Source organism: Haemaphysalis longicornis, unplaced genomic scaffold, assembly GCF_048455015.1.
Source record: "Haemaphysalis longicornis isolate Haplotype H1 unplaced genomic scaffold, Haemaphysalis longicornis Haplotype H1 scaffold_4, whole genome shotgun sequence".
Classification (NCBI taxonomy): Eukaryota; Metazoa; Arthropoda; class Arachnida; order Ixodida; family Ixodidae; genus Haemaphysalis; species Haemaphysalis longicornis.
In genome coordinates this window covers 226,493,173-226,550,988 of record NW_027526361.1, presented here as the reverse complement: position 1 = coordinate 226,550,988, position 57,816 = coordinate 226,493,173, and the positions used below count along the sequence as shown (strand labels likewise).

Below are 57,816 nucleotides of genomic sequence, written 5' to 3'. Positions count from 1 at the left end.
TTAAAGCTGGGTCATGCGTTTTCAGAGTACAGCTCTACGCTCGCATGTTTTCGACAAAAAGTGCAAATTTAATTTGGGTAAAAGGGAAAGTCTGTGGACACGGCGTTTCCCCCTACCATGCTTCAAGCTTTGCGACTCACAATGCACGTAACTTTCCAATGGGTTGTAGGACCTTTGTGTACTTCGTTGTGACATGTTGTTTATCTTGTAGGTAGGTTTGACGCATAATGGCATGATGCAACACGGAAAAACAGTCTCCTTCACGGTACAAGTCCGAAACAAACGCATCTGTATCTAGTGTAACTACGCAGAAAAACTTCGGAGTACACACAAAACCGGTCGTGAAATCGGTCGGGAGTGTAGTAGTATGTCCGAAAGCTCTGGAAATTTACTCTGCGCAATGTTGTTACGCCGTAATTGCGCACTTGTGTTTAATGGTTTACTTGGCACTTTTATGACGTATTAATCGTGGTAATGACGATTGAAAAGTCTGCTGTATAAAATTTTAGAATTTCACGCATGAAAATTTCTGCCTACATGTAAGCTGTTTGTTATTTTCATCATTGTCAACGTCAAATACAAGTACAGTAAACCCTTGCTGTAAAGGAAGTCATCGGAATAGAAACTGACTTCTCTGAAAGCAACACTTTCCTAAAAACAGTGCTTTGCTATAACAGACAATTCTTTGATGCTTTTGCGCTGTAACTAGACCTTTAAAAGCTGTGAATAAGAGAAAAATAAAAAAAATCAAATATGTTATGACATGTAATTCCGTATTTCGAAAGAGTAGGCTAAGGGAATAATTTATGTGTAACAGAAAAACTCCTGCCAAGGAAAACAAAAAAGTTGTTTGTGTTCTTGGCGTTTTTAACTACAGCTACTTCGTTTTATTCTTGATGAAAACGATAAATTTGTCTGTACATGCCATTACAGCAGGCTCTTCCGCTTGCCTGAAATACATGGCTCTAGCGCTACCCCGCCATTAAACATCTTCAAACGCGTGACAGTTTCCCTTTCCGGCCAAGACTGGCAAATTGTCGGGTACGAAGTGAGTCCCCAGCAATAAGTAGAAGGCAAGGGGGTAAAAATATGCGCTAAAGTGCGGGGTATGAACTGCGACTGGGACCTGAAAGCGCATAGGACAGATGAGCCTCACGGGCCGCAACTGCACATATAGATTGTCCAAGTTTGAGGCCGTTTGAAATGCTCAGCGCACAATGAGACCTAGCTGCGGTAGATTAGCGACGTCCAGGTAAAAGGTTTTGGTCCCGCAACGAAAGGCTCTCGTGAATGCAGCCTAGTGCATACGATCTTCTTCGACACGCTCTTTCTGAAAACAGCCTCTTAGTAGTGTTTACATTCAATGCGAGTCTCCCCAACTGAACCAGTCACGCTGTATGTTACGGCCGATCGGTGCAGTGGATGTCTGATCCTGTCGTTGCTTTTGCGAGCAAAGCAGCCTACCCACGAAATATAATATTCAATCTCGCGTTACTTCTGCATCCAGAGCATTTTATCGCATCCGCCGGCTGCTACCGTGGAGTCACGTCAATTAGCACTGCCGCCATTAGTACGTGTGGGGAGCACAATTATTTGCCCTAATTCTACATCCAACGCCTCTGCTATGAAGATCTGGAGGCGCCCCGCCCAGTAACAAACTGTTTACGTACATTTTTAGCCTTTTTAGCCCGCCTGTTTAAGCCACCCCTGATGACACAATAATTTGTAACATCTTTTGCGACGCTTAGCGTTACGCGAGTCTTGTTTGCGTCGGCGCGGATTTGCTCGAGGCGCGGTCCCAACTCAAGGGCAGCCCCAAAAGTCGTTTCTTATCTGAATTTTCAGCAACTAAATCCAATGTAATGTTCCACTTGGTTACATGCATATTTATCACAGTTGAACATTGTCCTAAGAATAATATTAAGTTCTTACCACTTATCTCGAAAAAAGAATACACTTCGAGTAAAAATTAGAAAGTGAAGTAAGGACGACAAAAAATTCCAACATCCCGTGTGCTGACAAACCTTTTCTGTGAGGCGCATTATAGTACATCGGCAAAGTGTTTATTGAGACGAAATATTAAACATAAAAAAACTATAAACACAAAGAATGGGTAGCTTCCTCGGGTCAGAGGGCCGCTCGTCGCCGCTGATCGGATGGATTTTACAAAAAAGAAAAAACCAAAGCCCCTGTGTTCCCTGAAAGATGGTTAAAACGCGAAGCTTCCTACCATGCAGCATGAGTCAAAGTATAGTGAACTAGAATGATCTAGTGGCGCGAACGGCGAGGAAGGGGTGTGCTCTTCTGTGTAGAAAACACCAGGTGGCGCTGCTGCGCCCTCTTCGAAAGGCGCGCCGCGGCAGTCGCTGTACTTCAGGCGATCTGCAGTTGTTATGGCTGTCGTTGTTCCGATGTTGGGTAGTAATTAACCTTTACAAAAAAAAAGCTACTCGCGTCTGGCATCCCCGTACCTTGCTAGGAACGTTTTGTTGCAAATCTGCCCGTTTGAGCGGTAGGGAAACGGCTATAAATCGTGTTGTTTGGTGTCGTCTGCTACCTGCGCAGATGATCGATACGAGCGTACGCGTTCGATGTGCTGCCGGCGGACAACTGCTATGTTTAATTCTTTACGAATGGATTTACTTTTTTTGTATTTACTGTAATAAAGTCCCGGCATGAACATACTCGTGAATTTGCCTCTACAGAAGCAAATTATACCCAGTATTCTCGCGTCCAGTAGCACTCGGCTGATTTTTTCAGCAGCAAAGTTTGCAATGAACAAATTACCTTCAGAGGAAGCTTTCCCCAGGCACTTAGGGCTGAATGCGGCGTTAGCACGTGCAATACATCACTAAACCCCGTAGCCGTCATGGCGGCCCTTTGCAGGCCGGCCGAACTGCTGTCAGCTTCTTGCAGCACACTGTTCGCAACAGCTGGGGAATCTATTTAACCGCTTCCGCATAACACACTACGAAAAAATGTTTGCGCCGACACTTTGTCGTCATGTGGATAGAAGAGCACGGATTTCTCGCGAAAAACTTCTAGCTTTTCTTCTCTTCGTATCGATGTGGTAGCGAAAAGAACGTTTCGATCGTCGGCAAAATTTAGCCGGCACCAGAGCTTTAAAGGAAGCTTGACTTCTTGAAGATGGCTAATTGTCAAAGCATCCCATTCCACAGAACTTGCCTCCTTCATTTGACGAGCCCTGCGGTGAGAGAAAAGCCTCGTGGTGTGGCTGGCGCACCTCATCTTTTTCGGCTCTTCAGCTTTGTCGCGGCTTCTTGCTGACTGCCGAAACTGGAACTCTTTTTTTTTTTTTGCCCGCCTTTTTCTTTGCGGCTTCCGCCTGCATGCTCCGTACAGAATTCGACGCACAGTAGGCAGGATAGTAGGTACAGCACCTGGAGCCAGTGACAGCTTCCCGCGTGCAAGTCGCACTTCACAGCCGTTTATTACGCGGATTTAATGCCGCATTATGCACTCGGGCTCAAAGTGGCGCTCACCGACGGCTAAAGATATGGTCAAGAGTTTGTCCAGTCTTCCCCAATTTTGTTCGCACTTTTTGCGCAGTTCATCGTCCATTGGAGCGGCGAACAAAGACGCCTTGGAAGCACCTGGGTAACCACTGTGAAAACCCGGAGCAAAGGAATAGGTGTCCGTCCTTCGTTTTGACATCGCGGCTACCCGGCGCCTGTCCAACCTCTATTCGACAGTACTCGCAATAACTATTTTTCTGACGATTAGATATACCCCTTGCTTCTGTAGGGGAACATCACGGAAACGTAAAACACGCAGAAAATGAAAGGCCGGCCTCGACCATAAACAGACGGAGAGTCTGCCCGACCGAGCGCCGCCAACGCATCGCACATAGGCCACGCTCGGTTTCCAAGAGCGACAGGAGGGAGAGAGCCGAACCCGACAGCGGGAGAGGAGGCACTCCTCCGGCAGCAGCTGTGCCGGCAGAAGGCAAAAACAACAAGAATATGGCAAAGAGCCAGGTGGCGGGCAATAAAGAAGAAGCCCGAGAAACAAAGACGGAACTCTCGAAGATCCAAAGAGAGCTACAGGAGATCAAGGCCGTTGTAGAGGCCCTACAGCGTACCATCCATCAACAACGAGAACACATCAACAAACAGGACATCTTGATAGCCAAACTCCGCAAGGGGGAGCTGGACAATGAAAGCGGCGACATGGAGACTCAGGAAGACTCCACAGACGGGTCAGAGGAGGAACCTCCTATGCGCCCAAGACCAAAGAAAGCCAGAAAGGGCGGAAGTTCCGGAGGGAAGCTAGAACAGGCCGCGAACGGAAACGAAACAGCCATTCAGGAGGAGATCATTCCTGAAGAAAGCGAAAAGGACGGAGAGTCGTCATCGGTAAAGTCCGAGGAGAACACACACAGCATAAGAATAGCCCGGAGCCCGATAGGCTATGCTGGACTAAACAACAGAATCGCAAGACTGGAGATCATTTACAAGAAATGGGACAGAAATCTCGACGCTATGGAGCAGAGAATCATCCAGAGGTTACCCAACTGGTGCAACAGCAAATAGCTCAACAGTTTGAGCAGCTTCAAAAGCAGGCGACGTGTCAATTCGACAACATGATGCGTCAAATACGCGAGGTCCTCCCAAACACTAACGATGGATCGTCGTAACTCAATAAGAGTATGGCATTGGAACGCCAATGGCTTCCGACGCCGCAGGGCGGTCCTACAGCAACACATCAGATTGCTGGAACCGGACAGGAGGCCAGACATAATCGCACTACAGGAAACCCACATGGAGCAGGAACCAAAGCTCCTGGGATACAAATCGCACTTCTGCCCCCCCTCCAACCGGACGGCCGGGGAAGGGGCAGCACAAGGGGCATGCACCCTCATCAAGAAGGGGCTAGCATACACGGAATACCCACAGTTTCTTGGGGACAAGAACATGGCGATGGAGACCTGCGTAACGGAGATAATCCTCACGGGCAAAGGGTCGTCACGCCGGAGAGAAAGCAGGAAGACCAAGACGTCCTTTCTGCTGGCGAACGTATATAGTAACCCGTACGATCGCAAACAGAAATTCAAGTCTCTGTTTGGGAAGATCAGAGCAACGCAAGAGCTGGCCAAGAGAGAAATGGCCGGCCCGGGCAATGCCATAGCGCTGGTGTGCGGCGACTTCAACGCTAGCCACCTGGAGCTAGGGTACAAACGCACGACGGCCAAAGGCAGGGACTTGCTTGCGGACGCCGCGGATGCAGGCTTCACCCTGCTAACGAACCCGACGCAGCCGTCGAGGGTAGGCACGTCGGTAGCAAGCGACACTAACCCAGACCTGGCTTTCGCACTGGTTCCCGAGGGAGGAGCGGCCAGGTGGAACAACACCGGCCACAACCTCGGCAGCGACCACTGTATACTAGAGGTGGAAATCCCGCTGGCCCACGAAAAGGGCCGACGAGGTAACAACAAGGAGCACAAGATTGTGGACTGGGACGCCTTCAGGCAGTTCAAGCCGGGCCGCGTAAGAAACATCGACGAATGGATCAAAAGCCTTCAGAAAGCCGCGGAGGACACGACGAAGACCATCGAATCGGACGAGGAGGTGGAAGCGATAGATTCGCGTCTAGCGCACCTCCTGGAAGCCAGACGGTCGCTACAGATGCGGTGGAAGCGACAACGACACAACAAAAAGCTCCGCAAGCGCATCGCGGAGCTCGGGAGAGAGATAGAGAAACACAGCGCTCGACTGTGCAACCTACAATGGTCTGCGCTGTGCAGTAAGATAGACGGGCAACTACACCGCAGCAGCCCCTGGAAACTCCTGAAAACGCTCATGGACGAGACCAAGGGCAGAGAGTTCCAGAGCACGCGCATGACACAAATTCTCCACACCACGGCCAGGAGGCTAGGAGAAGAAGAAATGCATAAACAGCTAAACGAAAGATACCTACCGGAAACGAAAAGGGAACAACAAGAGGACTACGATGGCCCTCCAAACGCACATTTGGACCGGGACATTGAAGAATGGGAGGTACGTCGGGCGACGCAAGCCCTCAACGGCAAGTCGGCGGCGGGCCCGGACGGTGTTTCGAACAAGACCCTTCGAAACCTCAACGACGAATCCATCACGGAGCTCACGATATATTTTAACAAGTGCTGGAGGAACGGAACTCTCCCCAAGGCATGGAGACCGTCCAAGACAATTCTCCTGCCAAAGCCGAACAAGCCACCGGGTATAGAGGGGCTGCGACCGATCTCGCTCACGTCCTGCGTGGGCAAGGTCCTGGAGCACGTCCTCAACGCCCGGTGGAACGACTACATGGAAAGGCACGGCTACTACCCCGACACAATGCTCGGATTCAGAGCGAAGTTGGGGACGCAAGATGCCATGCTACTTCTGCAGAGAGAGGTACTAGACCCCCCGGGAGGCGTCCCTGGCAAGGACAACCGAGCCATCCTGGGCCTAGACCTTCAGGCGGCCTTTGACAACGTCAAACACTCGGCAATCCTCAAGCAATTCTCTCGTCTGGGCCTGGGCGAAAGATCTTACAATTACGTCCGCGCTTTCTTGTCGAATCGCACGGCAAGACTGTCGCTGGGAGACAGAAAGCTCGAGGAAAGAAGACTCGGAAGCATAGGAACACCGCAGGGCTCAGTGATCTCGCCGTTCCTATTTAACACGGTGATGATCGAGGTCGCCAAACGGCTGAAGGCGCTGGGCCCCGACGTCCGTCACTGCATATACGCAGACGATGTCACAATTTGGGTGACAGGAGGGAGCGACGGGAAAATCGAATCGGACCTTCAGGAGGCGGTTAGAGCGGTGGAGTCCGCTCTTTCGAGCACAGGCTTGCGCTGCTCACCGCAAAAATCGCAGCTCCTGGTGCTGCCGCCACCGGGGCGATACAGGAAGACGGCGGCGCAAGAGGCGGCCAAGAACATCGCCTTACGAACGGAAGACGGCGAACTCATCCCTCACGTCCCCGGCATCAAGATTCTCGGCATGCACGTGGACGGTGTGCAAACCAACACCACGGTGCTGAGAAACATGATCACGAAAATCGGAATAACGACCCGCTTGGTTAAGCGAGTGTCGTCGAGATACAACGGCATGAACGAGCGAGGGCTCTTGCGCCTTCTGCAGACCTTCGTCGTTAGCCAGGTCGCATACGCAGGAGCCTTCCACCGATGGACGAGATCGGAGGAGGGCAAGATCGACGCAGATATACGCAAAGCGTACAGGAGCGCCCTGGGACTTCTCCCGGGGACGAAGATGTCGGCCTTGCTGGATCTGGGAGTGCACAATACACTCTCGGAGATCAGCGAGGCCCAACGCATGTCCCAACTGGTGCGGCTGAGCTGCACGAGAACCGGCAGGAGCATCCTCGACATGGCTGGCATCAACCCGCCCAAAGGAGGGGAGAACAGCGACACGAGCGACAGAATACCGCTCGGAGACGAGGAGGCGAGGGGAATCATCGTGTTCCCTATGCCGAAGAACGTAGACCCGGAGAGGGACAGGGAAAGGCGCCTAGCAAGGGCGACAGCCCTGGCCAGGATCTACAGACACGACGACGCCGCGGCCCACGTGGACGTGGCGAAGTACCCGACTACAGCGAACGCTTTCACCGTAGCGGTGGTCAGATCGTCCACGGGCGAGCTGATCAACGCCGCGTCGGTGAGGGCGAAGACCCCGGGCCAAGCCTAGGAAGCGGCGATCGGCCTGGCGCTGGCGACACCCGGCGTCAAGACGATCCTGAGCGATTCAAAGACGGCGATCAGGAATTTTGCAAGGAGTACGGTATGGGAAGGAGCGGAACGAATCGTGAGACTCGGACGGGCCTCGCGGGATCCGCGAGCCCACAGCCCCGTAACGACCATCAAGTGGTTTCCGGCTCACATGGGCCGGCTGGAAAACGTCGAAAACCGCAACGACGACGCAGACGCTGCAGCCCGCGAGCTCACCATGTGCCGGGCCGGCGAAACGCAAGTCACCGCGGATCCTGACGAAGAAGCAACGAGCGCCGTCCTGACGGACTACGGGGATATCCTCAGAAGACATCGGGAGGCGAGGAGGGAGTACCCGAACCCGCATCGAGACCTCTCTCGAGCGGAGACGGTGCTCCTAAGACACCTGCAAGTGAAGTGTGCTTTGACTCCCGCGTGGGCCAGGCACGCGTGTCCCGAACTTTTCGTGAGTGCTGTGTGCAGTGTATGTGACAGTGAACTCGCGACTCTGTGCCACATCACTAGGTGTGGAAGAACTGCTAACACGGGCGATCCCGCACGGGGCGAGGAAGCCGAAGACTGCGTGGCGAAAGCCGGGGTGCCAGGAGACCGGCTCCCGGAGGGACTAGAGCGGTGCATTCGCTCGGACAATTACCACCAGCAAAAGTGGGCGATCCAGCAACTCGAGGAGGCTCTGGCAAGACAGAGAAGAACGGGAGACCACACGCCGGACTCACCGGCAGCGGGACCCAAATACCCCTGTCAAGGCACCCCCCTCCCTCGAGTCCAAGGCCCGGTGTGACAAGAGACTTTATTCGAATCACACTAGAGTCGTAGTGCGAGCCCTGCGTGGCCGCTGACTACATCTTGCCGGATCTATAAATAAAGTTCTTCTCTCTCTCTCTCCCCTCGTGTCGTCTGCACCGCTAGCAGACGACACAGCGCTACTTTGTTTGTAGCCGTTGCCCGATGGCTCAAACGGGTCTGATAAGCAACAAAACGTTCCTAGAAAGGTACAGGGACAACAAAAGTGAGCATCTTTCTGCCATAAAGGTTAATTACTGTACCACACTAAAAAACGGCAGCGGCAATACCTGGCGAGCGCCCCAAGCAACGGCCCGTTCAACCGCGGTACCGTTTTCGGAGAAGGCGCAGTGGCGCCCCTGGCGGCGGTAGACGCGCTTTGCTTCAGCACGAACACGGCAGAGCGCTCCCGTTCGCGCCACTGGATCAAAACATTCTAGTTCACTGTAAGTCAAAGTCAGCGTCCAAAATTCAAACGTCTTCAACCATGCTGCCATGGCGCAATCGGATACACGTCGGCTTTATAACGCGCGGGACCGAGGCTGGATTCCGACCACGGGACGCGTTTTTCACCTTGTGGAAGACCATTTTGTAAGTTGGTTTTCCTGCAGTACGTTCTGGCGAAACGATGCACAAATGTACGACATTTTGTCGTATTCCGTGATGTGACATATTTTAGGGTTTCCTGCTGTAACTGAATGCCTACAACTATAGAAAATGTCGTTATACAGGATATAGAAAATATGGTTATAAAGGACCCAATAGTCAGAAGGAAACTAGCTATTCAAAGGACCGTCTAGACTCAAGCTAATCAAAACAGCTCTTTAAACAAGCTTCGCGCCATAAGGGCGGACGAGTTTCCGGTATAGCAGTAATGTTTGGGCACTGCAATTTTTATAATGACCCCCCCCCCCTGAAATTATACGTCATGTGGTCGCAGGCACGTCTGTGCATCCGGAACGGCATGTAGTTCTAACACTTCCATTTCTGCTGCAACAAAATCTACAAACAATGGGGAACATTTTCGCTTACCTATGACCTCAAATGTAACTTGTTGCCATCGAATATTCGTGGTGGACTTTTTCATATACTTCAGAAATGGACCTGGTTCTTGATTGTCCCTGAGCAGTCTCGACCTTGGGACCCTCGTTTGTACACATCTGCTTTTGTGACCATCATTTGTAACAACCAATACTCTTTGAACTTCCAACGAGGAAAAGTTGTTTGCTCGGTTGTACATGAGTCGTCGCCGTGCGCGGTGCTCCACACGCCGCTACAAAAGCACGCGCGGGAGAACGAGTACCCTCTGTAATAAATTGAGGACCGTTGTCGCAGACTAAGCAGTGAGCTATTGTGAGCCTGCCTTGTCAGCCGCTGACTCGATGAACGCACGTAGCCGTAATGGTGACACGCACATAGTAGCCTATTACAGCGTGTTGTTGGGATAGTGGGTATAGCATTTTTAAGGGTGGAAAAACGGCGCGTGAGAGACAGGACAATAAGAAAGGGACAAGACGGGTGCAGACTGCGCCCGTCCTGTCCCTTTCTTATTGTTTTGTCTCAACCACGCAGTTTTTCCACACTTATAGCCCATATGAGTGCTTCGCTCCGTAGTGAATACACACTAAATGCTACGTCCAGAGCTCGTCTCAGCGTTTCCCAACAGATGCTATCTGTTTTCGACAGTACAAGCATACAAAACGGGCACGTTGACTTCAAATTATTTTTTTCCGCTAAAAAATAAAGTTTAGTTCTTTACTGCATCAAACATATCTGTGCCTTGAAGCGCGCCGTGGTGGCGTGCTCCGAAATAATTTTGACCACCTGGGTATGTTCAACGTGTGCCGAAATCTCGACAAACAGCGTTTTCAGGTTTTCGCATCCATCGCGAGAATGACCAACCCTACCTGGACACAATCAGCGACCTTCGGCTCAGCAGCGCAACACCTTGGCCACTGCACCACCGTGCCGGGCGTTTAACCGGAGCTTATTTTTTACAATAATAAATGTGTTTCAGAGATTGGGTCAGCATTATTCATGTAGCATAGTCCGCTTACAATAAGCTTTATACTACTCATTTAATACATATTCCCTCTCACCCATCTCCGCGGTATATTGCAGACGTAAAAATCCCTTTCGCATGCTCCCGGTCACATTTTCGTGCCATTCCTTTTTCCAGTCTTCAAATTTTAAACGTTTAAAAAGCCTGACGTTGCAAGTACATCAGTAACGCGTAAGCGACGTCTCTTACCAGGTACAGCATTCTAAAGCAGTGACCATTCGATACCGTCATGCAGCCATTTCTTTTGCCCGCGACCAGGGTAAATTCGAATTACATAAAACGTATGGTACCTTTATTAAATTCCTAAATTTTTTTCCTGCTATTGACAAAGTTAGTCCCCCTTATAAGCTTTACGATGAGTGAAGAGCTCCGCAACGCTGCCATTTATCGCTTTCTCGTGTCTATTATATCAGCAGCCACCGCGGCCAGGAATGCAACATCTGACGTCGAGCTAAGTACCACAGCGCTTTACATGCAGACCCACTGAGGCGGGTGCGGGGATTCTTAAAACCGTGTAAGGGCAATATACTATTTCGTGCAAGCAATTGCCCAATCCACAGGTGCCTTTAGGGTACTCCTTCTACTCCAACGTTACTCCAAAACATTTAGGAATGTCGGAGTATTTCAACTCTCTCCGTCCTGGACTTCAGACTCGGCTCTACGCGCACGCCTTAGCCCTGTTTCACGCGCCCGATATTGCCCGGCGTTTGCCGCACGTACCTCCCTCGCACACTGGGACAGCAGTTCTCTGAGTTCTCAGTGTCCGTGTTTGCTCTGTTTAGCATCCGCATTGGCTACCTGGCACGGCTACTAGAGTCCACCAGTTTCAGCGTATTGTCGTCGTAGTTCACATTCCACCCTCTCTTGCCGACTACTCGGCCCTGATCTCGCTCTGCGCCCCATTTTAAAACGCGCACAAGCGGTGACGGGGCGTGCTTAGACACCGTGAGACGGGTACGTTCGCCACCCCTTACACTTGAAACAAGCTCTTGAGACGAGGTCTGCCGCGACGCGAATGCAGCGCCACCGCAGCCACGGCTCGGTGTGCCATTCTCTATAAGCGCGCTCTATCGTTCTGAGTTCTCATATCGCTCTGCATCAGCTTATCGACAACGTAAATGGTTGCCGTTTCTGCTTTGTTTTCCTGGCTTTATTTTTTAACTTGCTATCGAATGCGTTCATTGCTGCAACTGAAGGAAAACCGATCAACTCTAGCAGGCATGTGAGATTTATTGCCTATTGAATGCTGACGGTGCAGCGAAATCGTAATTACATCATATTCATGCTTTTAGAAGAAGTCGTAATCGTCGCTGGTATCCACTTGTGTTAGTACATAAGAATATTACGTCGGCATTTTGAAGTCACTATCACTGAAAACATCAGTTACATTGCAGTTACTTCAACACCGCCAACGTCAAATTTTCGCACAACACAACGTGTAACGCGGTCGCCTTGAAATAAATACGTTACAGGCCAAACCATGCAATGATACCACCGCCCGTGTTGAAAAAAAAAAGAATGAATGTGCACGCAACATGCTTTCAATGCCATCTTCCATGTTCGCTTATTTGTTTCTTGCAGTTGCTGGCTTTTTATATCAGTCGGTTAATTTTTACAAAAGCAGTCGTTATATGCTTCCCACCTTTGCTTTCTCCAGCTGGTTTTATGACACTATCTAGACTCTTACGTCTAGGCACCACCCACTTGCCTGTTAAATCTGCACCCCATTGCAAGTATTATAGAAGCGAAGCTTTTTTGGCCCTTCCATGCTTTGGAAAGCTGATGTTGCTTTCTGCCCTGGTGCGGCACTGGCTTTTTTATGGAAGAGATAAAGCTGGCCGGTTCAAATCGCGCCCTTGGTGCCAGGAAAACGACTCATGTGGGGTGTTGCGCCGCCTGGCGAAGTTGCACGAGAAAACTAACACTGTCCTCATCGAACTGTTCCCGAGCTGTCCGCCAGAAAAGCGACTTTTGGGAGGTGCTTGGAAACACCTAGGAAGTCCAAATTTATGCTTATATCATGTTCTCTAAGATGGAGCTGTAGGCTCCGCGCAAGGGAGATTGAAACGTTCAACATTTCTTCTCACGTCGGGTATTTCGTCACACTTTCCAAGGCTTGCGTAAAAACCAGCAAGGTCACCAAACACAATAACACCGTATTTCCACACGGCAGTTCATTTCCAACCAGGTATGTCACAAGGAAGGTTTCGCGTTTTATCAATTGCCACCTGTGCCTGGGATCGGCAAACTAGCCTCTTGAAGCACTGGAGCTTCCTGTGCTGAGAGCCGAAACATGCTGCGCAACCGTATTGCATGTGGCATACAAAATGCAGACGCAAAGGCCAGGCTGCTGGAAAAGCAGACAGGACTTTTTAAACGGCGTGCAATCTGTCCGAGCAACAGAAACAGCACAAAAATGCATCTGAGAACACTTCAACGTTATCACTTTGTGAATATCAACGCCGGGGTGTGCAACCAGTTTCCTGTTCACACAACTGTGCACATCATGATCAGAGACAGCCACATTAATACGCATCCTCGGAGCCTGCACCAACAAAAAACGGTCTTCCTGCTCCCCCCACCAGGGCCATTTCTGTGCTCATGTGCAAATGAGTGTCCACAACCCGTCTAGTACAGGGCAACAGTGTCGCGTCACCCGCATCTCACAAACGTAAAAGAGACACAGACATAAGAAGAACACTGGCGTCCAGTGCCACATTGACGTCAGTCATCCGGATCTGCACCCATGAGACAATCATCCCGCCACTCAATAGCGTCATTCCTCCTCTCCTGTTATATTGACGATTCACAGCAACTGCAGTTAAGGGCAACAATGTCTTGTCTGCTCAGAAATGCAAGAAGGAATTGACACAGACGCCGGACACCTGCTTTCGGGGTAACATTTATGCACAGCCTGTAGACCCACAATGACAGTTGCCCCGCCCCTCCTTAAAGTAATTTCTCCTCTCCCCTTGAGGTTAGGGGACCGCAGCCCGTCCAGTCAATAGAAACAATGCAATGCGGAGACGTTACAGAGACGTCGAACAACGCCGTATGACTGCTTTTTGTGTCAATTGCCGTTTCATAACTTCGCATAATACGAACACTGGGGAAGTAACACATGCTAACCACAGCCCCGCTTTGTCAGTTCAGCGTGTCGGGTCACCTGCTAACACTTTGTTAATAAACCCATAACATCCGAATGCTAGCCCGTGAATACCGTCCGCAGACCGTACTAAGCGAAGTCATTAGGGGAAGTATGTGATACGACACGAAAGATGAGCCAATCTCAAAGGAGCAGCCTTCCAAAGTTCATTCGTTCCCGGCACGAAGTTCATTCTCGTCGAGCGACCTTCATCGCATTTGTACTGGCCGAGACGCACACACCGCGAAATCTTTGTTTTTCGAAGATTAACTCTTTACGGAAGATGACTGCACCAACCCACTTTTGCCTTCCACTTTAGCCATTCGTCTGCAGGGAAAGCCACGAACACATAACAGCGGAAACAGAGGCCTCCGTAATTAATCAGTTGTGTTCTCTACAGCTCCCGCCTTCGTTTTGGGCAGCCATTGCGAGTGTTTCTGTCAAGATACTCTGCGGAAGTGAGAAAAGTTCACGCCGCAACAGGCACTGGTGCATAATGTGATAACAGGGAGGTGGAGCGAGCTGCCTTCTGGCCTGAACTGATCACCATTTCGTATAGGCCTCAACTCAATGCTTGAGCTGGAAATTAGTGCATCCAGTATTATTTAACCTGCAACGGCAGCTCCAGCGGCAACCCTGGACGGAGCGCAGGTCTTCACGCGGCAGCCCCAGCGACATAGCCGGACAGGCTGCGCGGGCGCGCGAAAGCATGAGCAAAAAAGAATCTGCTTTTCCTTGCCGACGAACGGTCATCCTGTCCGAGGTTCCTTTATTTTGCCCCGAAATAGCGCCTAATAAACTCATAATTTCACCCACTTTCTGGCATCAAACACGCAAAGAACACGCAACACTGAAAGCTGGGGCATGTTGGTGATACATGTTTGTCGCAGATGTACAGCGCAAAAGGCAAGGACGAGAAAGAACACAGGGCAGCGGCTGACTTCAGCAACCTTTATTAACGACACCGTCCAGAATATGTACGGTGGTAACAAACAAAGAAAATGATTTGGCGTGACACCTGACTATTTCACATTACGAATCTCTATCACGGCTCATCCAGGTATTGGAATTCGTTTTTAGTAAGGGCTTTTGATGGAGTGCAGATACAACGCTCACCCATCCGATGAATCTGTTCAAATTCGTTGATTTCGCGTGGTAATCTATCACGCTACTAAGAATATGCTTGAGTGTTTTAAGAGGACTTGAGCATATTAGAAGCTGCTCTACTAAATACCATTCGAAGCTCCACAACGGTTCTTAAAGCTCCATCCTCTGCCGTATGTATTCGCACAAGGTGTTACACAAGAACTTCAGTTGTAAGAAACCATCCATGTCTCCACCAGCGTGGAGACCACCAGCCACTACTGTGTTTGGGGTCGAAGTGCTTTATTTCGCAAGTATGTGCCTCATGAGAAGGTCCGGTGTCAATGAGGCATGTCATTTCAAGCGGCAGGCAGAGACGAGTGACGAGCGGGAACTTCGGCGAACTAAGCTTCGGGAGAAGGCTGCAGATATGCAACAGCGATGAGCTTTAGGGGCGGCAATAGACCCCTCGCAGTTGACTTGGACGACGACTTCTGAAACTGACAGAACGGCAGTAGTGTGCTATCGCAGTGCGTCTCGTTCAATTAGCAAAACCGTTCCGATTTAAAAAAATGTGCTTCGGCTGCTTTCGCTTTCATAACCAGACTAGCATAGCTAATCCATAACCACATTTTAATCGATGCAGCTTCAGAATACCGGAGCAAGGTCGCTGAGCCGCTGAAGGACGATCTCAGTCAGAGGGAGGCAACATAAGTGTGCTGGACTCGGTAATCGGCAGCAGAGTCTTGGCGCCCATTATGGTCAGTGATGAAAGTATTGACTTGCCGCTGACTGTCACTGCACGGGCAATCGTAAACCGGAGTAAGGGGACGGCGGGCAGCGTCACTGCACCCGAGCACGTGAGGCAGGAGATGAGGTCCTGGTTCACGAAGACGGAGTGGTCGCTGCGCTGTCCTGGAAGCAGGAGGCACATTTACTCGAAGAGGCGACATAACTCAGCCACGAAACCGACGGGGTCCGAAGGTTCATCGACAGGTGGAGGTGTAACAAAGTGACCCGGAAGACAAGGGGCACAACCGTAGTCTTCAAAGCCAAACATGGCTCGAATAATACCAGGATAAAGCTGTCGGTCAAGCGTTCTCGTGGCTCTTCAGGGGTAAAAACTGCCTTGAGTTGGTGGTGGGAACGTTCACCCATTGTGTTGGCCTACGCAGCATAGGACGTGGTGTAAATGTGTCGTACACCTTAAATGGATGTGATAGCACTCATCAAGGCGCATTGGAACTACCGCTGTGAAATGCTCTGGCGACTGTTTCTGCCCTAACATCTTGGATTCGGGTCACCTCAGGCCACGCTATAAAACGGTTCACGTACTTCCGCAAGTAGGGGACACCTCCCGATGGTGGCAGCAGGCCGACCAAGTCAATGTACACGGGCAAGAAACGATTGTTCGGGGAGTGGAAGGGCAAACAGGAGTCAGCAAAGCATGTTGTTGGGGTAGTTGGTTCATATTCATACCTAAAACTGCGCATGCAGACGGGACAAGGAAAAGAGGACACAAGACTGCGCCCGTCCTGTGTCTTCTTTTTCTTGTCCCGTCCGTATGCGCCGGTTTAATATTCAAGATAGGAGTAACCCTGTGCTTTGACCCTTCGACGCGTTGGCAGTACAAGTAGGTGCATGCTTACCGGTGGCCATAGGTCAGAACCACCGGGCGGTGACAAGGTGTTGGGCTGCTCAGATAGCACGATGTGTCTTGAAATGCAGAGTGCCCAAAATGCCGCAATGAAATAACGTAGAGCCGGAAGACCTCTGTCTGTTCATGTCTCGCAGGGGATCGTCCCTTTTATAAAGGGAAACGAAACATGAGCAACCCAGTGTGCGCCAATTGCGAAGCTGTCCAGAGCCCAAGAGTGCGTTGCTTCGTGCCGGCCGTCAACACCTGCTGGTGTATGGCCTCCTAACTTCCCGTCCATGGTGCACCGGCGTTGGGGCCTGCACTTGCGGGTGGCTATCACATTATATCCATTATCACACATCACATATCACATCACGTCACTTATCAAATTACATCCATTTTAGGTGTACGACACACTTACACCACTTCCTATCCTCCGTCGGTAAACACGATGGTCGAACGTTCCAACCGCCAAGTCAAGGCAGTTTTTACCTCTGAAGAGCCACGAGAACGTTTGGCCGACAACTTTATCCTGATAATAATCGAGCCATGTTTGGCTTTGAAAACTACGGTTGCCCACTTTGTCTCCCGGGTGACTTTCTTACACCTCCACCTGTCAATGATCCTTCGGACCCCGTCGGTTACGTGGCTGAGCTATGTCGCCTCTTCGAGTAAATAGAGAGTTTTAGTATACCGGGTACCATCCGCTAACGTGACGGCGGCGGGTAGCGGGGCCCGACTGGGAAGGTGAAAATTCGTTCGAGTGGGAGGATTAGTTCCGCCGGCCGGCCTTCGCCATGTCCGCGCCTTCTCTCCCCTGTGGGGCAACCTTCTCGACCTCCCCGCGCGCGCATGCGCGGTTGGGTCCCGGTAACCCGCCATCTTAGCGTGAGCGTCCGCTAGCCGCTATGCTAAAAGCGCAGCGAGCACACCGTGTTCGTGAGCCAAGTCCTCATCAGCTGCCTCAAGTGTTCTGGTGCTGTGCCACTCCCCGCCCTCACCTCACTCCGGTTTACGATGGCCCGTGCAGTGTCAGTCAGCTGCAAGTGAAAACTTTCAACCTTGACAATAATGATCGCCAAGACGCTGCTGCCGCTTACCGAGTCCAGCACACTTATGTTGCCTCCCTCTGACTCAGCTCGGCCTTCAGCGGCTTAGCGACCTTGCTCCGGTATTCTGAAGCTGCATCGATTAAAAAATGGTCGTGGATTGGCTAGGCTAAGATGGTTGTGAAAACGAAAGCAGCCGAAGCATATTTTTTTAATCGGAACGATTTTGCTAATTGAACGGGCCGCAGTGCCAGCGTACACAACTGCCGTTCTGTCAGTTCCAGATGTCGTCGTCCAAGTCAACTGCGAGGGGTCTATTTCCGCCCCTAAAGCTCATCGCTGTCGTATTTCTGCAGCCTTCTCCCGAAGCTTAGTTCGCCGAAGTTCCCGCTCGTCACTCGTCTCTGCCTGCCGCTTGAAATGACCCGCCTCAATGACACCGGACCTTCTCATGAGGCACATACTTGCGAAATAAAGCACTTCGACCCCAAACACAGTAGTGGCTGTGGTCTCCACGCTGGTGGAGACATGGATGGTTTCTTATATCTTAATTTCTTGTGTAACACCTTGTGCGAATACATACGGCAGTGGATGGAGCTTTATTAACCGTTGTGGAACATCTTATGGTATTTAGTTAGGCAGCGCTCCCCTTTAACATACTCATGTCTTAATAAAACACTCAAGCATGTTCTTAGTAGCGTGATCAGATACCGCGCGAAATTAATGAATCTGAACAGATTCATCGGATGGGTGAGCGTTGTATCAGATCTCCATGAAAAGCCCTTGCAAAAAATGAATTTCAATATCTGGCTGAGCCGCGATAGAGATTCAGAATGTGAAAAAGTCAGATGTAACCGTTTGCCTTACAGATGTAAGGTAAAGGGTTATGTTTCCCAAGCATGAGGGAAGAGCAAACTTGAGAATCGTACTGGGGTTTGAAATACCGGCTGCCGCCAAATAAACGTCGGCGGCGGTATGAAATGAGTGCGATTATACCAGTTGATGATTTCTTGATTTATGACTCTCCAGTCGACCAAAGCTGGAGTTGTCCCATGAGGGGGAGGGTGTTCGCGCGGCTGTGGGGCTAGGGCACCGGGGGTGCGGGGGGAATCCTACTGAGTGCTGGAAGACTTCCGGTGCCCTGGATTTCTTGTGCGGACTCGCGTGGTTGGCTGCGCGCCCAAAAACGTCACAAAAGGCAACCCTGGCATCTAGTTATGCGAGACCGCACGAGTAATACTATGGCTTCCGTGGCAACGTGCTTTTAATAATATCTTATTTACAATACTGGACACAATAGGCCGAGATTGACGGACATTTCTACGCCCTAAAGCAAGTAACTTCATGGGTCCCTCGGGGGAGCATTTAGGGGCGTTATTTTTTTAGTTTATATTAACAATAAAGTTAATATAGACAAATCTGCTTACTATATCGTATACGCCAACGACACAAGTGTGTTTTTTATGGCCTAAAACATCAATTTAGCTGAACGAGCGAATAGGGCGTTGGAACAAATAAACACCTGGGCAAATGAAAATCATCCAAACATACACGTTAAAAAGGCTGAGGCAGTGATGTCCCTACCACGTCAAGAGGACTGATCTTCCATCACTCGTAATCAATAACACTGCAGTCGAAGTCGTTCGTCATTTTCAAGCTCTGGGAATCATTTTCACGGAAAGTATGTCGTGGCCAGACCACGTTGCCTACCTTTCGCAGATACTTTCCTGCACGGCTGGGTATTTTCGTCGCTCTTGTTCCTCTTTTCCCATTTCAATGAATACACTGGTCTGCAATTCCCAATTTTCCCCGATCATGAATTACACCCGGGTTTGGGCAACGACAACAGTTGAAATCATTGATAAACTATCACGTTTACAGAAACGTATAATCTGTATAATACCCAAGGCCCCTTGCTAATCTCATTAGGCGGAACTGTTTAAATAATTCAGTATTATCTGCGTACACTCTTTGTACACCTATATATTTATGGGTTATTACAAGTCGGAAAAGTTTAGCACTATAATTCATTAGCTGAATTAGCCAGGCTTACAACGCATCATCCTGCCTATTGTACACGAAATCCCGAAAAATGGAAAGTAATGTTTGCCGTACAAATTACTGAAAACAAATGTTGTAACTTCGCTTGCCATCAACTCTGATCCAACTATACAAAAGTCATACCTCAAATGTGATAAATAAATCATTATGAGATTTCCTTAAGATATTTCAGTAAACCGAACAAAAGTGTAGGTAGCAGTATGATGAGGTCATTTTCTATTTTGTGTCATCTGAATGGGGCCAGTCCTTCTTATTCCGGATATTTCTGCACTCCCGCGTACTTTGTTTTGCTGCAACGCGCATTGCCCTGGCGCTTTCGTTTTTCTTTCTTTTTTTAATTTTTGTTTCTTTTTTTATCTCACGCGTAATGTGTACACCAGGCAATTTAGGTTTCCCATCCTGATATTGTTTACCGTTGTTATTTATGTCACAACTTTTATGTGCGCATTTCTGTCCGCGAGCAGCTGCGTCTGCAATTTCAAACTCACTGGGTATTTTTAGCATGCACCGCTTTCCTCTGTATGCATTGCAAGGGGAAAAGACACCTATTAACCCTTTCCTGGGCTTTTGTCCGTGTTCTGATTTGACATGATTTGATTTGAATACCCCCGCTGGCCAGAAACCACTTCTTTCCACCTTGCACGCCAGAGCAATTAATAAAATTCTAATTATCATTTTCTGAATAACAACTATCAAGAAACGTCGCATGGAAACAAAGTGGCAATTTTTGTTTCTTTTTTAGAGCTTGTTACGTCGACCAACCAGCTTCCCAAACAAAAAGCCGTTCGGCAATTCAAAACTAAACTGTGAAACACGTTACTAAATTTTGTCTTCACCAGTACGTCAGCACTAAACGCTGGCATTTTCCCACCACCCAATCCCGCATGGAAATTTGCATTTTTCCAGTTTTATTTCCCAGCATTATGCACACACGCACATATATAAGTAATGCTGAATACCAAAAATTTCAAACTGTGGCACTTTCGTAAACGGACAAGCAAAGGGGCACGCAGTCCGTCAAACGGTAATTAGAAAAAAATGGTGTAATGAAAATAAACGCTACGCGCTCTTTCTAAAGACACGCACCACGGGCTCATCAGCTTTATTGGAAATAATATTTCTGTACCACCAGCCGTTACGTTATTCCTGTTCAAATGATTCCAAGCTAATCCAAACAGTGAGATGAAATGAAACACTTAAGTCATATCCCCGAAAAGAAACAACATTACACGGGAAAACAGTCTAGACTGAAGAATAACTACCTGCAGAAGTAGTCAAATAAAAAAAATCAAATAAAGATACTTGTAGTCAATGCAACAAGTGGCGAAGGCATCACCACTGGCATAAAAGTCAAATGAAAACCTGAAACACTAAATTTTAGCTTTATGTTGGGGTTTAAAGTATAATTTGATGCAGAGCGACATCAGTGAGCAGCAACGAAGAAATCGGTACCCGTTATTTCAGTCAAGGAGGTATTTCGTCAGTCGCATTTATCTGCAAATACACCTGACAGAAACATTTGCATTAAAAAAAGGTTCGCAGTGGACCAGTGAAAACATACTGTTTTTATGAAGAGATGCTAAACTGTGCGACTCCGAAATCTCGGGTTTGTTTTATGCAAGAACACGACCATGGTCACGTACGGCATGCGTCAGGCAAGAGACGTAACCATTGTCATGTACAAATTATCCTGTCTTGGCAGACGGAGGGGAGGAACTGGCAGGAAGCACACGTTGGATCAGTGCAGCACGTGTTTATTCGGTCACAACACGAAACAACGTAACCAGAAAGTAGGAAATCGTGGCTGCTTTTTATGCAGGCTGTAGCTTTATTATACTGAGGAATGCACGTAACGTAAAAAAAACGGTCCTCACCCGCCACTGATAGCGGAGTGGATATGCGGCAGCACCACGATACACAAACAGGATAACACAACCCAAATGCTAGCAGGGATCAAAATTAATAATATTACAGTTAACAGTTTTTTCTTTACTAATATTTACTCGTAGTACTATCCTCCTTTCATACGCTTGGCGCCCTGCAGGTTTCTAAAACAGCCTATTAAAATAACAAGAGCATAAAGCTAGCGCTGCCTAAATTTTTTAATTAGTTACTTAGGAATGTAAGTGCTCGCCAATGTATTTGCTTTCTGAGCGCTATGTTCGGAAGGTATCAACATAAGGAAATTTTTTCAAGGTCGTTCTTTGATGCAGCAGTGCACAATAAATGTTTCTGGATAAACATTAACGCGTATTATTTTCACTGAAAACAATTCTCAACAAAAATCTAGGTCTATTGAACAGATTTTGTCTTCAGGTAAACGTTGAGTTAATATTTGTATCATCTTCAAAGCTGCTAAATGCGCTTGGTAGAAAGCCAATTTGAGATCATGAATACTTTGCGCTAGGAGACGAAGCTACCACCATAATTCAATCTCCGCATTGTCTGCCCGTCTGCTTTTGAAATCAAACATGGGACCAACAGCATTACAGCGGCGACATTTTGTTACATATAGTAACAGAATTACTGGCGTACTTAAACGGTATATCTTCAAAGATGCATATTTAAAGCATCAAAAAGCACGTAGCGGGAGAACAAACTGAACATTAGAATGCAAAACGTGTGAAGTCGGACCCACATGTTTTTTCCTTGGTTGCTTTCGTGATATACAGTTATGTGTAATGTACACTAGACCAACAGCATACACCTGTAAAAATACACCTTAACACATCTACACAACAGTGTCCTAGCAATCGTCTTCTTGGGGCCGAAGCATGCTATACGCCGTCGCAGCATTCACGGGCATCCGACACGTTTGCGGAACCGGACTCGAAGTCCTCCCCGGGATTTCAGAACCACTTCGTGTGCGGGTTTCACTTGTGCAAGTGGCACTGTAGCTTCGACGCTATACTTGGAAAGCAGTTTGGCAAGCAGAATCTTTATTTCGGGCATCACAAATCTCTGTCCTGCATGAGAAAATAACGTTTGTGTTTTTTTCCTAGCCACTTCTTGAAAACACCGGTTGGTGAAAAAACTTTCAATTTCCATGCCGACAGTCAAGCGCATGCTCCTTGACAAAAAATAAAAGTTCTGGGTGACAGAAAAACCCCAAGCTACGTAGTAAATGAGGGATGCAGGATTTTAAAGTTCCGCTGAAGCACATCATTTCTATCTAACGTATAATCAGCGCACTAATGGATCTGATTTCTTTTTTATCATGCCAACTGTGTCCCTCCTGACATCACATCTGCTTAATATTCTTTGTCTGGCATGTAAACAAGGTCTTCTAGGACTGAAAGGGTGTATAATGAGTTGCCAAAAGCTGGTTATTTAAACTTAGGCATAGCTGTATTCGGTCTTTGTGGTCTTTTAACATGCCAAGCACACATTGTACTGCGAAATACGCGAAAAATGTAATGAAACAATAACGCATAACTTCGAAGCTTCCCTGACTTAGTAAGAAAGTGATAAAAAACATGATGCAATATTTCTTCGAGCAAACTGCTTCCCTTACTGACAAAACCAAACTAAATTGGCTGCACACTATGATTTTCCGAACTTTCATGTAGTGTTAGCATGGCTACACCAAGCGTTGCCAAACAGAGACAGTGAATTCCTCCTAGCTGCATCAGCAAAGGAGGTCTGCCGATGCACGCACAACAATGTCCCTCCAGGTAGACCATATACACATCACCTGCCCCAATGAACAATTGGACGCACATTCGACTATTTTCTTCTGCGCATTCCTATGAGCACTTCTTCGCAACTCCACACTTATGCAGTGGTCTGCAGCGAGGGTGAGACGAAATAGAGCATGATTACGAAGAGCTACTCGGTTACGAGAGACTGCTGCTTCAAACATTTGTCGTTCTTTATCTCGCAATACTCCGTTTGTGTGCTGTTAATATTCGTGATACTTTGAACTCTTCCTCATCGTGTCACCAGAAATACTGCAACGGTATGGAAACGTCCATTCTACGACAGAACTCACCTAGGCATACCCTCACTCCTCCGGAAAAAGGAATGAAGCTGAAAGGGTGCATCTTTCGAGCGTTTTTTGGCAGGAAGCGTTCTGGGATGTACTCGTCAGGATTCTCGAAGTTGCCTGGATCTCTGTGGAGGCTGAGTATGTCGACCATTACTGTCGTACCAGCTGGAACTGTGTGGCCGTCTGAAAAATTAGACAAAAAAACGCTGTCATCGCTCTAACAAAGTAAACACAATATTAACAACAATAAAAAATGTTTGGATAGAATTTTCAAAGGAAAGATTTTTCTGCCTCGAAGTGGTGCTGCTGACCCGAAAATTATCGTGTTCCTCTTCGCGCTATGCTTTCCAACCTGCGGTAATCTATTGCGGTAATCTCCCCCCCGACGGTAAACCCCCTATTGCGCTAATCTCAGAGATAGGTGCATCGGCTCCCTTCGTCTGAAAACTTGGTGTTTCAATTCCGAACATCGCGCTTTAATTTGAATTTTCTCCCCACCTTTAAAGCAGAAATATTTCTATTCAGTACAAGAATTCACTATTCACCTGTGTCGCTCTATTTTGTTTCACAATTTCGGATTTTCACACTAGAAATGTTTGCTGCATTACATTAACCAATGCTAATAAATTAGTACTCCCAGGCTCCTATGTCAAGTCGGTATGTATACTTTTGTACGAATGGTTGCAAAATAAGTTCGCTGACAAATTCTACAACATTTAAAAGAAAGGCCGATTTACCCTAATAGTGAAACACACGTCGCCCATCGTCATCTTCGAAATGTGAATATTAGGAGCAGTCCACGAAAATCTAGAGAAAGAGCCTTCCCTCGGGCTAGTTTAACTGTCCCTTAAAAACACCACGACAACGCCGACATAAACATGTACCTAAGTTCCTCCAAACTGCCCACGGCTGGCTAGAGCGGCGGCGTGCGCGCGAACACAGCGCGCGCCACCGCTCTACCCTGACCGTGAATTGCCCAACTTTTTAACCAAAGCAGCGCAAGTGCCAAGGAATTAGCGCAGCCCGTTCACCCGTTGTACAAACTTCAATGACGATAGCATCCATTCGCCTATTCGTCGTGATTCCTGCTCTCATCTCTTCGTCTTTCCAACTTCCAAGCGCACCCACTTCCCTAAAAATCAAAACTTCAACTCACCAAACACCAAATCTTCGTCGAGCAGTCGGCCGATCATTGGAAACGGGGGGCACAGACGGAACGATTCCTGCGCACAGAAATATGAGCGACCAATGAGCCCAGATTGCTAAATTATGTGCATGGTTGAGCAAATCATTCCACATTTTTTTACCGGAAATACATTTTATGTTAAGAAGACCACCCAATAAAGCTTATTTAAAAAAGTGTTAGTTATTTGTGCATACGTTAAATAAACGAGCACTGCATTGTGCATGTTTAATGCGTATGTATAGAATTAAATATTGCCACCAAAGGTGCATATAAAGCGAAATCAACACTTCGTATGCTTTTTTATTATATTTACACTGCAGAAATAACGGCTGCGCGATACCTGGATACTAACAGTAACTTGGCGCTCATTCGACAACTACTCGACATGTGGTGTGAATGGGAAACCTTCCGCGTTGAATCAGCAGGCTGACCTGACACCTTAATTGATGTCCGCACTCAGAAAACACGGCATGCTACAAAGGTTGGGAATTATTTAAATATTTCTGGTATCAGTGTGAGAGCTTTAGGATGAGCTCTACGAGACCATTTTTACCATTCGGATATTGAATAAGCAGAAATGATTCCATACAGAAGCCTGTGTATGGGATCAATGCTGAAAGAAATAACGCTGTTAGGAGGGCTTAACTAGGATAGAACGCCCGTTCAACAAAGAAATACATGAGTGCTCTACACCGAGAAAGTGGCCTGTACAGAATTAAACATGAAGCTGAAAAACCTCAGGATCTACGTAAAGAAATACGCATCAATGAAGAATTGCCTAATGGTGAAAAACATGTCAAATGGCGCTGTGATATAAAATGGGGGCGAAGCTTACTTTGACACAGCACTCCAGGTACGGCAACTGCTTAAGGTCACTCAAGCTCAATTCTCTGTCAAAGCCTCTTCCGAAGGCGTCGTCCAATTCCTGGTGCAGCTTGGCCTGCTTTTCCGGGTTCAGCCCGAGCAGGTACAGCGTCCAACTCAACGCTGCTGCTGTAGAATCGGCGGCCTGCAGCAAAACGATTACGCTCAAAACAAGCCTCAAAACTCACAGGCAGGTCGTGTTATGTCACACAAATAAGAAGCTCTCTCTGAAACCCGCTACACTTAGGCGAACCAACTTTTGTATGACAAAAATTATCACCGACTCTCACACCAATCACGCAGCTCCAGACAATTTCCACTGCGCAATTTTTGGCACACCAAATTGTTGAAACGAGCATAAATACCTTCGGACTGCGCTCCAATGGATTACATAGCTACCCCTACGCTTGTAAGGGCGACCCTATGACACTCTTACAAAATTTTGTAAGAGTGGTATACGAAGCAAAGTGGAAAGCCGGGCTAGTTCCAGTTCCAGTCGTGAACCACGATGACACACGAAGCACCTGCCACGGTGGCTGGGTGGGTAAATCATCGTGCTGCTTGGCCCAAGGACGCGGGATTGATTCCGGCCACGGCGGCTGCTTTTCTGATCAAAGCGAAAAGTGAAAACGCCCGTGTGCGGAGATTTTGGTGCACGTTAAAGATCCCCAGATGGTCAAAACTAATCCGAAGCCCTCCACTAGCCAATGTATAGCTTGGTCGTGTAAAACACCGAAAACTTGAGTTTTCTAATTACGAAGAAGTGGTTAGCCTGCGACGTCAGACGGTGTTTTCTTCCACAGTGTAGCCCAATTGATCGCCCTGGTTGATGATACGATGAATTTATCCTCCGTTAAGCACATCGCGCTGAGTTGCGCTGGTTTTCGGAAGACCCCGTCAATGGTGCTTCTGAAGTGGCACTTTGTCGAACGTGTATTGCGGTGGAGCTAGCGGAATCCAGGAATAATTTATCAGCGAAGCTGCGTGGTCCCACTACGATCTCCATCCTGTTTGCGTCGTTCTTTATGAACAAGCGACAATGAGTGCGCGCGAAAGTGTCACGTACACGTGAGTCTCTCAGCACCCACTGAGACACACCCTCCGAGAGGGTGGCAAAAACACACACACCGAAAACAAACAAGTTTCTTCGATCATCAAAATGAATAACGCTGAACCTACGCGCGCAACGACTGTACAGCTTACAAAATCAAGCCTCCAACTGAAGCCATAATTTCGACCTTTTGAAAGTCCGGTTTTCTAGTTGTTTGAATAAAAAAACTATAAAATTACATTTGCAGTATGCGCCTGCCACTCTCAAGCAACCCGCGAGCATTCACCATTTTGTGCCGAAATTGAAAATTTTTTTGTCATTGCGACTAGGTGTACTGCCGTCGCCCAGGAGATAGCAGCCGCGCGTCAAGCGACCCCAATTTGTTTTCCGGCCACCTTGCTGGCCGAAGTACCGACTCAATGAAGCCTGTTCCAAATAGTTCGAATGTACCTGCAAATCCGGTGTTGCGGCGCTGCTTTTGAGGAAATACGATCTATTTTTGTCACTTCCGAAGCTACGAAAATAGGTCGTTTGGCCTCACGAACGGCGCCGCAGCTGCAAATTCCCTGCTACATATATTCGCCCAAGTATAACGTGCTTTAAAAACATCTGCACCTTTCTGCACCGGAAGGCATACCTTATGCAATGACGTTGTAGATATTGGTCGTCTCGCATTCCGGAAACATGAGATTTGATTAAGAAACCCAAATTTACCCTATTTTCTTTTCAAGAGAGTCACCTAGCTTTTTTAGAGGAGTTAATTTTTCTGAAAAATTTGACGTCACTACAAGCGTTCTATCACCCTTTGATTTTTGTAGCCCAACCTCTTCTGTGCCATGTCTAGCAAGGTCATTCATCGCGTCGAAATGACCTCGAGCCGCTGGAGCTCAAGTGTGAAAGGTGTGACTTAACTTTCATGAAACTTTGAGTGCAAAGTCTTTCCAACACCAAGCATAACAGACCTCTTTCTGGGGATAACTGGGTTTATAAAAGTGCAACCAGACCCATTTTAACAGCGAAGTTGTTTAACAAATCATAATTATTCGTGTCCGGAGTTAAAAATCCCGAGAAATTAACGAGCGCGCGCACGTGAGCGCGGGCCGTGCGACAACCGCCCAGCGTCCCCTGCGCACGTTTGTCAAGCCAAGCATACCCATTAAAGGGGATTTGCTAATATTGGCGGAAAAAAAACTCCAGCATTCGCTGTAATGGTGGTAACATTTGCTCGGAACGAGAAAGACACCTTATAGCGTACACCCCTCAAACGGGATGTTCATGAATTAAAACTTCAAAAAAAAAAATAAATAAAAGAAGCTCACTCTATTAGAAACAATTGTGAAGCAAAGGTCGATGCGGCAGCGCAGAACAAGCCAACCGGCTCCAATCGTGCACTTAAACCTTCGTGATAGTCCTGAAGGTTGCGTACAGCTGGGGTACCTTGGGTTGGCATCACTGTGAGCTTGCTTCATTTTTTTTCTTTCATTTGTCATTTATTTTTTATGCACTCCCAGGGCCGAATCTTGGCCCTGACACCGTAGTTTTGAGTTACCAAGTAACGAACGCTTTCGAGAAAGAAATGTTTCTGAGCTTACGTACCGCAAACATGATCGAGGTCACATCTTTTTCAAATTCCTTCAACGTGTAAGAAGGCTTCGAAAGATGGTTGTCCAGGAAAACATCGAGCATGGTCCTAAACGGCCGATCTCCGTCCACGTCGTCGTCGTAGTCCATGTCTTCCGAGACCGACGCCTTTCTGAACCGCCCTGCTTTCCTTTTTTCGATGATCTGAATAGGAAAAAAAAGGTAATTTTGGTGTTTGTTTTTTCACCAGAAATCACCTCAAAGAATTACTCCTCAACGCTGCACTGAGAAGCACTTCTAGACCACTTGTGAAAAACCTGCCCTCTGCGAATGGCCGCGGATCCACATCTTTGCCCCTACCCATTCTTGCCCATTCTTCCCACAAACCGGCGCAATTTAAGGCATTCAAAACATGTCTGGCAATGTGATGAAATTCTCAGACTGGCTAACACATACAAATATGCCTCAACATCATTGGGAATTGTGGCTGGTTGAGTGAATAAACAGAATAAAGTTAAACGTCAATAACGCAAAAAAAGCGTAGTGGATGGGGTCTTCTGCAGTAAAGCCGCTCGAAATTTGACACAAAAGAGAAAAAACAAGCAAAAACGTACATGTGTACGAGATTTCAGCGCCCGTTAAAGATCCGCGGGTGGTCAACATTCATCCGGAGCCGTCCACTACAGCGTTCTTCAGCGCCTGCGTTGCGTCGGCGCGTTAAACCCTACAATGAATTTTCAAAAAAACACGCCGCTGTCCTGTTTTTCGTTTTTTTTTCGGTTTTGTGTCAAAGTTGAAGCCGCTTTCCGCCAGCAAATGTACCGACTAGCATAGATTAGAATCATTCCGGAAGCGGTTTGTATAGTTTTCTGTGAACAACATCCTTTGCGAATATTTCAAGTAACCGATCATGTAGAAAATATGTTAAACGGGTAAGATCCGAAGAAAACAAGCTCTTCCTTGCCTGATTCAGGAAAAAATAAAGAACGTTCGACCAGGCCGCATGCCGTTGCTCCTCCCGTTTGGCGCGCCGGTAGCCACGACCAAAGGTTACGCATCAAGGTCCAATGACCCACATCTCCACCGCGCGATGTTACCACAAGGACGCCCCATTGTTTCTCTACTCTCTAACGCGGCTGCCGCAGTTATTTCGCACTTCGCTCTAGGCAGGCAGCAGCGTTCTCGAAAGGCACTTTGTCTCTTCTTGGCGTTTCCCTAGCACGGTGGCTTCGCACTTCATTCACGCGTACGTTTCTCGGATGCTATCGCTTTTCACGTTCCCTCCAGCGCAAAATCTAACACTTGGGTTTTGCTACTGTTTTGCTCCGAGCATTAAAGGGTAGCCATTGGCGTCACGCTCCCGGATGCCATTTGTCTGAGAGTACTGAACCTCAAGTTCGTAGAAACTACAAAGTCTCGCTCCAACACTACAGCTTGTCTCTGTAGCTTTCAACGAAAGCAACTATGTGGTTTGAAAATTCTTGTGTATTTTATGTTAACAGGCATTTTGTGTTAACAGGCGCTGGAACACCTGAAGCAATATCCGTCCGCCTGATGTTGCCGAAATGTAGGACCGCATGGCAAAGAGGAGCTATGACGAAACGAATGGGCTTAAATACGCAGTCAGTGGACTGATTGATTTAAAGGGACCCTGCAACTTTCTTTCAGATTTTGTTTCTCAGTCTTAAAAGCTTCCAGAACGTAGTCAACAAACACATCCAGTACTTAGATGAGGGGGTCACAAAGTACCTCAGCCGAAAATTCCGGATCCATGCCCATCCGATAACTTGAAAACTTGCTCAACAAATTTATTTCTTTTTTCGGAGTCTTTGGGTTCTTTTAGCGCTCGAACTACGTCATTACGGCAATGTAGCGGCTATTTGCCGCTTTCTTTCTCTTGCAGCAATGAACGTATTCACTAGGCACTTCAGAAAAAAGCCGCAAAGCAAAGTGCCGGATAGTTCTGCTGCGCCGAGATAATCCCACAGTGCCGCTCCAAGCTGTTCATAACCATAGCTCTGACAATGCTTTCTGACGCAAAGAAAACATTCAAAGCGTTTATCGGAAGTGTTGCAGAGCCACTTTCACTGTTCAATGACAGAAAAATAACGAGCAGACAATGAATTCATTTAAAGACGAAAGCATCACATAGCTTCGCGTATTCATGTCAAAGTCCCCCATATCGAGCGTTCCACTTACGGAAAGGTGCAGCCTCCCTATGTTGTGGATGGTCGCTTTCCAGACTTTCCCTTCTTTGGTCATGTAGTAAAGGGCCCCAATCCAGAGCCAAGGCCGGAAGGATCGCACCATGATAAGACGCGTCAGCCTTCATGCAAAATTCAAACAGATGGGCACAAATCAACACTCAGCCTTCTTGGTTTTCAACGGGTCAGAAAGACACATCCGATTACACCCTAAATATCTTGAAACATCTGTGTTACCACATTTTTGATTACTGAAACGCTTACTCTACAGTAACTTATTTTCAAGTTCGTACGGTGTTAACAGAGTAGCGTTATGCGAATTTGCTTCCGCTGTGTCATTTTGTTTTTTGGCCACATGAGCGGGCGTCATACACGATTGTTTGTGCTGATTTTTTACCCGCTTTATTTTGCGCAAGGTTTTATGGTACGCCAATACAATATCGTCGACCACGTTTCCAAAAAACATTCCCGCTTTCATTAAACAAAGCTCTTTGTTATCGAGTTCTCTGTGAAAAACATACGGAGACCTCCCAGACGATGCAACACCAATCAAACCACTCCATGCCAGTTTAGGAATCAACAGGTGAAATGACCAGAAATTAGAGACAGGGACGTCGAAAATACGCTGTACGATTCACAGCATTCGAGTCTTGGGAGCACACAAAAAGCTCAATTAAAACTATGTACCAATAAAGTTTACTGAAAAAATTTTTTTCGCATGTTTCCTGTCAGAACTCACACACTCCAAAAGTAAAGCTAAGAAACACGTTTTCTTGCATTGAAACGTAGCAAACTCTCTCCCACCTTCTCGTTTTGCCCGCTTCGCGGGCCTGTGTGTGTGTGTGAGTGTGTGTGTGTGTGGGGGGGGGGGGTGTTTTGTTAAATGCGTGTGTATGTATGCGTGCGTGCGTGTGTGTATGTGCGTGTGCGTATGCGCATGTATGTATGTGCGTGCGTGTGTGCGTGCGTGTGCATTTATGTGTGCGTGTGTGGGTGCGTGATTGTGTGTATGCGTGTATGCGTGTGCGCGTGCGGTGCATGCGTGTGCGTTTGTGCGTGTATGCGTGCGTGTGTATGTGTGCGTACGCCCGTGTGTTTGTGTGCGTGTGTGCGGGCATTTGTGTATGTGTGTGTGCGTGTGTGCGTATGCGTGCTTGAGTGCGTGCGTATGTGTGTGTGTTTCTCTTTAGACATGTGTATCTGCGCGGGCGTGCGTGCCCACAGTGTGCATCCGCGGCGCCCGCCCAACGAGAACATCCACGGGACTATGCATTATAGGAAGAGGCACGTTCGCCCAGGGGACGCGATTTGGCGAATAAACACGCAAAGGAACGAAAGATTGCGTGAAGACGTGGGCGAAGCTAGTGGCTTTTCTTGTAGCCCATAAACATTAAGCCTAGTGTTGAATATCAATTGCTTGCCGTTTTTCTTGCATTTACATTTTTCTGGCCACAACAGATACGTAATTTCTTGTCCCGCCGTGGCAGCGTAACTACACCTGCAGGATACACTAACCTATTTATAACGTTCACGTTCTCGCCAAATTTGAGGCATAAATGCACTTCTGTTTTAATTTATTACAGAGAAAAACAAAATATACTTGGATATATTTCCTCCTAAACATTATGCATAAGAAGCAGATGATTTTGTGAAATCAGTTAGACTTATTAAGGGAACTTTTCAAACATTTCCTAATTAACTTTCAGTAGGATCGCGAAAGCATTACTCCAGCGGTAAGTGTGAATCGAGGACAATTCTGGTCATCACGACAAGTAATAACGTATTAGAAACGTTTCGGAGATAACAAAGTTATAAATCAACAATGTAACGATTTACTTCCGTAGAAGCAGTATTTCTGGGATTTTTCCTGATATTGCTCAGTCCTGTGCGAAACATCGTAAACATTACTGCGGCTGCCTACATGCGCGCGTGTCACATCCATGAACCCTTGTCTGATATTAGCCAAGCATACTTTCCGCTGCCGTGGAGAACCTTGCAAAATTATTGTACAAGACACAGGACCTTTACGCCCCCGATCAATGCTTCCTATTTGCAACTCATTTTGGGGTCACTCGCTCTGGTATTTTGGGTTTAATACCGACACAATGCTCAACAGAAGATCAGTAACGCCAAAGCGAGCAGCCTCTGTAAACTCACCGGTCAAACCAAACGGCGTATTCCTCTCTTTTTCCATTCTGCAAGCCGAGTTCCACGCCCATTGCTGCTCCTGTGGTACGCCGTGGCGCGCAATTGACAGAACGAGAAATCTTATATATCATATATGCAGAACTTCATGCGTGGCCAGATAATATGGCAACAATACATCAAGCCGTTTGCAAGAAAACCATTTGGACATTTTCTAAGTGAAAAGTGAGATGAAACTTCTTTTACCAGCGCATGAAACCTTGCCCTAATTTCAGAGATTTTAAACTTCGGCATAGCTTACTACTTAATACTAATTAATTACTAAAACGAAGCTTTGAATGCCTCACTGATGGCGGCCGTCCCATCACCAACACACACTGCAGGAAAGCCAACTTTACACAATGGGTTTCACAAAACAATGGTGGTGATGGTGATTGAATTAATAGCGAAGGTACACCAAGCAGCTCGAGAAAAAAAAAACACTTCCCGTGGCCTGAATTGAACCTGGGTAACTGCCGTTATGGAGCCGACGTCTATCCGATTGTGCATTTTTTCTCTTTAATGCATGGAATACTACACTTATTACAACCTACAAAAGTTATCAGTCACCCAAGAAGAATCACATCACTGCAGCTAAAATAAGCCGTCCGTCAAAACTCCGGCAAACAGACGCACGCCCCCAACAGATGCAGCCATTCTGGTGGGTCCCTTTGCCGCGCATCAACGCTCCGCATTAACGCAGCGTGCTCCCGAAAAAAAGACTTCGTTGGTAGAGGGGATTCCGCGTGCCTCTCAGTCATGCGGCACTTCCACAAGCTATACAATCTCATCACACCAAATTTATCATAGAGCACTAGAGTGGCATCTCGAAAAGTCAAGAACCGAATTGTATAAGGGGTAATGTGCATGTCCTTCTTAACAGTTCGTTGCAAAACGTCCCAGAAAAACAGCGCGTCCCGGCACAAAACAAAGCAATGATAATTTCGAGACGGTCAAAGCAGTTCGGGTTTTGGGCTTTCCAGCCATTTTTCTCGTTCAGATGACAAGGGCTTTACTTTACTTTAGTGTTTTGTTATAAAAATAGTGCTGTCAATACCAGATTGGAAATTCTCATTTTGTTTTACTGATGTTTTTGCCTACATGCTACAGAGTTTATTGCTTGCGGCGTATTTATTACGGACAGTGCGCTGATTAATATCAGCCATACAATATTAGATAATACGACACACACGGAGTCTGATTGGAAAACATGGCAGGAAATTAGTGAATTTCTGGAGACAATTTTTGATGGAGCTTCTCATTCAGGCCAGTATTTTGTCAGACCCAACAAACCAAATTGAAATAAGCTCCATCTGATAATAAATAGGCGAACGAATGTTCTGAAAAGTTATTTGGTCTTATTAGTAACTTCTTGAAGCCGTACCCAGGTTTTGTTGTGGACGTGGAGGGCGAGAAGCAAGGCAACCCAAGAATACTGTTGTATGCCAATGAGGCAATGAGGGGGGTACGGTTACAATTGAAAATGTGAATAAGGTCCAACGTTCATCGAAAGACCTGCAAACCTGCTTCGTAAATGGAAACGTATAGACGGAGCAAAAAAAAACTTTTTTTGTTTTAACCGAGTCCTTAAGGATATAGCCCTCAGTCATAGGAAAACGGTAAAAGGAGCCCAGTGTTGACAACCGGATAGCTATGTCCATGATTCATATGGCGGTGCTTTATGAACGTGCAGGAAAAGAGGCAGGAGGGACGGGGGTATGGTGCTTAATTTGTGGGACGGCCCAGCCCAGGTACGTACCCCGACTAGTGGTTTTTTTATTATTCGATGTGTAACAGGTATGTACCTCGTACCACCGTTACACATTAAACAAGATTTGATTTACGTTAAATATTTATCTACCCTAATGAACGTGAGAGTGTTACTTACGTCCAATGACGTCGAGAATACACTTCTGGATTGTATAGTAGCAGGTGATTGGCTCGTCCGGTGATTCGGCTGTCATGGATTCGATGTGTTTTTCAAGGATGGCCCCGTTCTTGTTGAACACCTCTATGCAGCGCTCCAAGTGTTCAGAGGATAAACCGGACTTGATCATCCTGGCCTTTTCTTTCCATAGGTCCCCTCAGCTAGAATCGGTCAGAAAACATTGTTGTGAAATAGCCGCAAGGGTACTAAAAGCAAAACACTGCGAGAAATTGGTCTAATATATATCTAGTAAATTACCTTGATTAGAAAGCCATGAAAGTATTTTTAACAGGGGCTAATTGCTTCCACCCAGCAAAGGTGTACGATTATATAAACGTAACGTACATCTCACCCGTAAAAATCATTTATTTTCTAAAATCTTCCTGGTACATTTCGCATAACTTCAACTGTGATAAAATCTAATTTCGACGCTAGAAAAATTACCTTCAATTTTTTTTATTTGGTGGCCACCAGACCGCAATAAGCGGGGAATATGCAGCTTCAAGCTCCTTCAGTGTAAACAAGTTCGTTATTTTACTTCAATACACCTCTACAGGACGTACGTTTATCCACAAATCTAACCGAGCAATGTTTGTTTTCTTTTCTTTCTTCTTTTGAAGGTGGTTCGTGGTTGGAGATCCGCAAAACAAACGCCGGCAGAAGCAACGAAATCCCTAGAATAGTAGTGTGCTTGTGGTCAGTAATAGATAAAGCTTATTTAACAATTATTGGTGCAGACTTGTCTGGCGGGAAACTGGTATGAAAGGTAAGCTAAAGATGGCCTGTAGCAAACACTGCAGAGGGACGTAGCTGAAAGTAGATTTTTGTAAAGGGGTACACGCTTTGTCAAAATTCGGTAAGCCAATCCTTAGCCTTCTCAACCACAAAAAATTCGAAGAATCGACTTTGCTTTTAAATGTGACAAAAATATGTTCAGGCAGTACGAGTGTTTTCTCTAGCTTTCTGGCATAAAAAGTTTCAGCCTCGCTCAGTATGTAAGCGTCTACATTGAATTTTTTTAAAACTACGCGTTTCCGGCATGGCCCACAAAATTTTGACAAGGACTTTACATAAATGGTATTTTAAATATAGGATCAGTTACCTGCAGGCTGCAAGCCACTCAAATCACGTATCCTTGCCCGAGGAGCCATAAAACCTGTGGGTCTAAGCTCTCGCGATCAAGAATAAGATTGTAGAACCACTTTGGAAACAGTGCGTAAGCATATTAAGACAGCAAAAAAACGTCCGGCGGCCACCTTGCCATTTCCAGTAGTGTGCCGCAGCAAGACGCAGCAACGAGACGATCCACACAAATAGAAGTTAAGAGCAGAACTCACCTAGTTAGGGTGTTCTTAAGACCCAGCCAGGCCTTCATAAAGCCGTACATGTTTGGTTTTCCGGTGTTTTCCTTCGTTGAGAGTAGGACCTAGGGTTCATAAAGAAAAAATATGTCTTCTGCATGCACACGAAATCATTGAATCACGCTCAAGATTGCTTCACATAGAAACTGCAAATTGCCATATTTAGTTACGTCCTTCGCGTGTTGTACCCTAACACCAAATAAGCAGCCATCTAAATCTCCCTAGCACCCTTTTGTGGTAGTAAAATAACCCCACTTTTCAGAGATGAAAATTACTGAAATTTTAATAGGCCGTCGTTCGAGTAGAAAATAGCCACATCACCCTAAAAACACTCCACTTTAAGCAGAAAAGTATGCTGCCGTTCGATGGGGCATTCACACATTGGCTTAAGCGGCTTACGTCATTACTACGCACAAAATTTCAGTGGCGCTAACTAACGGCATGTTTTCGACTTCGGAAAAATATACCATATCAAGATAAACGTATCAATGCTAGTTTTCTCTGAAGTGATCGCGGAAAATGTTCACAAGGTCGGATACAAAACCGTGAAGTTATTTTTCAGTAGGGCTTCTAATTAGGCTGTCATAGCGTGCCATTTCCACACCGCAAGTTTTCCGGAAGTGTGCGCACGAAGGACCGACTTGAAGAATAGAGAAAATATTTTCATGAGAAACGACGAAGCTTAACCGTCGCCCTCAACCTTACGACCACATATACAAAAAAAAAAACAAAGCTACCGAATAATGCGCACACACAAAAAAGACATGTTAATGTTCAGTTCTTTTTTCTTTCATATGGTTAACCAACGTACCTCCACAGCGTCCGGCGTGTGCAACATGACGACAGGAGTAAATCCTATGTAGACCTTGTACGTCTTTCCTCTGTACATCCGCGAAAGCCTACTTATAACCTTGTGGACCACTGAAAAAGCCAGGAAAGAAATCACTGTTCATCTTGTAACAAGTGAGCCATCTAGCATTGAACTATGGAATGCAGACATGTACCCGTTCTTGGAAAACGTTTTCATTTTTTTCTATTTATTTAATACATAGTACAGCTCATTATTGTGTTCCAGAAGGGCGCACCAAGAGATAAAAGGCAGGAAAATACAAAAGAAAAAAGAGTGCGAAATACCTTCCACTCCTATCGTACGTAAAAAAAGTAATTCAGTGTGTAAGTAGCAGCTAAATATGGAGCGAGGGCATTCGGTTCATTGTTTCTAGTTATTCATTTCACACTTCAAGGATGGCTCCATTTTGTTGAACACCATCATTTAGTGCTCGGTGTGTTTAGAGGAAAGAAATTAATGTACGGTAGCCGCATTTCATCATCAGCAGCACCAGCCTATCAACGCTCGCTATAGAGCAAAGGCCTCTCCAATTAATCGCATTTACCCGGCGATTAGTTCTCCCTAGTCATTACACAGTACCTTAAGCTCGGCAATACTTATTGTCAGTCTTTAGCAAAATAGGGAAAGCTTAGTACCACTAGGTACCATTTTAATAGAAACAACGCAAGATGAACGCACTCCCATCACTTTCAGAATTTTAAGAGAATTGAAGTGTTTTCGTCGTTCACATGTGAAGCCTGTTGTGTGACATAGCTACATAGCTACGGCTAGCACCCAGTGGTCCAATCCTTACCCAGAATGCATGACAACTTTACAAACAACTCGAGGACATAGCCTTGCAGGCATTCTTGTGAAACCATCTTCGGTGCAATGAGGGAAAAATGTCCCAGTGACAATTTATCGCTCTTACAAGTTCAAGAATATAAAATATGGTAAAATACGGGTTCCTTCTAACTCACTCGAAAGCACACACAATTTTCCAAAACAAATGATATCTGGCGTGAGGAGGCCACGCTACCCCTTCTGATTCAGCTCAGGTTGTGTCTAGAGTGCCGCGAAACGGTTGATTAAGCCCCCCACTGAAGCACAGTCCACTGGCATTTCGTCAGACTTTGCAGTAATGAAACTACAGTAAATGAATTACAGTAATTAAATTGCATTATCCAGTAATAAGTAATGTAATCGGTTACTTTTGAGTCATTTAGAAATGTAATAAATTACTTCAGGCAAGTAATTTAGTAAAAATTACTGATTACTTTCCAAACTACTTTTGACTTCGATATAGCCTGTCCGTCTCTCTTACGGAATATAAAGTTGACAAAGAAAAGTTGACCAAGTAGAGTTCAACAGTCCCTGGGTATTGGCACTCTACAAAAGTGAAGGAAAGAACGCTTCGATGATAGCTCTGCCTGCTTTCTCGTGCCTCTTCATTCCCTTTTCATGCGTTTCAAAGTAATGTCAAAGTAAATTTATTACTTTTGATAAGTAATATATTGTAATGTCATTACTTTTGGCCACCTGTAATTCCAATGTAATTTAGTTACGTTTTAGAAAATTCTTGGACAGTAGTGAGTAATGTAATTTAATTACATTTTAGAAGTAATTTTGCAAGCTCTTCATTTCGTAAACAAATACCACGTCTAGGACTCCTTTGTTCTCCCTAACGTAGCGTCACCTAACGTAAACTAACATACACCACCTAACGAACACAAGACAATCATTTAAAACAGCGTAAACTAACCTAACAAACGGCAGACGCTCTCTGTTCAGCTAGCCTGGTCTTAATCGAAATGTCCTCGTGCAGCACTGTACCCATGGCTGCAGCGCGGAGCTAAAGCGCCGTCGGACGGCGCTCTAGACACTCCATTCGGTTATATGACCACGACCTGTATACTATGCCCCAAGGCGCAGCTTGGCTAAACCACTTCTCTCCAAAATGATGAGCAGTTTGAGCTTCACTGCATAGCATATGCAGCAGAATCGGGATTCCAGCCATATTTTTAATACCAGCGATTATAGAGGCATCCCTGGAGGTGAAAAGTGAGACTCACAGAAGGAGCGGCATCCGAAAGAAAGGAACAGCGACAAGCGCACCTTGCATTCGCCCACCATTCCTTGCGCTCTTTTCACTTACAAGTATCTACCAATTTCGTTGGTATATACTCGTACCAAAATAATACTGCGCTTTAGACTTTTCAGTATATATCAACTATCTCAAATTTCTGTATTTCTCCAGGTGACTAAGTGTGACGTGCAAACGACAAAAGAAATTTTCGCTTCGCGCGGCACACACATTTTATGTAGCGACAAAAAGTGGAAAGAGGTCTGGCCCGCATGGAGACCAACTCCAGGAATAAATATCTCGAAAACATACCAATTTTATTATCTCTCTTTCGCCGAAAGAGAAATTTCATCAATAAAGCTTCAATCTAAAGAGTACAAAAGTCAAAAAAGAATGCGTCAGCAAAGCAACGTTTCTTATTCACGTTGATTTGAACCAAAGTATAGCGAATCACAGAAACGTAACATTTATCTTAAATATCCCAGGCCGTCGCTTACGTTACGCTAAGCTGAATGGCGGGGCACAACTTCACCGCTGGTTTTTAAATGCTTAGGTCGTCTATGCAATGTCTAGACCTTTCCGTCAGAATCCAAGGGCTGTTTCTTCTCGTCTGGGTTGATAACAGCTTTCTGGGAGGGGGCCGACAACGTAAGAATTTTTTTTAGCAGAAAAAGGATTTGTATAGCGCTTTGTGGCACATACTGACGCTGGTGCCACTGAGCGCAGCAGCATTTTTGCTGCCACAATTTTTTATGTTAAAAATTAATCGTTTATTTCGGTATGTGGCTATGTTACGGCGATATACTCGGAGGAAAACGTTGTTTGCCTGTACCGGAAATACGTCACTCTTAGCGGTATCGATCGAAAGCGAAGGAAGTTGCTGGTTTCTAGAGGGCGAAGCGAGAACTGTTATTTTATTCCGTAATTATGTCCATAATTTCTATTGGCAAAGGGAAAAACTGTCAACAGGCTGAATTATAAATTATTAAGGTCCCATGGAGAAAACCCTAGAAAGTCAGGATCACGTCCGCAACGTATTGCTGAGGTGACACCTAATTGGCACGTAATGTGCGTGTCAGATTGTACTTCCGCTTTTGTATTGTCTCTCATTTTGTGCAAGCATCGAAAACAACAGTTACAACCGTTATAAAATGCCGTGTAGTGACAATCATCTGTCCAAATTTTTCAATGAGATGGTCCGATAGCTTTCTCAGTATCGAGGGGGGGATCACCATGCGATGGCGCAGGGCAAAACAATAGTCGCACTTAGGCCGCGTACACGCCTCATTCAACAAGCGGCGCTGAGGTCTTGGGATGAGAAGTGTGGCAAGGCAGTCAAAAAGGATTACTATAAACAGTATAACACGAATACGAATACTAATATAAGAATACAAGACACAATACAAAAAGAACACAAGACGAATACGATCGCAATTAAGTGTGATGGATGCAGGGCTAATTAAACAAACACGCAGACGTCGATGCATTTCACTGAGCGGAAAAATACATCTACCCTGGAGGGAAGTGCACAAAAGGTTGTCCAAAAGCAGAAAATTTCCGCTTCTTGATTCGTAAACGCGACAGTGACTCGTTAACCCGCAAAATGTTGACGGCTATTGAAAAGAAAAAAACGGGGTTACAAACTTTTTATTCACCCTTTTAGCTTTGTGGTGTACATAAGTACAGAATTAGTTCTTGCAAGAAGGGCCATGAACCATGGCAGCGCTGTTTTTTTTTATTATCAGAGGGTGTTTCAGAACGCATTTGAGGAGGCTAGAAACAGGCGAGCCTATAAATACCGCTTCCTGTATTTTGTTTTATAGTGATCAAGCGTGAGAACTTCCCAACCTTCGTGAACAATGTGTGCGTTCGAGAAGCTACCTTAAACAGCATCAAGAAAGGCAGGAATTTTTTAGAACCTCCCGGATATTTCGCAACTCCACCTGTGCAGGCGAATAAAACTTTGGCATGGTGCAGAACTCAAAACCACGCATTCCGCAATCAACGACGTGATAATTGAAAATATATCGAAACAAAAGTAAGGACGGTAAGTGACGTCAACTTCCGGATGAAAAGTCCCCAAGGCTAACTGGGTCCGTGGAATGGAATGTAAATTATAGAGATTTCTGCCGCCTTCCGACGATACTGACACAGAAAACGCGGCCTTAGTGTGGCATTGTATGTTTTCAAGACCAAACATTTTCTGCTGTGCATAATCTGCGAAGAAAAAGCCTGGAATAAACAGTTCAGATATATTTATTCAATGTTAAAATCTCGGTAATCCTAAAATCTCGGTAATTGCATTGCGTCTGGTGATGGCTATCCATAAATTAGACATCAGTAGACCGACTCACCGAAATGGCTAGGGCACTTCTTCCGAGCCATGGCCCAGTGCAAACTCTCCACCAGCGTATTTTTAGCCAACCCTGTTTGGTTTACGGCAGCTACGCAATTAAGTCATATAAGCCATTTGTTTACCGCTTCACACTATACTTACTTCCAGCCAATACTTTAAGCGTATTGGCTACGCAAAACACTCCATCACCTCACCAAAAAAAAGGCACTTGGGCGGAATTGTGCGCCGTCAATAAACATGTACTGGGTGGCTCTCCAAATGCTCTATCAGGACATTTTGGGACGATAGGCCTATGCAAAGTGAACGTATAAAGCCCCGCGCTATGTCTATGGCCGTTTGGGGAGTGACAGTGACGTATCTGCAAGGTGTGACACTATACCCGCGTCAAATTCCGAAAAAAATATTTGACAACGTTGATTCCGCATCGGATATTCAATGCGGGTGAGCAGTAATATCACGTAGAAATATCGAGATCCATCAGAGCATCTCACCAGAGGTGGCACGGTCCGGAAGCTCCTTTCTGTGGTGCCAGAAGGAGGCGATCAGGAACCACGGTGGACACCAATCCGAAGCAGGGCCCGGTAGAGGACGAAGGATGGTCCAAGTATGGAACCATCGGAAGCAGTGGCTCGCTAACAGCACACACGACAGAACGGCGCTGATAAAGGGCAGTGAGTTCACGAGGGCGGCGTCGAACTTCGACGGCCCGAAGAAGTTCCATTTGAGTACGTCGACGTCCGCTGCCGACATGGTTGGCATCGAGAGGACGTGGAGTCTAGAGAGCCCGACACGAGGTCGGCGGAGGCCACTGACGAAGCGTGGGCGATTTGGCAGCGGTTTTGATCTTGGTGAGTGTGCACCCGAGGGGGACGTGCTGACGTAGAGACTTGCCAAAAAACACGTCGCCGCATTTGCGTACAAAGAGAAATTAAGCGCCGCGTCCTTCGCCTCTTGTGTGTGCACTAGCGCCTGGCGTCGTCTTATACGTTTAATGGGCCCCGCTCCGCTGACCCTAAGGTAATCTCTTAAAGCTGGGTCATGCGTTTTCAGAGTACAGCTATACGCTCGCATGTTTTCGACAAAAAGTGCAAATTTAATTCGGGTAAAATGGAAAGTCTGTGGACACGGCGTTTCCCCCTTACCATGCTTTGAGATGTGCCACTCACAATGCACGTAACTTTCCAATGGGTTGTAGAACCTTTGTGTACTTCGTTGTGACATGTTGTTTATCTTGTAAGTAGGCTTGACGCATAATGGCATGATGCAACACGGAAAAACAGTCTCCTTCACGGTACAAGTCCGAAACAAACGCTTCTGTATCTAGTGTAACTACGCAGAAAAGCTTCGGAGTACACTCAAAACCGGTCGTGAAATCGGTCGGGAGTGTAGTAGTATGTCCGGAAGCTCTGGAAATTTACTCTGCGCAATGTTGTTACGCCGTAATTGCGCACGTGTGTTTAATGATTTACTTGGCACTTTTATGACGTATTAATCGTGGTAATGACGATTGAAAAGTCTGCTGTATAAAATTTTAGAATTTCACGCATGAAAATTTCTGCCTACATGTAAGCTGTTTGTTATTTTCATCATCGTCAGCGTCAAATACAAGTACAGTGAACCCTTGCTGTAGAGGAAGTCATCGGAATAGAAAACTGACTTCTCTGAAAGCAACACTTTGTTAAAAGCAGTACTTTGCTATAACAGACAATTCTTTGATGCTTTTGCGCTGTAACTAAACCTTTAAAAGCTGTGAATAAGAGAAAAATAAAACAAATCAAATATGTTACGACATGTAATTCCGTTTTCGAAAGCGTAGGCTCAGGGAATAATTTATGTGTAACAGCAAAACTGCTGCCAATGAAAACAAAAACGTTGTTTGTGTTCTCGGCGTTTTTAACTACAGCTACTTCGTTTTATACTTGATGAAAACATAAATTTGCCTGTATATGCCATTACAGCAATCTCTTCCGCTTGCCTGAAATACATTGCTCTAGCGCTACCCCGCCATTAAACATTTTCAAACGCGTGACAGTTTCCCTTTCCGGCCCAGACTGGCATATGGTCGGCTGCGAAGTGAGTCCCCAGCAATAAGTAGAAGGCAAGGGGGTAAAAATATGCGCTAAAGTGCGGGGTATGACCTGCGACTGGGACCTGAAAGCGTATCGGACAACCGAGCCTCACGGGCCGCGACTGCACATATAGATTGTCCAAGTTTGAGGCCGTTTGAAATGCTCAGCGCACAATGAGACCCAGCTGCGCTAGAATTGCAACGTCCAGGTAAAAGATTTTGGTCCCGCAACGAAAGGCTTTTGTGAATTCAGCCTAGTGCATACGATCTTCTTCGACACGCTCTTTCTGAAAACAGCCTCTTAGTAGTGTTTACATTCAATGCGAGTCTCCACAACTGAACCAGTCACGCTGTATGTTACGGCCGATCGGTGCAGTGGATGTCTGATCCTGTCGTTGCTTTTGCGAGCAAAGCAGCCTACCCACGAAATATAATATTCAATCTCGCGTTACTTCTGCATCCAGAGCATTTTATCGCATCGCCGGCCGGTATACCGTGGAGTCACATCAATCAGCTCTGCCGCCATTAGTACGTGTGGGCAGCGCAAAAATTGCCCTAATTCCGTACCCAACGCCTCTGCTATGAAGCATTGGAGCGGCCCACCCAGTAACAAGCTGTCTACGTACATTTTTAGCATTTTTAGCCCGCCTGTTTAAGCCACCCTTGATGACACAATAATTTGTAACATCTTTTGCGAGTCTTGTGTTTGTCGGCGCGGATTTGCTCTATGCACGGTTCCAACTCAAGGGCAGCCCCAAAAGTCGTTTCTTATCTGAATTTTCAGCAACTAAATCCAATGTAATGTTCCACTTGTTTACATGCATATTTATCACAGTTGAACATTGTCCTAAGAATAATATTAAGTTCTTACCACTTATCTCGAAAAAAGAACACACTTCGAGTAAAAATTAGAACGTGAAGTAAGGACGACAAAAAATTGCAACATCCCGTGTGCTGACAAAACTTTTCTGTGAGGCGCATTGTAGGTACATTGGCAAAGTGTTTATTGAGACGAAATATTAAAAATAAAAAAACTATAAACACAAAGAATGGGTAGCTTCCTTGGGTCAGAGGGCCGCTCGTCGCCGCTGATCGGATGGATTTTACAAAAAAGAAAAACCAAAGCCCCTGTGTTCCCTGAAAGATGGTTAAAACGCGAAGCTTCCTACCATGCAGCATTAGTCAAAGTCAGCGTCCAAAATTCAAACATCTTCAACCATGCTGCCATGGCGCAATCGGATAGACGTCGGCTTTATAACGCGCGGGACCGAGGCTGGATTCCGACCACGGGACGTGTTTTTCACCGTGTCGAAGCCCATTGTGTAAGTTGGTTTTCCTGCAGTGCGTTCTGGCGAAACGATGCACAAATGAGTCATATAAAGCTTTGTTTTAAAAAATGAAAAATGCTCACGTCAACAACGCGGTGTCAGTTAGTCACGTCACCGTTCATGGTGAGCGCTGCAGCTTCTCCACCAGATGTCTAAACATGAGTAAGAGGTCAACCCTGCCGCGGTGGCTCAGTGGCTAAGGCGTTGCGCTCCTGAGCACGAGGTCGCGGGTTCGATACCGGGCCGCGACTGTACCTTTTCTGATGGAGGCGAAAAGCAAAAACACTCGTGTGCACGATATTTAGGCGCACATTAAAGATTCCCAGGTGGTCAAAATTAATACGGAGCTCTCCACTACGGCGCGCCTCATCACCTGCGTTGCGTCGGCGCGTTAAACCTTACGATCAATCGAGTAAGAGGTCAAGGCGAAGCACAAGTTGCACACCCGGGCTGGGATATTCAGGTTTACAGCCCTTCATATACTCAACATCGTGCTACCACAGCCAAACAATTTAGTGTGCACTGCAAAGGTCAACTGTGCTGTAGAACATGATTCAAACGTACGAAATTTTGTCGTATTCCGTGATGTGACATGTTTTAGGCTTTCGTGCTGTAACTGATTGCCTACAACTATAGAAAATGTCGTTATACAGGATATAGAAAATATGGTTATAAAGGACCCAATAGTCAGCAGGAAACTAGCTATTCAAAGGACCGTCTAGACTCTAGCTAATCAAAACAGCTCTTTAAACAAGCTTCGCGCTATAAGGGCGGGCGAGTTTCAGGTATAGCAGTAATGTTTGGGCACTGCAATTTTTATAATGAACCCCTTCCCTCCCCCCTGAAATTATACGTCATGTGGTCGCAGGCACGTCTGTGCACCCGGAACGGCATGTAGTTCTAACACTTCCATTTCTGCTGCAACAAAATCTACAAACAATGGGGAACATTTTCGCTTACCTATGACCTCAAATGTAACTTGTTGCCAGCGAATATTCGTGGTGGACTTTTTCATATACTTCAGAAATGGACCTGGTTCTTGAGGGTCCCTGAGCAGTCTCGACCTTGGGACCCTCGTTTGTACACATCTGCTTTTGTGACCATCATTTGTAACAACCAATACTCTTTGAACTTCCAACGAGGAAAAGTTGTTTGCTCAGTTGTACATGAGTCGTCGCCTTGCGCGGTGCTCCACACGCCGCTACAAAAGCACGCGCGGGAGAACGACTACCCTCTGTAATAAATTGAGGACCGTTGTCGCACACTAAGCAGTGAGCTATTGTGAGCCTGCCTTGTCAGCCGCTGACTCGATGAACGCACGTAGCCGTAATGGTGACGCGCACATAGTAGCCTATTACAGCGTGTTGTTGGGATACTGGGTATAGCATTTTTAAGGGTGGAAAAACGGCGCGTGAGAGACAGGTCAATTAGAAAGGGACAGGACGGGCGCAGACTGCGCCCGTCCTGTCTCTTTCTTATTGTTTTGTCTCAACCACGCAGTTTTTCCACACTTATAGCCCATATGAGTGCTTCGCTCCGTAGTGAATACACACTAAATGCTAAGTCCAGAGCTCGTCTCAGCGTTTCCCAACAGATGCTATCTGTTTTCGACAGTACAAGCATACAAGACGGGCACCTTGACTTTAAAATATTTTTTTCCGCTAAAATATAAAGTTTAGTTCTTTACTGCATCAAACATATCTGTGCCTTGAAGCGCGCCGTGGTGGCAGGCTCCTAAATATTTTTGACCACCTCGGTATGTTCAACGTGTGCCGAAATCTCGACAAACAGTGTTTTCAGGTTTTCGCATCCATCGTAAGAATGGCCACCTCTACCTTGACGCAATCAGCGACCTTCGACTCAGCAGCGCAACACCTTGGCCACTGCGCCACCGTGCCGGGCGTTTAACCGGAGCTTATTTTTTACAATAATAAATGTGTTCCGGAGATTGGGTCAGCATTATTCATGTAGCATAGTCCGCTTACAATAAGCTTCATACCACTCGTTAAATGCATATTTCCTTTCGCCCATCTCCGCGGTATATTGCAGACGTAATAATCCCTTTCGCAAGCTCCCGGTCACATTTTCGCGCCATTCCTTCTTCCAGTCTTCAAATTCTAAACGTTGAAAGAGCCTGACGTTGCAAGCACATCAGTAACGCGTAAGCGACGTCTCTTACCAGGTACATCATTCTAAAGCAGTGACCATTCAGTACTGTCATGCAGCCATTTCTTTTGCCCGCGACGAGGGCAAATTTGAATGACATAAAACGTATGGTATTTTCACTATATTCCTAATTATTTTTCTTGCTATCGACAAAGTTAGTCCCCCTTATAAGCTTTACAATGAGTGAAGAGCGCAGCGGAGGTGTCATTTATCGCTTTCTCGTGTCTATTATATCAGCAGTCCCCGTTGCCAGGACTGCAACATGTGACGTCGAGCTAAGTACCACAGCGCTTTACATGCAGAGCCACCGAGGCGGCTGCGAGGATTGTTCAAACCATGTAAGGGCAATATACTATTTCGCGCAAGCAATTGCCCAATCCACAGGTGCCTTTAGGGTACTCCTTCTACTCCAACGTTACTCCAAAACATTTAGGAATGTCGGAGTATCTCAACTCTCTCCCTCCTGGACTTCAGACTGGGCTCTACGCGCACGCCTTAGCCCTGTTTCACGCGCCCGATATTGCCCGGCGTTTGCCGCACGTCCCTCCCTCGCACACTGGGACAGCAGTTCTCTGAGTTCTCAGTGTCCGTGTTTGCTCTGTTTAGCATCCGCATTGGCTGCCTGTCACTGCTATTAGAGTCCGCCAGTATCAGCGTTTTGTTGTCGTAATTCACATTCCACCGTCTCTTGCCGACTACTCGGCCCTGATTTTGCTCGGCGCCCCATTTTAAAATGCGCACAAGCGGTAACGGGGCGCGCTTAGACACCGTGAGACGAACACGTTCGCCACCCCTTACACTTGAAATTAGCTCTTGCGACGAGGTCGGCAGCGGCGCGAATGCAGCGCCAGTGCAGCCACGGCTCGGTGTGCCATTCTCCATACGCGCGCTCTAGCGTTCTGAGTTCTCATATCACTCTGCATCACCGTATCCACAACGTAAATTGTTGCCGTTTCTGCTTTGTTTTCCTGGCTTCATTTTTTAACTTGCTATCGAATGCATTCAGTGTTTCAACTGAAGTAAAACGGATCAACTCTAGCAGGCATGTGAGAGTTGTGGCTTCTTATATGCTGAAGGTGCAGCGAAATCGAAATTGACCCGTATCCATGCTTTTAGAAGAAATCCTAATCATCACTGGCATGCACTGGTGTTAGTACACAGAATAGTACGTCGGCATTTTGAAGTCACTGCCACTGAAAACATCGGTTGCATTGCAGTTACTTCAACTCCGCCAACGTCAAATATAGCACAACACAACGTGTAACGCGGTCGCCTAGAAATAAATACGTTATAGGCCAAACCATGCAATGATACCACCGCCCGTGTGGAAAAAAAATCAATATATGTGCACGCAACATGCTTTCAATGCCATCTATCATGCTTGCTTATTTGTTTCTTACGGTTGCTGGCTTTTTATGTCAGTTGGTGAATTTTTTGAAAAGCAGTCGTTACCTACTTTCCACCTATGCTTTATCAAGGTGGTTTTTATGACACTACCTAGACTAATACGTGTAGGCACCACCGACTTGCCTGTTAAATCTGCACCCCATTGCAAGTACCTTAAAGCGAAGATTTTTTGGTTCTTCCTTAATGTTTTGGAAAGCTGATGCTGCTTTTTGGCCTTGTGCGGCACTGGCTTTTTTATGGAGGAGATAAAGCTGGCCTGCTCATATCGCGCCCATGGTGCCCGGAAAACGACTGATGTGAGGGTGTTGCGCCTGGCGAAGTTGCACGAGAGAACACTGGTTTCCTCGAACTGCTCCCGTGTTGTCCGCCAGAAAAGCGACTTACGGGTGGGAGGTGCTTGGAAACCCCTAAGAAGCCCCAATTTGTTGCTTGTATCATTTTCTCTATAATGGAGCGTTAGCCTCAGTGCAAGGGAGATTGAAACGTTGAACATTTCTTTTTACGTCGGGTATTTCGTTGCACGTTCCAAGGCTTACATAAAACTCAGCATCTCCGCCAAACGCAATAAGACAATATATCCACACGCCAGTTCATTTCCAACCAGATATGCCAAGAGGAAGGCTTAACATGTCGTCGATTTCCACCTGTGCCACCAATTAGCCTCTTCAAGCACTGCAGCCTTCTGTGTTGAGAGCCGAAACATGCTGCGTAACCGTATTTCATGTGGAATACAAAATCCAGACGCAAGGGCCAGGCTGCTGGAAAAGCAGACATGACTTTTAAATGGCGTGCAATCTGTCCGAGCAACAGAAACAGCGAGAAAATGCACCTGAGCGCACTTCAACGTTATCAGGTTGTGAATATCAACGCAGTGGTGTGTAAGAATTTTCCTTTTCACACAAATATGCACATCATGAGCAGAGACAGACACATTATTGCGCATCCTCGGATCCTGCACCAAAAAAACAGTCTTCCGGCTCCCCACTAGGGCCATTTCTGTGATCATCTGCAAATGAGTGACCCCGACCCGTCTAGTACAGGGCAACAGTGTCGCGTCACCCGCATCTCACAAACGTAAAAGAGACACAGACATAAGAAGAACACTGGCGTCCAGTGCCACATTGACGTCCCTCATCCGGATCATCCGGATCCGGATCCGGATCCGGATCAGAGACAATCATCCCGCCACTCAATAGCGTCATTACTCCTCTCCTGTTATATTGACGACTCACAGCAACTGCAGTCAAGGGCAACAATGTCTTGTCTGCTCAGAAATGCGAGAAGGAATTGACACAGACGCCGGACACCTGCTTTCGGGGTAACATTTATGCACAGCCTGTACACCCACAATGACAGTTGCCCCGTCCCTCCTTAAAGTAATTCCTCCTCTCCCCTTGAGGTTAGGGGACCGAAGCCCGTCCAGTCAATAGAAATAATTCAAAGCGGAGACGTTACAGAGACGCCGAACAACGCCGTATGACTGCTTTTTGTGTCAATTGCCATTTCATAACTTCGCATAATACGAACACTGGGGAAGTAACGCATGCTAACCGCAGCCCCCCTTTGTCAGTTCAGCGTGTCGGGTCACCTGCTAACACATTGTTAATAAACCCATAACATCCGAAAGCTAGCCCGTGAATACCGTCTGCACACTGTATTAAGCGAAGTAAATTAGGGAAGTATGTAATACGACACGAAGGGAGAGACAATCTCGAAGGAACAGCCTTCCAAAGTTCATTCGTTCCCTGCACGAAGTTCATTCTCGTCGAGTGACCCTCATCGCATTTATACTGGCCGAGACGCACACACCGCGAAATCTTTGTTTTTCTAAGATTTAGATGTTTGGGAAGTTGACTGCGCCAACCCACTTTTGCCTTCCACTTTAGCTATTCGTCTGCAGGGCAAGCCAGGAACACATAAAAGCGGAAACGGAGGCCTCCGTAATTAATCAGTTGTGTTCTCTCCAGCTCCCGCCTTCGTTTTGGGCAGCCATTGCGAGTGTTTCTGTCAAGAAACTCTGCGGAAGTGAAAAAAGTTCACGCCACAACTGGCACTGGTCCATAATTTGATAGCAGGGAGGTGGACCGAGCTGCCTTCTGGCCTGGAACTGATCACCATTTCGTATAGGCCTCAACTCAACGCTTGAGCTGCAAATTAGTGCCTGCAGTATTTAACCTGCAGCAGCAGCTCCAGCGGCAACGCTGGACGGAGCCCAGCTCTTCGCGCGGCAGCCCCAGCGACATAGCCGGACAGGCTGCGCGGGCGCGCGAAAGCATGGGCAAAATAGAATCTGCTTTTCCTTGCCGAAGAACCGTCGTCCTGTCCGAGGTTCCTTTATTTTGCCCAGACATAGCGCCCAATAAACTCATCATTCAGCCGCTTTCTGGCATCAAACACGCAAAGAACACGCAACACTGAAAGCTCGGGCATGTTGGTGATACATGTTTGTCGCAGATGTACAGCGCAAAGGACAAGGACGAGAAATAACACAGGGCAGCGGCTGACTTCAGCAACCTTTATTAACGATACCGTCCAGAATATATACGATGGGAACATACAAAGAAAATGATTTGGCGTGACACCTGACTATTTCACATTACGAATCTCTATCACGGCTCAGCCAAATATTGGAATTCGTTTTTGGTAAGGGCTTTTGATGGAGTGCAGATACAACGCTCACCCATCCGATCAATCTATTCAGATTCATTGATTTGGCGCGGTATCTGATCACGCTACTAAGAATATTCTTGAGTGTTTTAATAGGACCTGAGTATATTAGAAGCTGCTCTACTAAATACCATTAGCTGTTCCACAACGGTTTTTAAAGCTTCATCCACTGCCGTATGTATTCGCACAAGGTGTTACACAAGAACTTCAGTTATAAGAAACCATCCATGTATCTACTATCCCAGAGACCACCAGCCACTACTGTGTTTGGGGTCGAAGTGCTTTATTTCGCAAGTATGTGCCTCATGAGAAGGTCCGGTGTCATTCAGGCGGTTCATTTCAAGCGGCAGGCAGAGACGAGTGACGAGCGGGAACTTCGGCGAACTAAGCTTCGGGAGGAGTCTGCAGAAATGCGACAGCGATGAGCCTTAGGGGCGGCAATAGTCCCCTCGCAGTTGACTTGGACGACGACTTCTGAAATTGACAGAACGGCAGTAGTGTGCTATCGCAGTGCGGCCCGTTCAATTAGCAAAATCGTTCCGATTAAAAAAAAATGTGCTGCAGCTGCTTTCGCTTTCATAACCAGCCTAGCATAGCTACTCCACGACCACATTTAATTCGATGCAGCTTCAGAATACCGGAGCAAGGTCGCTGAGCCGCTGAAGGCCGAGCTGAGTCAGAGGGAGGCAACATAAGTGTGCTGGACTGGGTAATCGGCAGCAGAGTCTTGGCGACCATTATGGTCAAAGATGAAAGTATTGACTTGCCGCTGACTGACACTGCACGGGCCATCGTAAACCTGAGTGAGGGGACGGCGGGCAGCGTCAGTGCACCAGAACACGTGAGGTAGGAGATGAGGTCCTGGGTCACGAAGACGGAGTGGTCGCTGCGCTGTCGTGGAAGCAGGAGGTACATTTACTGGAAGAGGCGACATAGCTCAGCCACGTAACCGACGGGGTCCGTAGGTTCATCGGCAGGTGGAGGTGTAAGAAAGTCACCCGGGAGACAAGGGGCGCAACCGTAGTCTTCAAAGCCAAACATGGCTCGAATAATACCAGGATAAAGTTGTCGGTCAAACGTTCTCGTGGCTCTTTAGGGGTAAAAATTGCCTTGTGTTGGTAGTGGGAACGTTCACCCATTGTGTTTGCCGACGGAGGATAGGAAGTGGTGTAAATGTGTCGTACACCTTAAATGGATGTGATAGCACTCATCAAGGCGCATTGGAACTACCGCTGTGAAATGCTTTGGCGACTGTTTCTGCCCTAATATCCTAGATTGGGGTCACCTCAGGCCAAGATATAAAACGGTTCATGTACTTCAGCAAGTAGGTGGCACCTCCCGATGGTGGAAGCAGGCCGACCAAGTCAATGTACACGAGCACGAAACGATTGTTCGAGGACTGGAAGGGAAAGACAGGAGTCAGCAAAGCATGTTGTTTGGCTAGTTGGTTCATATTCATACCTAAAACTGCGCATACAGACGGGACAAGGAAAAGAGGACACAAGACTGCGCCCATCCTGTGTCTTCTTTTTATTGTCCCGTCCGTATGCGCAGCTTTAATATTCAAGACAGGAGTAACCCTGTGCTTTGACCCTTTGACGCGTTGGCAGTACAAGTGCATGCTTACCGGTGGCCATAGGTCAGAACCACCGGGCGGTGACAAGGTGTTGGGCTGCTCAGATACCCGGATGTGTCTTGAAATGCAGAGTGCCCAAAAAGCCGCAATGAAATAACGTAGGGCCGGAAGACGTCTGTTGATGTCTCGCAGGGGATCGTCCCTTATTTAAAGGGAAATGAAACATAAGAAACCCAGTGTGCGCCGATTGCGAAGTTGTCGAGAGCCCAAGAGTGCGTTGCTTGGCGCCGGCTGTCAGCAACCGGGAGGTGCCGGTTAAAACTGACTGTTTTAACGGGTTTACTTGCACCTGCTGGTGTATGGCCTCCTAACTTCCCGTCCATGGTGCACCGGCGTTGGGGCCTGCACTTGCGGGTGGCTATCACATCACATCCATTAACACACATCACATATCGCATTACGTCACTTATCACATTACATCCATTTTAGGTGTACGACACATTTACACCACTTCCTATCCTCCGTCGGTCAACACGATGGTCGAAAGTTACAACCACCAACTCAAGGCAGTTTTTACCTCTGAAGAGCCACGAGAACGTCTGGCCGACAACTTTATCCTGATAATAATCGAGCCATGTTTGGCTTTGAAAACTACAGTGACCCACTTTGTTTGCCGGGTGACTTTCTTACACCTCCACCTGTCGATGAACCTTCGGACCCCGTCGGTTACGTGGCTGAGCTATGTCGCCTCTCCGAGAAAATAGAGAGTTTTAGTATACCGGGTACCATCCCCTAACGTTACGGCGGCGGGTAGCGGGGCCCGACTGGGAAGGTGAAAATTCGTTCGGGTGGCAGGATTGGTTCCGCCGGCCGGCCTTCGCCATGTCCGCGCCTCCTCTCCCCTGTGGGGCAACCTCCTCGCCTTCCCCTCGCGCACATGCGCGGTCGGGTCCCGGTAACCCGCCACCTTAGCGTGAGCCTCCGCTAGCCGCTTTGCTAAAAGCGCAGCCAGCACTCCGTTTTCGTGAGCCAGGACCTCATCACCTGCCTCACGTGTACTTGTGCAGTGCCACTCCCCGCCGTCACCTCACTCAGGTTTAGGATGGCCCGTGCAGTGTCAGTCAGCTGCAAGTGAAAACTTTCAACCTTGACAATAATGGTCGCCATGACGCTGCTGCCGCTTACCGAGTCCAGCACACTTATGTTGCCTCCCTCTGACTCAGCTCGGCCTTCAGCGGCTTAGCGACCTTGCTCCGGTATTCTGAAGCTGCATCGATAAAAAAATGGTCGTGGATTGGCTAGGATAAGATGGTTATGAAAACGAAAGCAGCCGAAGCATATTTTTTTAATCGGAACGGTTTTGCTAATTGAACGGGCCGCAGTGCGAGCGCACACTACTGCCGTTTTGTCAGTTTCAGAAGTCGTCGTCCAAGTCAACTTCGAGGGGTCTATTTCCGCCCCTAAAGCTCATCGCTGTCGTATTTCTGCAGCCTTCTCCTGAAGCTTAGTTCGCCGAAGTTCCCGCTCGTTACTCGTCTCTGCCTGCCGCTTGAAATGACACGCCTCATTGACACCGGACCTTCTCGTGAGGCACATACTTGTGAAATAAAGCACTTGCACCCTAAACACAGTAGTGGCTGGTGGTCTCTGGGATAGTAGATACATGGATGGTTTCTTATAACTGAAGTTCTTGTGTAACACCTTGTGCGAATACATACGGCAGTGGATGGAGCTTTATTAACCGTTGTGGAACATCTGATGGTATTTAGTTAAGCAGCGCTCCCCTTTAACTTACTCATGTCTTAATAAAACATTCAAGCATGTTCTTAGTAGCGTGATCAGATACCGCGCGAAATCAATGAATCTGAACAGATTCATCGGATGGGTGAGCGTTGTATCAGCACTCTATGAAAAGCCTTTACAAAAAATGAATTTCAATATCTGGCTGAGCCGCGATAGAGATTCAGAATGTGAAAACGTGTCAGATGTAACCCTTTACCTTACAGATGTAAGGTGAAGGGTTATGTTTCCCAAGCATGATGGAAGAGCAATCTTGAGAATGGTACTGGGGTTTGAAATACCGGCTGCCGCCAAATATACGTCGGCGGCGGTATGAAATGAGTGCGATTATACAAGTTGATGATTTGTTAATTTATGACTCTCCAGTCGACCAAAGCTGGAGTTGTCACGTGAGGGGGAGGGTGTTCGCGCGGCTGTGGTGCTAGGGCACCGGGGGGGAAATCCTACGGAGTGCTGGAAGACTTCCGGTGCCCTGGATTTCTAGTGCGGACGCGCGTGGTTGGCTGCGCGCCCAAAAACGTCACAAAAGACCACCCTGGCATCCAGTTAGGCGAGACCGCACGAGTAATACTATGGCTTCCGTGGCAAAGTGCTTTTAATAATATCTAATTTACAATACCGGATACAATATCTCGAGATTGACGGATATTTCTACGCCCTAAAGCAAGTAACTTCACGCGTCCCTCGGGGGAGCATTTAGGGGCGTTATTTTTTTAGTTTATTTGAACAATAAAGTTAATATAGACAAATCTGCTTACTATATCGTATACGCCAACGACACAAGTGTGTTTTTGTTATGGCCTAAAACATCAATTTAGCTGAACGAGCGAATATGGCGTTAGAACAAATAAATACTGGGCAAATGAAAATTATCCACAAATACACGTTAATAAGACTGAGGGAGTGATGTCCCTACCACGGCAAGAACACTGATCTTCCATCCCTCGTAATCAATAACGCTGCAGTTGAAGTCATTCGTCATTTTCAAGTTCTGGGAATCATTTTCACGGAAAGTATGTCGTGGGCAGACCACGTTGCCTACTTTTCGCAGAAACTTTCCTGCATGGCTGGGTATGTTCGTCGCTCTTGTTCCTCTTTTCCCATTTCAATGAATACACTGGTCAACAGTTCCCCATTTTCCTCGATCATGAATTATACCCGGGTTTGGGCAACGACAACCGTTCAAAACTGATAAACTATCACGTTTACAGGAACGTTTAATCTGTATAATACCCAAGGCCCCTTGCTAATCTCACTAGGCGGAGCTGTTTAAATAATTCAGTATTATCTGTGTACACTCTTTGTACACCTATATATTTATGGGTTATTACAAGCCGGAAAAGTTTAGCACTATAATTCATTAGCTGAATTAGCCGGGCTTACAACGCATCATCCTGCGTATTGTACACGAAATCCCGAAAAATGGAAAGTAATGTTTGCCGTACAAATTACTGAAAACAAATGTTGTAACTTGGCTTGCCATCAACTCTGATCCAACTATACAAAAGTCATACCTCAAATGTGATAAATAAATTATTCTGAGATTTCCTTAAAATATTTCAGTAAACCGAACAAAAGTGTAGGTAGCAGTATGATGAGGTAATTTTCTATTTTGTGTCATCCGAATAGGGCCACTCCTTCTTAATCCGGATATTTCTGCACTCCCGCGTACTTTGTTTTGCTGCAATGCGCATTGCCCTGGCGCTTTCGTTTTTTTTTTTCTTTTTTTTAATTTTTTGTTTTTTTTTATCTCACGCGTATTGTGTACACCAGGTAGTTTAGGTTTCCCATCCTGATATTGTTTACCGTTTGTATTTATATCACAACTTTTGTGTGCGCATTTCTGTCCGCGAGCAGCTGCGTCTGCAATTTCAAATTCACTGGGCATTTTTAGCAAGCACCGCTTTCAACTGTATGCCTTGCAAGGGGAACGGACGCCTATTAACCGTTTTTGGGCTTTTGTCCGTGTTCCTAAGCATCCTAAAATGTTTGACTAAACTGATTTGACATGATTTGATTTGAATACCCCCGCTGGCCAGAAACAACTTCTTTCCGCCTTGCACGCCAGGGCAATTAATAAAATTCTAATTATCATTTTCTGAATAACAACTATCAAGAAACGTTGCATGGAAACAAAGTGGCAATTTTTTTTCCTTTTTTGGAGCTTGTTACGTCGACGAACCAGCTTTCCAAACAAAAAGCCGTTCCGCAATTCAAAACTAAACTGTGAAACCCGTCACTAAATTTTGTCTTCACCAGTACGTCAGCACTAAACGCTGGCATTTTCGCACCATCCAACCCCGCATAGAAATTTGCATATTTCCAGTTTTATTTCCCAGCATTATGCCCACCCGCACGTATATAAGTAATTCTGAATACCAAAAATTGCAGACTGTGGCACCTTCGTAAACCTACAAGCAAAGGGGCATGCAGTCCGTCAAACGGTAATTAGAAAAAAATGGTGTAATTGAAATATTAGGCTACGCGCTCTTTCTAAAGGCACACATCACGGGCTCACAGCTTTATTGGAAATAATATTTCTGTACCACCACCCCTAACGTAACTCCTCTTCAAATGATTCCAAGGTAATACAATCAGTGAGATGAAATGAACCACTTAAGTCATATCCCAGAAAATAAATAACATTACACGGGAAAACAGCCTGGATTGAAGAATAACTACCTGCAGGGCACTATAAATGAAATAAATATACTCGTAGTCAACGCAACAAGTTTCGAATGCATCACTACTGGCATAAAAGTCAAATGAACACCTGAAACACTAACTTTTAGCTTTCTGTTGGGGTTTAAAGTAAAGTTTCATGCAGAGCGAGAATCAGTGAGCAGCCACGAAGAAATCGGTACTCGTGATTTCAGGCAAGGAGGCATTTCGTTAGACGCATTTATCTGCAAACGCGCCTGACACAAACACTTGTGTTAAAAAAAAAGTTCCTAGTGGACCAGTAAAAACATACTGCTTTTAGGAAGGGATGCTAAACTGTTTGACTCCGAAAGCTCGGTTTTACTTTATGCAAGAACACGACCATGGTCACGTACGGCTTGCGTCAGTCAAGAGCCGTAACCATTGTCATGTACAAATTATACTGTCTTTGCAGACGGAGGGGAGGAACCGGCAGGAAGCACACATTGGATCAGTGCAGCACGTGTTTATTCAGTTACACAACGAAACAACGTAACAAGAAAGTAGGAAATAGTGGCTGCTTTTTATGTAGGCTGTATCTTTGTAATAGCGAGGCATGCACGTAACGTAGAAAAAACGTTCCTGAGCCGCCACTGATAGCGGAGCGCATATGCTGCAGCATCACAATACACAAACAGGATAACACAACCCAAATGCTACCAGGGATCAAAATTAATATTATTTCATCTCAACAGTTTTTTTGCGAATAATTACTCGTAGTACTATGCTCCCTTTCAAAGCTTCACACGCTTGGCACTCTGCAGGTTTCTAAAATAGCCTATTAAGACAATAAGAGCAAAAAGCTAGCACTGCCTAAATTTCTTAATTAGTTACTTAGGAATGTAATGTATTCGCCAGCGCATTTGCTTCCTGAGCGCTATGTTCGGAAGGTATCAACATAAAGAAATTTTCCCAAGGTCGTACTTTGATGCA

The 57,816-nt window shown here is 46.5% G+C and overlaps 1 pseudogene across 1 annotated transcript; it reads right to left on the bottom strand.

Moving 5' to 3' along the window:
• Positions 1-20,448: 20,448 nt before the first annotated feature.
• On the bottom strand, positions 20,449-42,047 carry LOC144179676 (cytochrome P450 4V2-like; annotated as a pseudogene). The gene is made up of 11 exons (XR_013324326.1): positions 41,663-42,047; positions 36,715-36,824; positions 35,880-35,968; positions 34,504-34,703; positions 32,589-32,658; positions 30,427-30,553; positions 28,243-28,431; positions 25,567-25,740; positions 24,702-24,768; positions 23,549-23,728; positions 20,449-22,523 (listed from the first exon to the last, which is right to left on the bottom strand). The product of XR_013324326.1 is annotated as a cytochrome P450 4V2-like (transcript).
• Between the last annotated feature and the right edge of the window lie 15,769 nt (positions 42,048-57,816).